The following is a 72,089-nucleotide window of genomic DNA, read 5'->3' as shown; positions in this document are numbered from 1 at the left end:
TTTTATTTATGCAAGTAGAATAATTTTATTCTGAAAATTTTAATTTCCTGTCATGCCTTGTACTTGTTTAATTCCTGCTTAGCATGCGTGTGTTGTATAATAATTAGTTTTAATTATTTGTTTATTTCCGCTGCGCACGTTTCCGAAACGTGTTAACACGCGCATTGCACCAGGACGATCCCAACATATTTTAATTTAGAAATTTATAATTATGTAAATTTCACTAAACCGGTTAGGAAATTTCGTATTAGAGAAATTGTAAGATTGCACGTAAAATAGTTTTGTGTGTCATAGTTAAAATTTTAAATCTAGTTAGAAAAATTTATTATTTAATTCAGAATTTCTAATTATACAAATTTCTTAATTTGTTAGGAAATTTCGTATTAAGAAAAATTATTTCCTAATTAATTAGATTTTTTTAATTAAAATTTTTATTTCCTAAAAGAAAATATTATGATTTAATTTAGAATTTTTAATTATAGAATTTTCTAATTTGTTAGGAAATTTAAATTAAAAAATTTATTTCTTAATTAGGTGGGATGTCATGGTCTAGAGGACTAGGCAGGAAGACTTGGCAGATCAAGTGCACCAGGTGAAAGTCTAGGCAGGTCAAGTGGACCAGGTGTCTAGTAGTAGAAGTCTAGGCAGGTCAGGTAAAACATATGTCTAGCAGTGAAAGTCTAGGCAGGTTAAATGGACCAGATGTCTAGCAGGAAATCATGGGGTCGAGGATCGAGGTTAAGCAGAAGTCCAATATGTCACGCCCCGGGAGACGGCTGCCGAAAATTTCGACAGCATCTCCCCTGTAACGCTGACAATTACCCTGAATACATGTATATACAAAGGCCTACATGGCCCCCAATAAGACCTACACGGTCACAAATCCACACATAACAAACACACCACAAGTTTGAAAACTATATAAATAAGATTCACAACTAGTATTCTATAACATGCATACCAAAAGACTGAAACATATATATATAGAAAATCCATACGACATAAATAAGTCCTGTAAAATCCTGATAACATAACCAAAATAAAACCAAATGTCGAGATCATCTCGACAGGGGACTAGCAGCATGGCTCTCCGGACAGACATCAACCTGAAAAGAGAAATCAACCAACGGGGTGAGTTCAAAGAACTCAGCGGGTATTCAATAGATATGTATAATAAATTATCTACTAGTAAATAATCATGCCTGTATAGAAAGAAATACACACTGGAATTGGGGAAACTGTACATACCAGAATCATAGCATGAACCATGCAAATAGATGCAAGGTCGCCTAACCAAATGCATAAGTCCTCCTGTATGCATGTCAAACATATGCAGCAAACAAATACAGCAAGCAATGCAAACCATGCAGTATGCACATGATGCAATGACATGGTCACCCCTGACGCCAGTCAGCCACCGTCACCACAATGGTGAGGTCGAGTGGGTAGGGTTGTGACAACTGTGCACTCTGCCATCACTGCTCAGTGACCGAGTGGACAGGATGCTGGCGGAGTACACCTATCCTCCTCCCCAAATGATATGGGGGAGCAAAGCTCTCATCTCCTCGTCTCATAATACGAAGGAGGGATCCCTGTAATGCTACCACGCTACGGCACTATGGCACCATATACCTCTGATGCGGCCGAGCGGAGCCTTGACAGAGCAACTGCACACACCCTCCTGATATACCACTAATCCATGAGTGGTTGTGTGTGCAGATCATGAAACTAGCGACGGGCTCAGACTACGACTATCAAGGAGGAGCCGATGATCGCTAGCATGCAATAATGCAAGGATGATGCATGACACTAATGTATGCAATCCTACCAAACTATGTCTCCATATAATATGCACCAGATTGGGCAAGCCAAAATGTCCTGAATATCATAAGTCTAGGTATACATGCAAGGTATAACCAGAACTAAATCAATGCCTAGTAAAGGAAACAAGGTATCCTAATCTAAGAACAAGTATCAGACAAAGGCAAACAGTTTGTATCAGGTAGAAACATGCTACGGCAAATATATACATGCATAAAAATTTACTACTAGATACTAAACCATACATATCATAATTGACATATCAAAAGAGATAAGTCAAGGTACCCGCCTTCCGATTGTAGTCCGTATCAACAAGGAAAATCTCCGTCCAGAAATCCGAGTCAATGTCTTGTAAAACTGCATGCATCAACAATACAGAAAAGCATAGATACTATATTTGATTACCAATGGACAAAGGTACTATAACATGCAGCTAATTAAAACCTTTACAGTTATATATATCTTAGCTTAGTTTTTATTGGTTTAAATATATAGATGTTACTTATATATTCCATATTTTAAATTAAAGGGACAAAAGAAGATGTGATTACAGCCGGGCATGTGAGGGGTAGAAGCTGAGGTCATATCACTTCAACAGCATATATAATGTGATAGTTGGTAGAAGCATATGATGTGGTGTGTTTTGCATGAGAATTTTATTATTATTATTTACATTATTCCCTTATTGAATGTGTCATTTACACCCGTCAAAATTAATTATTTATTTATTACCAAATCTCTTATCATCGTTTTAAGTAGAATAGGGAGGTCTGGGTCGTCTCTCTCTCGGACTCAATGACAGGATATTTATTCTAGACTGTTTTATTGTGTTTTGTTCATCTAACTATCTACAACTTTATTTATTTACAATTTAATCCTACAATTTACAAAAGAATACTAAGTATACATAATACACATTCTTAATCATACAAATAGCATACACAATGAATTTCAATCACACAATATGTACAATTGATTTAATATACAACATACAAGATATTATTCACACAACATGCACAATATCATACAACTATATACATTCTACACTACATACAACATGCAGAATATCATTTACACAATAAATGTAACATACAACATGCTTCCATTGTAAATCTTACAACATAATTCCATACAACATGTATTATACAACACTACAATTATACAACATACAACTTATAACACATATACAACCAAATGAACAACTAAGTTACATTAGCATACAACCAATTCCCCATTTGCAATTCTTAATTCACAAGTTTTATTCATATATATATACACACAACACAATAAACAAGCTACAAAACCGGTTCACTACACAACACATGAAACATATTCACCACATCGTTATCTCAAATGAACACACAACCTAGGTTCCACTTCATACCACATCCAATACAAACTATTTTATTCACAAGCCTGAATTAAACTCACAACACATGAATTCATACAATCTGTTCAACTGATTCACACAATACAAATGGCTAGCCAACATCTTATTCCAACACCTTACAAAGACAACAAATCCAATAGTGTTCACATTTAACCATCTTGCTAACCTAATCGTAAACACTGAACAGCGCATGCCTCAACAACAAACCTCATCAACAACAACTGTAACAAGCAATTGAATCACATATTAACAACACATAGAACAGGATTTTTGATGCTCTGCCGAACAGATGAAACCAAATTAACTTATCAAGCAAAATCAGAGCATGTGGAGTGTAACCACAGAACCGAGCAAAGGGGGGGGTTTGAATGTTTAAAGTTAGCATCTAACAAAGCTAAAGAAAGAAAGCTAAAGTTAGGGTTTGAATCCTTCCCTCAACAGCGCCGGCTCCATTGAAGGGAGGAGAAACAGGGAACGATGGATGAAAGTGGACGGATGGATGGAAGGGGATGGATGGCTCCAATTAACTCCCAAGCGGCAGCATACACCATTCTGAGCAACTTGCACCAACGTGGATGAATAAGCACCACCGGAGATAGACCAACCGCCGACGAGCTCAAATCGGGGAAGACAGCGAACTTCGCCACTGCTCAGCCTTGCAAAACCACAGACAAGTCAGAAAGCCAAACAATGCCTTACCTCGCGTCTTCGGTGAAGGGGATGGTCGAAGCTACAGCCGGCGTCCCAAACCAAGCTTCGGTGGATGCGGATGCTACAGAGATTCCGTGGAGCAAATCGCTCACGCCGAATACTCTTGATGTACTGCAGGCCTTCAACAACTGGAGCAAATCACTCACAGCCGCCAAAGAACCGGAGGGTTGAAGAGAAACCGCGCCTGAGCAAATCGCTCACGGCCGCTCCCCTGCATTGTCGTCGGTGCTCGTGGATCTTCGTGGACACCGGCCACAGCTCAGGGGTTGATCGGAGTGGGAGATGACGAAGGAAGGTGCGCGCGCGATGGCTCGGAATCGCGGCGGCGAAGACGATGAACAGTGTAGAAATCGCGGAAGAGAAGAAATGCGCCGAGCCTCGTTGCGTCGTTGCCCTAATCGGCTTTTAACCTACCTTGGACTGGTTGACCGCACCACACTTAAACTCGGGCTCAACCTTGACTGAGTTGATTTAAGAGCTTGAAGCAATTTGGCTGAGCCAATTAAAAATTGGCTGGATCATTTTGAATTTGGGATGATTGTAATAGAATGGGCCGGGCTGAGTTAATAGAAATAGGCCGGATGAAATTGAATTGGGTTCATTAAGCACCATTTGAGCCCAATTTAGCTTGATTTTCCAATCTAATTGAGTCAATTGAATTCAATTTGGGTCCAACTCGAACCAGAATTGATTTTTCTTATAATTTAGCCCTCCAATTTATCATTATCATCATTCTAATTCCTGCAAACATTAAAGACCACAAAATTAATATCCATAAATTTCCATAATTTAATGCAAATTACAATAAAGACCATAAATTCATCCAAAATAAAGAAATAGTCCAAAATTCCTATTTATGATATGAAATGCGGTCCAATCTAACCCTAATTTACCCAAAGAAAATGCCACTTATCAGCCTATATTTTGTAATTAAGTCTATGTAATGCTTTTGAAATAGACAATGCTTTTGTAATAGACAATGATTTTGTATATAGAAGCCATTTGGTAAATATAATAGACTTTGTTTTTGTACATGGAAAATACGATGGTTTTTATTTATTGATAATAATATTTATATAATAGACAACGCTGTTAAATATAATAGATAACGCATGTTAACTATAATAGACAACGTTGTTAACTATAATAGACAACGCTTTTTAAAGGTTGCAAAAAGTATTGTCGATGTTAACAAAGACAACGCTTTTTCTGCGTTGTCTTTAAGACTCCTCTTTTACAACAAGGGCTTTTACAATGCTTTTTATGCCAAATAGACAACGCATAAAAAGCGTTGTGTATTAGCTTTTTTGTAGTAGTGAATAGAAGGATTCGTGGCCAAAAGGAATGTGGAAGGAGTCCAAGTTATAGAATCTTATATGTCTAATTACTTGATTACACAGTAATGACAGATATTAGAGGAAGGGGTTGCACTGATTTATTACCCCAATATGTTGATTCTAAAATTGGAAAGGAAGTTGTTGAATTAGGAAATGCTGAAAATGGAAGAGTTCACATTCTTACTAATCATCGTTCAGACGTAATTCACCAAGTTCCTACTCATAGTGTAAGACATAATTCACCAAGTATGAATGAGTGTGCCATTGGTAATAAACGTCGACAAGCATTGAGATCAGAAAGCAGGTTCACATTCCAGAACTCTCAGCTAGAGAATCTCCAACTGCCTCAATATGATCGTGTGGAAGTTGTTAATGATGTTTTCGGTGGAACCATGCACTTTGAAAAATGTTTTATTAATGCCAACATATCAAGACAGCTACAACAAGACCACCTGCCAAGGATTTGCAAAATATTACCAAAAATTTCATTCATGTTTATGATACTGAGAGTTAGTAACGAGAAGATCTAAGACACTAACATAAGTTCTGAAATGGCCGTTGAAATTGCTATTTATTGCTATTGAAATTGATATGCCCGCATATAGTATGGTCATTTGATTATCCCATTGTCTCCTGGCATGGTAGTTGAATTTCATCACTTTGTATATGTTTCTACTTTTTCATTTGCTAGCATTGACCTTAACTAGCATGATGTTCCAACCCCGATAATAATTTGTATATCCTGAAAGATGCATATATCTAGGAGCTATATACCAACATTTTTTATTTATTTGCCCTTTGTGATGATTATTTTTTGGCAAAGCTTGTCCTTATACATGCAGTATGGTTAGTTGCTTATCACATTATCTCCCGACATGGCTCTGAATTCACCGACAAGTTGGTAGTAGATGGAGTATTCTTTTCATTGAAAGCTGACCTTACTTACTATTGATATATTAATTGAAAGAGAGCTACAACTAAGAAAGAAGATGGCAAAAGTAAGATATTCAATTATATGCAGTCTCAGAATTTATTGGATCTCTTAGTTTTGTTAAAAGGTCCTTAATATGGGAAAAAGCTCTTGTTATTTGTTTTATTCTTGCTCTTCAATATTTTGGACTTCTAGTGCCTTCAGTTTGTTTCTTTAGACAAGACTAGTTGGGATTTCTATTTATATCTCTCAGATTTCATGGATTTGACTTTTTATATATTTCTATCAAACTCATGATACGAGCATTCGATCTCGACATCTCCAGATAAGCAATGCATTTTATATGAAGGGTAAATTCAAATGTTGCTTTTACAACTTCTAAAGCACAAGCTATGGCTCTTATCTTCTCAAGAAGAATATGAATTTCTTAGATAAAGGAGAAAGGAAATCGTAATTAGTTGTATTTGCTAGAGTAAATGAACAAGGCATAACCTTTTCATGAGATTCTATGATGTTGATTAGTTTGTGCTCTTACAAAACTTATTTTTTGAAGCCTCTATAACGACCCGGCCCCTCGGCCCCTTGGGCGGCCCAACTGGCGGCCCCTTGGCGGTCCCTTGGGTGGCCCAACTGGCGACTCCTTATGTCGTCAACCGACGATCCTCGGCCGTGCCGTTACTCACTAGGTCTTTCCACCCCTGGCCAGTGGATTTTTGCCTTCCCCAGGATTCGAACTCTAGACCTCCAGGTTAAGTACTAGAGTTTATGAATCCTGGTAGCCAAGTGAGCGACCCGGCCCCTCGGCCCCTTGGGCGGCCCAACTGGCGGCCCCTTGGCGGTCCCTTGGGCGGCCCAACTGGCGGCCCAACTAGCGACCCCTTATGTCGTCAACCAACGACCCTTGGCCGTGCCGTTACTCACTAGGTCTTTCCACCCCTGGCCAGTGGATTTTTGCCTTCCCAAGGATTCGAACTCTAGACCTCCAGGTTAAGTACTAGAGTTTATGAATCCTGGTAGCCAAGTGAGAAGCGCTCACTTGGCTACCAGGATTCATAAACTCTACTACTTAACCTGGAGGTCTAGAGTTCGAATCCTGGGGAAGGCAAAAATCCACTGGCCAGGGGTGGAAAGACCTAGTGAGTAACGGCACGGCCAAGGGTCGTCGTTTGACGACATAAGGGGTCGCCAGTTGGGCCGCCAGTTGGATCGCCCAAGGGACCGCCAAGGGGCCGCCAGTTGGGCCGCCAGTTGGGAGGGGCCGGGTCGTTATAATAAAAAAAATTTTTGTAAATACGCCGTAGTTGGAAATCGAACTACGCGGGATCATAACTCAGATGTCGTTACAATAAAAAGACGCCTTTTTATTGTAACGACCCGGCCCCTCGGCCCCTCGGCCCCTTGGGCAGCCCAACTGGCGGTCCCTTGGGTGGCCCAACTGGCGGCCTAACTGGCGACCCCTTATGTCGTCAACCGACGACCCTCGGCCGTGCCGTTACTCACTAGGTCTTTCCACCCCTGGCTAGTGGATTTTTTGCCTTCCCCAGGATTCAAACTCTAGACCTCCAGGTTAAGTACTAGAGTTTATGAATCCTGGTAGCCAAGTGAGCGGCGCTCACTTGGCTACCAGGATTCATAAACTCTAGTACTTAACCTGGAGGTCTAGAGTTTGAATCCTGGGGAAGGCAAAAATCCACTAGCCAGGGGTGGAAAGACCTAGTGAGTAACGGCACGGCCGAGGGTCGTCGGTTGACGACATAAGGGGTCGCCAGTTGGGCCGCCAGTTGGGCCACCCAAGGGACCGCCAAGGGGCCGCCAGTTGGGCCGCCCAAGGGGCCGAGGGGCCGGGTCGTTACAGCCTCTGTTGGTAGTCTCAAATAACTTTTTCTGATGAGATAAGTCTCTTTACTCTTATTGTCGTACTTTTCTTTTATAGTTTTATTCATGTGGTGAAGATTACTTGATGTGAACATATCTTGAATTAAGAGTAGATGCTAAGTCCTCTCATCACAAAGAGAACCTCTACATATTCTTTTTACTAATGTCTTCATCTATTTTTACAAATTTTATTGTTAGAAAATTGCTTCATAATCAGTTCTCAATTGCCAACTTATGCAAATAAAATATATCCAAAACATGTTGAATAACCAACTAACGCTATTGCTATTTCTACTTTTGTTATCAGACTAATTGTTCATGGAATTGTCAATCTAACAAGAATGATCACAACCTTTAGATTAAAAGAGAAATTGTTCTAATTTCAATTCTAATGGATTGTTGCAGAAATGAGCAAGGCTTTTAAGATGTTCTATCCAATAATACTGGTGATTCTGAATTCGTAGCAATGTTCTAGCTCCATAGTCCAAACAAGTATTTGAAGATAATGAAGACTACTATAGCAGTTAACATATTTCTTGAATTATTAGCGATGGTGTCAGCTCAAGACATATGTACTCTTTATTAACAAGGAGTCATTCCTATCATTATTAAAGTAGAGCCTCAATATTGAACATAAGCTTCTCTTCAAATCATCAGGATATTTTCTTTAACACTCTTTATTTTATAATTTATTTATCAGATTACTAATACTTATAGTATTGCTTCATTTAATATTTGTTTACTTGAAATATCTCTAGAAACTCTCAGGTGCTTCCAGAAACTCTCTTGGTCTCTGACCAACGACATCCATCAACAATTACTTTTATCAGGGCTCAATCTCCCTAGACTAGGACATAGTCGCGGACAAGGCGCAAAAATCAATTGATATTACAACTACTATAGTTTGGAGATTACTTAAAATTTTCAATTACTCTTCAGTTGCTATTTTCTCTTGGTGTGAAATTTCTTTCTCTCTAAGATGGTTCAGATAACATTTCTTCAACAACAGAGAGGATTTTTTTCTTTATCAATTGAGATTCAGGCTTCCTTACAGTGTCTTTTTTGGGGACAAAGACCCAGTATCAGAATAGTTATGACTGCACGATGTTGTTTTTCATGACACTATAATACTTTAGCCTCTCTGAATATTGTTGGGATCTTTTAAATCCTAGCAAGACCTCGGTTTCCATATATTTGTTTTCTCCATCAGGCTGATTCATCATTCGCCCCTGTTATTGAGTTGGACACTATTATATTCTCTACGAATTATCAAGATATCTTTATTAACTCTATTTATTTTAATTCATTCATCGGGTCATTAATCTTTACAGTATTAATTCATAAATCTAATATTGAAATGTTTCAAAACTCTCATGCATGGAACACCGAGTCCTGAGCTCACGGCCTTACGACAGGCTTGCTCAAACCTTCTCTCGGCCCTCTCAGTCCCTCGCTGATGGCTCCGCCTTACAACAGGCTCGGATGACTCAGACCTTCTCTCGACCCTCTCAGCCCCTCGCTGATGGCTCCACCTTACGACAAGCTCGGATGACTCAGACCTTCTCTCAGCTCTCTCAGCCCCTCGTTGATGGCTCCACCTTACGATAGGCTCGGATGACTCAGACCTTCTCTTGGCCCTCTCAGCCCCTTGCTGATGGCTCCACCTTACAACAAGCTTGGATGACTCAGACCTTCTCTCGGCCCTCTCAGCCCCTCGTTGATGGCTCCGCCTTACGACAAGCTTGGATGACTCAGACCTTCTCTCGGCCCTCTCAGCCCCTCGCTGATGGCTCCGCCTTACGATAGGTTCGGATGACTCAGACCTTCTCTCGGCCCTCTCAGTGTAGGATCGAGAACACGCTAGAGGGGGGGTGAATAGCATGTTTAACACTTTTCGATTTTTAATAAGATCGGAGTTCGAAGTACGTGCGGAAGCGATTTAGTGAAACACTTGCGAAAGCAGTTGAAATGAAAAGCAAAAATAAAAAGAGTAACTGACGCTTTTATTTACTTGGTTCACAGCCCAAGGCTGCTACTCCAAGGCCCACGGTCCTTAACCGTTTACTGCGGGCAAATCCACTAAAGCACTTGCCCCTTACGGAAGCAAGTGTAAGGAAGTACAAGCGATCACAACTTCAGAAACTTGGTACAATTAAAATGCAAATAAATAAACTTAGTTACCGACTTTTGGATCGCGCTGAAACTCCCCAAAAATTGATCTCGGCGTATCGGCTGATCTCGGGATGATCTGAATCGTGTATGACACCGATATCGAGCAAGTAGCACTTGGGAGTCGTGAGAACGGAGCTTGGAATTGTAAAAACTGGTGTTGTACGGTTGCTGCTCGCGTCCTTCTTTTATAGTTGGCCTGAGTCGACTCAACTATTCATCTGGGTCGACTCCAGTCGACGTGGCAGATAGAATTCTATCGTTCCCGCTCGTTATCCTGCCTGAGTCGACTCCACTGCTGACTGAGTCGACTCCAGTCGCTGTGGCGTCAACTGGATAGTCTTTGACCCTGAGTCGACTCAGAGTCCACCCGAGTCGACTCCAGTCGAAGTGGCGGAAAATCGTCACGCTGACTTCCGGGATTCGGCTGACTCAGCTGGAGTCGACTCCAGTCCCATCTGGGTCGACTCCAGTGACAAAAATCAACTTTTTATCCCAGAGTTTGCTTTCGATCGATTTTTCCATTCCTGCAAAAATGTTAGCAAATAACATGCAAAATAAGATTATTTTTGAGCCAGTTCCTGGAACCAACTCAAGGTCTTAACTTCAGGTTTTCAGTGAAATCTTGGGTTAGATCGACGCCTAATATTCCCCTTGGGAACGCGTCCTCACCCACTCTACTCAAGAGAATTTACCTAATGCCAATCGAGTCCTCCTGACTCGTTGGACTTTTGCTTGGCTCTGTCCTCGGCCCCCAGGATTTGTGTTGCGGCTCGGTCCTTCCCGACCAGCCCAGTCTTCTGCTGCGACTCGATCCTTCCCGATCAGTTCAGTCTTCTGCTGCGGTTTGGTCCTCCTGACTAACCCAGACTTCTGCTGCGGCCTGGTCCTCCTGACCAGCCCAGACTTCACCTGGTGCCCTTGACTCTGCCAAGACTTCATTGCCTAGTTTCCACTAGGACTTAGTCAAACCTGTGCTTCCTGCACACTTAGATTAACATATCAGTCCAACATACACACTTAACTTGAACCTAGTTCCATTATCAAAACTCAGGTTTGATCTGCTGGTGCTCCCTGCACCAACACTCAGCCCCTCGCTGATGGCTCTACCTTACGACAGGCTCGGATGACTCAGACCTTCTCTCGGCCCTCTCATCCCCTCGCTAATGACTCCGCCTTACGACAGACTCAGATGACTCAGACCTTCTCTCGGCCCTCTCAGCCCCTCGCTGATGGCTCCGTCTTACGACAGGCTCGGATAACTCAAACCTTCTCTCGGCCCTCTCAGCCCCTCGCTGATGGCTTCGCCTTACAACAGACTCGGATGAATCAAACCTTCTCTCGGCCCTCTCAGCCCCTCGCTAATGGCTCCGCCTTATGACAGGCTGAAACACCGAGCCCCGAGCTCGAAGTACTTGCCTTACGACAGGCCGGAACACCAGAACTTACCTTACAACAAGCCCGGAGCACCGAGCCCCAAGCTCGATAGCTCCGCCTTACGACAGGCCGAAACACCAAGCCCCAAGCTCAAAGAACTTGTCTTACGACAAGCCGAAACACCAGAACTTGCCTTACGATTAGGCCCGGAACACCGAGTCCCGAGCTCACGACTTTGCCTTATGACAGGTCTGGAACTCTGAGCCCCGAGCTCGATGACTTTGCCTTACGACAGGCCAGAACTCCGAGCCCCGAGCTCGAAGACTTTGCCTTACGACAGGCCAAAACTCTGAGCCCCGAGCTGGATGACTTTGCCTTACGATAGGTCGGAACTCCGAGCCTCGAGCTCAATGACTTTGCCTTATGACAGGCCGGAGTACCAAGCCCCAAAGTCGCGACTTTGCCTTACGACAGACCTAGAGCACCGAGCCCCGAGCTCGCGACTTTGCCTTACGACAAGCTCGGAGCATCGAGTCCCGAGATCGTGACTTTGCCTTATGACACCTCATCAAGCGGGACGATAACACCTCATCAAGGTATCCCGATAACAACTCAGCACAGTCCAGTCAGTCGGACTACACCTCCTTCGACTAGACTAATTGGGGATGCTTATAATACGGCGGGACGATGACACCTCATCAAGGATAAAGTCATAAGACTGGTTCATTTTTAAGATTAAGAAATCCTAAAACCGGTTCACCTAAAGAATAAGGAAAATATCTCGAAATATTTCTTAAACAAATATTTCAGAATCTTCCTAAAAAATTGGAACGGATATCTTAGAATATTTCCTAAACAGATGCTAATATTTCGGAGATCAACTACTATGAAAAGGTAACTCATGCCTATGGGTACAGGTACGCACACATCTACCCTAATTTCCCCAAGTCATTAAACTCCTTTCTCACGTCGAACCCTAATTTGAGCGTCGGAGTGGCTTGCTGGGACTCACCCCGGATGTCATTCTAAACCTCTTTTTTAGTGCTTTTCAGGTCCTCTCATCTCTCTGAGCGATTCTCTTCGAGGAGCGTGCACGTCAGCAGTTCTGAATCGACGTTTGAATCATCCATAGTGTATTGGTCGGAACAGCATTATTGAATATTTAGAGAATTTTAGCAATGAAAATTTATTTTTCATTATTAATCATATCGATCGCTAAATGAGTTTAACAATCGATTAGTAACGAATAATTCCATCGCTAATAAGTTTTTTTTTTTGTAATGATGTAGACTTTAAGTTGGCATAATGAAAAACCATATACTATGATAGAGGCATCATCCGATCAAACAACTATAGATCCAAAATTATTGAAATCAGTAGAATAATTGGTTGGTTGAGTCGCGAACATGATAGAAATAACTTAAAGGTTTGCCGTAGCAATGTTTCAAAGCATGTGAAAATTATCATTCCATATATCGATTAAGGGCAATTGGACCTACTCATGTTATTTCTCTAAATAAAGAAGACAAGTCCCCGGGGCAATGGTGCAACGGTAGGATATTCGGATTGTAATTTAGGGACCCGCGGTTCGATCCCTAGCTACGATGTATTTGCATGAATTTTTTTCCAAATGGGGAATGCAATCAAAGGATGTTGGGCATCTGGATTGGCCGTCGTATGCGCTTCCCGATTTACCATGGTGGTCGGTGGGAAACTTCCGTGGGACCGGACTGACCACCCCAGAGATGTAGCTATGAGACTGATTGGGATTTATTATTTTTTAAATAAAGAAGACAAAGTAAATATTCCATGGTCAATACGACTGTAGCTAATGCGCCCTAGCTAGACACTGATGCCTATTCCAAAGCTTGTTTAGACTACGTACGATCTATGATCTTTCAGTAATTAGTAGCAAATCATCAAATCATAATAGAAATGGATTGTTTTACATGTTTAATTAGGTCAATATATAGGTTTTAATAAAATTAATATGCTATTTAAAGCACTGGCACCCATGCAATGAACACTACTGCCGCCGAAAATTTGACAAAGTTCGTTGCCGCATAATTCTTTCTTTCTAAATTATCTCTGTAATATAAATTATCTGTGTACAGAGCACACACACACCGACACGTTGATCAGCAAACTGCATGGATTAACAGCAGGAATTAACACGTGGACCCTCATTATTATCTGTTATGTATACTTTCCATTATGCGAGTGATAGATATATATATATTGAGCACAGAGGAACAATCAGCACACTGCTCTGCGTCATATCATGTAATTAATTATTCTGCGTACGTAGGTATCGTGAATTAATTAATAATCAAATTTAACGAGGTGGATTCCCATGGTGTCGGTGTTGGGCGGGACGATGAGTTCCACTGGGTACTTGTCGATCTCGTCCGCCCACGGGTTGAGGTTGGGGTCCTCCGCCGCCGGGTCGACGGCCCGGAGCGCCCTCCACACCGCGCTGTTGCACTTGAATCCGCCGCCCAGCGCGATCTGCCACACGCGGTCGCCCTTGCGCACGCGGCCCTTGGCCTCCATGTAGGTCAGCACGTACCAGATCGAGCTGCTCGACGTGTTGCCGAAGCGGAACAGTGTCATACGCGACGGCTCCAGGTGCTGCTCGTTGAGCTGCAGGTGCCGCCCCATCTCGTCGATCACTGCGCGGCCGCCGGTGTGGATGCAGATGTGCTGCACAGCGCGCTTGAAGTCCGGCACGTACGACTTCGCCCCGGACTTGGTAAGCCGCTCCGCCACCCACGAGGCGGCGAAGAGCAGCTTCTCGGAGGCGGGGAGGATGAGGGGGCCGAGGGTGGTGAGGTTCAGGCGGAGGGCGTCGGACGCCACCGCCATGATGTCCTTGGAGAGCTTGATGCCCAGCTTGCCTTCGGCGTCCACCGCCTGGGCCGCCGCATTGAAGCTCCTGTCCTCGGCGCCCGTGTGCGTGCGGACCACGTGCATCAGCTGGTACTTGGACCGTCGTCGCTCGCTGCGCTTGTTGGTCAGCAGCACGGCGGCGCCGCCCACCCGGAACAAGCAGTTGGACACCAGCATCGACCGGTCGTTCCCCTCGTACCTGCAATTCTCAAATTTCAATCAACTCAATCAAATAAAGAACGTTCGTAACATGCGCCATGCACGGGCGTCCCTTTCGTTGGTTAGACGCGCGGCGAAGGCGAGGGCGGAGCCCTCGGCGAAGTGATCACGACGTCGAAAGTTGTACCTGCCGCCCATGGAGGTGTTCTCGATGCTGACTATGATGGCATATGAATTCCGGTTGAGCTGGAGGAGATCCCTGGCGAGGGCCACCCCGATCGGGCTCGCGCTGCACCCCATCCCGCCCAGGCTGAACGTGATCACGTCGTGCCGGAGCTTGAACCTGTTGACCACCATCGCCGACAGAGACGGCGCCGGGTTGTACAGCCCGCAGTTGACGATCAAGATGTCGATGTCCTCCGGCCTCAGCCCCGTCTTCTTCAGCAGCGCCTCGATGGGCTCAAACATGACGGCGCACGCCTCCTTCCGCGCCTCCACCGGGTGGTTGTACGACCGCGAGCGCACCACCTTCTCCGGGAGGTACGTGTCGTGCCCGAGGCCGGCGCGCTCCAGGATCCTGCGCTGGAACTCGATGTTCTCCGGAGGGAAGACGCCGATGAAGTCCGCCACGGACATGAACTCGTGGCTCGTCTTCTTGGGCTTGTAGCAAGCGACCTCCATGAGGTATACCGGCCGCGGCCGCCAAAGCAGGTAGATGACGACGAGGCAGAGCAGGAGGCATCCGCCGAGGACCACGGTGGTCGCGTCCAGCCGACGCCGGAGATCATCCAAGGAGGCTACCGTCGGCATTTGGATGAGGAAGAAAGCGACCAAGAGGGTGACGAGGAAGTAGACGCCATGATCGAAGAGGTAGTCGACGGCGAGCTTCGCGTACCGCTCGCTCTCTTTAACCATGTTGCTTCAGCTAAACTTTAAATCTACACGTACGATCACTATCTATATCGTATATAAGCTATTGATTTGCTTTGTTCATGATTTAGAGCGATAATGCAGAATTTATAGATACGTTTTCGATCAGCAAGAATTCAAGAAGATGAAGAAATTGATCGCTTATCGAATAATTTTCTTCATTTCACACTAAATTAAGAAAATTTTGCTCCTATTAATGAGGATGCATATCTTTCTTCTTCACAGAGAAATGTCGTGATCAAAGAAATAACTTCATGTCCCATCAACACTTTTAAAGCTAAGGTGTAAATTAATTTGAATAAATATTAATTATATTATGATTTCACCAAGTTCTTTAAAAAACCTAGTCATGCAATTAAAAAATATATTTTTCACTTCCACAGTTTCGCAAGTTCTTATCATTGAATCCTCCAATTAGATGTAAATGTTAGGGTTAAACTAAAATTATATATATCCTAATTATATATTTGTTGAGTATAGAAGAGAGACAACTAACTACCAATTCTACACCGTCATACATTCTTCTGTAACTTATCTACCAATTAACACAAACTTAATGTTTTATATTTGACTGATTATCTTTTTCACTTGTGCTCATTTATAATTTCTCTCCCTTAAATATACGATTAGTTGGTTGGTGAGAATATCACATGAGTTTGAGTTTGAATTTCAGTGCATGATACCAAATTTATTCAATTAGTTGACTCATTTATATAAATTCAAACTTTTGCACTACTTTCTACTTGTTTATTTTCCTTCAGTTGATTTTAATGTAATCGAGTTCATAGCAATGTACACACATATATTATACGTTAGATTATATATATTTAACTTAATCATAAAACTAATAAAATATATTAAGCAACATACATATAGCAACCCAATTACCTTCGAAGTGATAATTGATATATTACTGTGTTAAGGATATCTGGGATATGAAACTAAAGAGCACTTAAAAAATGTGGATTCATACTTTTGACATTTGTATGGTGGACCTGTGGCCACGACTTCTTCGTGAAAGATTTTTTGATCATTACTTAGTAGCAGTGATGATCTTTTGCAGTGTGTTTATATATCCTTGTCAATGAAAAGTCTATAGGATATGCGTGAGGATCTCTCTCACTCATAATTAATTTTCTAGTTCTAGGAAGATATAATATATATTATGGCATTGAATTATGTTGGCTGAACGATCAAACTAGATTATAAAAATATATATAATTCATGGTTAGGTTTTTTTTCCCATTTGAACTAATTATAATAATTCTTTTAGTTTCTATCGTATATATAATGATGATGACTTGCCAATAGTACAAATACAGTTAGAATTAAAGTAAAATTATTGACTCTGCGTACGTAGGCTCATAGATTCTCAAATAAGTCAACTTTTCTAACTACTACTACTGAATCAACAATGGGGCCCTTGTGACTACAACATTATCTTAGTAGCAAAGCAAAAGTGTAAGTGTTACGCATAATAATAGAAATCAGCGAAATGGGAAGAACCTAACTGTGAGGGCGAGCAATGTAAGCAATGTAAATGTTGCACCCTAAATGGTGAAAATTCAATAGCCGAAAGCATTACTATCTTACTCTCTAATCCAAGTAGCATGAGGCATGTGGAATCCCATGTGAATAAGCAAAGACCACCTTGTTAAGGAAAACAAAGCTACTCAATCATAATATGGGAGGATGAACAAGGTGTTAGCACTTGTACAAGTTAGGAGGAGGAGGTGAATAGCTTCGATTTTGTTGAGTTGATTGTGCAGCGAAAACTTAAATAAATCGATAATACAACGCAAACAAGATCGATTTTACTTAGTTTATCGCCTCCCAAGGCTACTACATCCAAGGCATAATCCTAATGAATACCACCACTATCATTCTCCTTCTTGGATATCTTCCGGAAGTGGAAGTCTCTTACAATCTGTTTCTTACAAAATAACATAAATACAAAGCAAATATATAAATACAAATGAACATAATAACTTTACACAAATCTTTACTTTAAAAGCTTTTTCGTTATTTTAGATTGTCTCTTGATGGTAGAAAATACAACAGTACTTCGTCTCCAAACCCTCAAGAATTAGCGCCTTCGATTTTCTTCGAAATCCTTTTTTTATAGGGTTGTTGTGGAGCTGATCTCCACCTATTAATCGATTAATCTTACTCATTAATCAATTGCTCTATTATAGATTCAAACATTGCTCTGACCTATCTGTTTAACGATTCCATCCATATCAACATCAGTCGACTGCTTATTACCATCAATCTGTTGGGATTATAATAAAAGTTCTACATTGAAAATACATGGAGAAGATAATGAGTTTATAAGATGGAAATCTCCATTGGTATGACCTTTTGGGTAAAATCATGAGGGCTTATACCTAAAATAAATAATATCATACTATTATGGAGATACACAATCGATTGTTGCTTAATTAGTCGAATTTCACTTGAGATTATGATATGATATTGTCCACTTTGAGTTAAGCTCCTCATGATTTTATTTTTGAACTTTAATTTATCCAAAAGACCTCATACTAATAGAGATATCTTCTATCTTATAAACTCATATTTTTCTCTATGTATTTTCAATGTGGGACTTTGATTGTAATCCCAACACGTTCTAGTCAATGAACTTATTGATCAAATATCAAAACTTAACTCAAGTCAACTTGAATTTGATCAACCTAATCACCTAATCAGTCTTGACTGGTGGTCGATTGCTCAACACAAGGATGAGCCATTTTAATTAGCTTTTATTTCAAATATAACAAATACCATTGTTTTATAAATTAATGTCATTTGATCATGCAAAAGACAATAAAATATAGTTTATTTTGTAACATATTTGAAACAAATCATTTTTGGTTTCTATTTATATTAATAAAAAAATGATAATCCCAGTTAGCCTTATTGACTATCTTTGGGGGTGATCGGTTGGTCCTAAGGAAGTTTTTCCACCGGCCACCAGGGTAAATCGGGAAGCGCACGCAGCGGCCAACCCAGACGCCCAGCATCCTTTGATTACGCTCCCCATTTGAAGGAAAATTCCTGGAACTATAAAGATGAAGACCATGATTCTCTACATTAATAATTAAACAAGATAAGCATAACAACAATCCGTGTCATAGTAGCTGTATAATTGAAAGTATATATTTAATGGTAGCTCACACAATCCTTTTCCAAGTAGTTGCATATGAATGAACCCAATAAATTATGCATTAATGAAGACATATACAATTCAAATTCCACTTCCATATATTTAAAACATACACCACCAAAAATAATTTTAAAATGTTTTGTTTTAACTATTAGAACTGACAACAATGAATAGGAAAAGCTAGAGATGAAGAACACATATGGTAGATTGTTCTCAGTCTTCTTCAATGATTATCAGATTAGTTGAAGAACAATTAATGAAAGTTTTTTTCAGGTAGTTGCAAGAATTTAAGTTTTAGTTGAATTTTTTTTAGAGGTAGCTGGGTAGGTACGAGAAAATAAGTGATCCAACGAATATCTGATCTGATCTCATTAGATATGACAAAAAAACTTGAATTATAAGCAATTCATGTTACAGTGAAGCTACAATAATAATATACAAAAATTATTATCTCCAGCTACGACGTTCTAAACCTCCATGATTATATTTTGTTAAGAGGGGTTAATTTCATGTGCTCGAAACCTCCTCTAAATTAATTTCGTCCAGTCTAGATTTGTTTTTTTTCTTTTCATTATTTTAAGGCTAGATCAAAATCTACCTTTCTTGATATGGAAGAAAATTTTTTTAAAAAAAAATCTCTAATTAACTTTCTTGATATTATCTGTATTACTATTGTTTTAGACTATAATTAAATATAGTTTTTGTAATCTTCTGGTAGCATATTAGGAAAATTCAGGATTAAAAAATTTACAACAAAAATATTTACCATCTTCTCATGTAAATTGGGGCATAATGAACATATTCTATACAAACTTTAATCGTGTAAGTGTTTGTCCAAGTCAATCTAGTGGAGTATCGAATAATCAACTTGAAGTGAGATGGTTAGGTCCGTCAATGACATACGCAAACTATCTAAATTTTATTATAAGAAATTCAATTGTGAGGTTCGAATTTATGGAGATTTCCTCTGACAAATGGATAGATAGCAGACTCGAAAACGTTGGTTGTTACGCTGGGCCACCATCTTCATTTTCGATTTACCCAACAGCCGATGAGAAACTTCCATGAGGTTGGATCGATCACCACTAGGATTAATCAGTTCAAAAGATTGAATAGCTAGTGCTAACTAAAAAAAAGTTTAGAAGAATACAATGACTTAGACATATTAGATGGGTGGAAAAAAGCATGCATCAATGTACCCGATTTTAGCTACTATTGCTTATTGTGATGTACTATCAAAGCAATATCTTAATCGACTTCGATTTCGATGAAGCAGATCTAAGTGATACAATGAGACTAAGATAAGAATAACTTGTTACAAAATAATATGTCAGCCCATCCCATAGCAAGATAAAATCTAATAATCTTTCAATTGAGCTACATGTGATTTTGTATACAACACACAATCATAATCTTAATTAGTTGATCAGCGATGTTAAATTTTATGGGTAAAGAATACATTTGTAAAATAATATAGTCCATTAATTTTATTGGTATAGGATAAAGAATTCATAGTTACTATAACTATAATAAATCCCAAAAAAATAATCACAAAATCAATATTATTAATGATATAAATCAAGATGTGGACGTGTAGTATGAAAATTATATGAAATGTGATTTGTACATATCAATTTCTAATTGATCCTACTCGTGACCCAAAAGGATTCTAATCATATCTGGAAAACTAAACTTCAATAGTAAATCATGATCTATATCTTATGATTTCCATACAAAATTCATATTATATTTATAAATTATAAATATATCATATACTAAATAATAATAGTAAATTAGGATAACTTTATTTAGAGTGTCAAATTAAATATACGCATACATGTATATGAAAACTTAAGTTCATACGATAATAAAAAAATACATGTGTCTATGAACATAGGGGTGAGTATTCGGTTAAAATCGAATCGAACTGAACCAAATAAATCGAAAACTGAATAAATCAATTTTTTTTAACCAACCGAACCGACCGAATTTCTCAATAAAAACCGAACAAACCGAACCGATATTTTATCGGTTAATTCGGTTTTCGACCGAATTAACCAAATTAACCAAATTTTTTTAAATATTATAAAAATTTTACTAATAAATTAGAGATTTATATATTTATTTACTTAAAATTTATAAATTATTTTTTTAATTTAATTAATTCGGTTAATTCGGTTTAATCGAATAAAAAAATTTAAAATCGAAACCGAACCGAATTAACCGAATTAATTGATTTTTTAAAAAAAATAATTGAACTTCCGAAATAACCGAACCGAATTAAAAATTCGATTTGATTTGATCAATTTATTCAGTTTAACCGAATTTTTGCTCACCCCTATATAACATAAAGCATCAAACAAAAAATGCACACTCCCCCTAAATGTAGTATCGGCTTAAGGCATAGCCATTAAGGCTTATGACTAGGATATATTCCAATTTTTTATATTTTAATATTTTTTATATTTAATTTTTTTAAATAACATTCACTTTTAATTTTAGATTAATTTTTAAAAATCAAAATTTAATTTTAGATTATTTTACTTTTATTTATTATTGATTTTTTTATAATTATATATCTTTTTTTTAAAAAACCTAATCAACTCTTTTAAAATACTTCAACAGTTTAAATTAAAATGAATAAAGTTATTTACGTTCAATAATATCTTTAAAAAAATTAAATAATTTAATAATTTTATCCATTGAAAAAAATTATTATCAAATATAAAATATTTAATTAGTAATTTTACATTTCAAAAAGTTAAATATTAAATTTTATATAAAAATATATTTTAAAAAATAATATTAATTTTTTAAAAAAAATATTAATGATTTTTTGGATAGGGCCTCGAAAATGATTGAGACAACATTGATTAAAAGGACACTTCATTCATACAAAGGACCCATACTCATCACAAGTTGATAAAAAACTTTAGGCGAGAAGGCCTTTGTTAGGATCCGTGTGAGCTAGAGGGAAGTGAATAGCTTCGATCGCTTCTTATCTTGATCTTGTGCTCATCGTTTGAATGTGCAATAAAATTCTTGAATAAACTTGAAGCCATATGCACACCTTCGGGATTACTCATAGGCAATTAATACAAGGCTTACTTATAGTGATCTCCCTCCACTATGAACTTCTCCTTTTTCAGGTTTCTTCCGAAGACGGAAAGCCTCTTGCAACAAGTTTTTACAACAAACACAATAAAAAAACAAATATAAGTACAAATACAATCAAAGTAAACTACTTTACATAAATCTTGCTTTTAGCGCTTTCTTATTGCTTGGAATTACCTCTTATTGGTCTGATACTGCACTAGTATTTCATCCTCAAACCTCTAAGAATTGGCCCTGCCTATTTTCCTTAAAACCCTCTTTTAAAGACTGTTCTTTGGGGTGATTTCCACCAATCAATTAATTAACCTTACTCACCAATCGATTATTACATTAGATCTGACTGTTTAAATATGCAGAATGATTATTTTACTTGACCAATCGATTGCACCAATTGATTGGAAGCTCCAATTCGAACTGACCAATCGATTCTGAAGTCTTCTATTCACTGGCCCCAATCGAGCAATCAATTGCACCAATCCAATCGATTGATAGCCAACCCTAAACCCTGAATTCTAGATTTAGGGTTTACCAATCACCCCCGAGGCATAACTGAGTTGGTTACGATGCAGTAGACTTGCAGAAGAGGGCAAGGGTTCGAATCCTGGCGAAGCCAGTCAATACCCTCCTGCGTCGTGACCAACTGCAGTTTCTCGATTTACCTCCTCACAAATAGTCGTGGGGTCGATCGTGTGGGGCCGCTAAGGTGGCGAATTCCACCTTTTGCAGAAGAGGGTTTACCAATCAATTAGTAAACCCAAAATTCTAGGTTTAGGTTTGCCAATTGATTGCTACGTCGCACCAATCGATTGCTAAATCTAATTTTAGCCTTTTTCAAGATTGAAATCGCATTTTGCTTGGTATCCGGTTGACTTCCTCTACCCAACATCTAGTCATTCATGACTTGTTGGAACTTTTCATTTTCCAATATCTGATCATCTTTGACCTATTAGGACTTCTCTTGTTGCTAAGTATCTAGTCAACCGTAACCTAATTAGACTTTTTATCTCATGCCAAGTGTTCGGTCCTCCATGATCCACTTAGACTTCTCCGATCACCAAGTGTCCGATCAACCGTGATCTATTTGGATTTTTCATCTCGTGCCAAGTGTTCGGTCCTTTGTGACCCACTTGGATTTTCTCGATTACTAAGTGTCCGATCAACCATGACTCACTTGGATTTCTCTTGCCACCTCCTTGTTGGACTTTCGATCACCAAGTGTCTGGTCAACCATGCCCCACTTGGACTTTTCTCTTTGTGTCAAGTGTTCGATCCTCCATGATCCACTTGGACTTTTCAACCGTCATGTATTCAGTCAACTTTGACCTACTTGATTCTTCTTCACCGTCAAGTATTTGGTCAAATCTTAACCTACTTGACATCTAACTAATATATTGATCAAACATCAAAATCTAACTCGAGTCAAATCGAGCTTAGTCAACCTAGTCAACCTTGATCTGAGGTCGATTGCACTAATAATCTCCCTCTTTTTGATGTTTGATTGTGATATAAATTAAATCAAAATTTGATACTAATGTATGAAAATTTATTTATTCTTTAACTTACATAGATTTGAAACCACAGTGTAAATTTCGTCTCTAACTTTTCCTCGACTTCACTTTTACTGATTGATGGATTTTGATACTGAAGTTGTTGTTCATAAAGACTGTAATGGATGAAAGGTAAAAGTTAAAACAATTGGGATACCAAACATAATTGTTCCTCTATTTGTTTGTAAATATGTTTGTTTATTTTGAATGATAATGATGTTGGATTGTTAAATGTGGATCAGTATTGTGTTTGATCGATGATGTTATATGTTGGATTGATTGAGAATTGTTTATATATTAGATTGATTAAGTATTATACAAGGAGGGTTGGTTGGTTATTTATGTAAACACAGTTGGAGAATGAAATAAGATGGTTGCTAGAAAAAATTATTGCATTTTGCGATGAATTTTACGACAAATAAGGTTTCATCACAAAGTGTAGGCAGTTACCGTAACTGCCCACCACCACCACGCTTGCCACGGAATGCATGTTGTGCACTCCGTGGAGGATGCGGCCTCTCCCTATTAATAGGGAGAGGAAAGCCTGGATCGTGAGGAAGAGGCAGCGCTGTGGATGCGTCCAAGTCCAGAGGTGCTGCACCAAAGAGAAGAGGAAGAGAAGGAACACCGATCGGAGGATTTGGTTGGTGGAATCTGAGGAGCTTTCCGTCCTACATGATCGTTCCTTCGACGCGAGCAACAGAAACTGAATTTTCTCAAAACAACAGGTAACTTTAAATTGCTTACATTGGTATCAGAGCACTGTTTTAGACTTTTACCTGTTCGTAATCATCGTTCCCGTTTGTTTTTCTTCTCTGTACGTTGGAAAAATCTGCCTGTCTCTATTTTGGCCGGCAACGAACACAGCAGCGAGCACTGGTGTGGCTTCCAATCACGCGTGACACCGCGACGCGGTCGAAGTGTCCGACCATAGTAGTGCCTAGCGAGATGTCCCGTGGTACTAGCGAGGTAGGCTGGAAAGCAGTCGGCGGCTGGTGTCGACGGCAAGCATCACTCACGAAGTGAGCGTTGGCTTCATCTTCGGCAACATGACAGGCGCAGTCCCTAGCGCAGGCGAGGCTGGCACCGTCAAGGCTGGCACAGGCGACAGTGTGCTTAGGACACAAATTTGGGGAAAAGAAAAAGAACGAACAGAGAAGGAGTTCAGTGGCGCGGTAGAAAAAAATCGATAGGAAGCGTGTTTTTAGGGCACTATTTTTTTAATAAAAAAACAAACAAAGAAATCACAATGTGATTTCTGTTAATTGGGCTAGGTTCCATTGAAGCCCAATTAATTAGAATTGGGCAAAGGTTTCAATGAAAGCCAAGTTAATTGGGTTTTTAGGCTGCCAAGTTAATTGGGCTTCTAATTAAAATTTGGGCACAGTAATAAAAAAAACCAAACAAAGGCTAAATGCACAACAATTGGGATTTGAACCCGGGTATGCACAGCCACAATAAATAAAGCTAACCACCAAATCCTAGCCATCACATGTAAATGAATTAGTTTCATTTACATATTGATCAAATTAATTGGAACTATTCATGAATTAATTGAATTTCATTGGAAGATCAATTAATATAATTGGGTCAGATTTCTAATTGGGCTAATTATGGGCTGTTAATTAGAGAGACCTAATTTGATACGATTGGACTTGGTTAGCACAACTCTGATTTGGTTCAACCGGATCATGAATTGCTAGAGTTGACATTGGTCAACCATACTCATAATTGTGAGAAGTTATCTGAATAACTTATACTTGAGAAACAACTCATTAATAGGCTTAGTCAACATGGTTAGAGATGATGAGAAAACTAAATATCATGCATAGTGCTCAGGTGCCTAGGGTGCTTGGAGCTAATAATGTGGTGTTTTAGTTTTCATGGAGCACTGCCATGTTGAGTCTTCAAGGTGTCAATTGACTGGTCAAAAGATTAGTTGACAAAAGTCCCTATGAATCAAGAAGATTTATTTTTCTTGATTTATTGTGTTAGTTCTATGCCTGTATAAATTGAATTAAGCTAGTATATATATATGTGTTGGTTTGTCAGTTTTATACTGACTTCATTAATTTTAATTTTTTCAGATGGCATGGATGATTACCATGACTCATCGCGATGTGATGCGTAATAAGCTGAGGGAAGCTATCCAGTGGATAGAATATGACCCAGCTTATGGAGTTAGTGGACACATGGTAAGATTGGACAGACTATTTTGGTGTCTAGAGATGCAGGATTTTTCGATTCTGGACAACTACAGGATTTGGGCTTTGATTCGTTCATTGTCTAAAAACCTGCGTGATGTAGCACTTCAGATATGGGGGTGCTATGAGGGGTGCATGTCATATATCCAATTGTGCACAGAGTTACTTTACTACGTAGATTATAAAGAGAATCTAGAAGAAGATCCAAAAGAAGACTCTGTAAAGGACGTTTCTGTGGGATGTTTGAGTTCATTACAGGATTCTGTATCCTGACATCATCTAGAAAGCATCCCAGCTGAAGATGTTTCAGTACAGTCTAAAAAGATAGGACATGTTTGGATTATTACTGTGCTAGTGTTTATACTAGTGGGAGTAATAATTGTCTATCTAGTTTATTAGAGTTGTTTTTCTAGTTAGTTATGAGTAAAAATGTTATAGGTAACATTCAAAGTAGAGTTTTTGTTATTTGTTAACAATGTACAACATGTTTACTTTAATGATATGTTCATTTTATGTTATTTGCTCTACATGATACATGATATTTATTTATTGATGTATACTCTTTAATGTTAGTACCGATGAAATCAAAATATCTCCACAATATCATGATATTGTCCACTTTGGGCCTAAGCCCTCGTGACTTTGTTCTTGGGCTCTCCCCAAAAGGCCTCATACCAATGGAGATATCTTACATCCTTTTAAACCCATGATCTTTTCCATATGTTTTAGATGTGGGACTATGTTTGCACCCTTGCAACCCAACAATCCCCCCGTCAAACAAGGAACCACAAACCCCCCTCAAATGGAAAGCCTCATTTTGATGTCCGAATCCTCGACCCACCAGGACTTTCTGCCTCCTCGGTCCATCCGACCTACTAGGACTTCCTGCCTAGCCGCAACTAAGCATTTCTGCCTGGTGTCTATTCCTCTTGATTCAGACACAGGAGCACCCACTTTTTTTGTTTAAGGTTCAACCCACATGGTTAGATCTGGATCATGGCTCTTCAGACGGTTAGTCCGGTGAAGAGCGGCCTTGCTTTGATACCACTTGTTAGTATCGATGGAATCAAAATATCTCCACAATGACATAATATTGTCCACTTTGGGCCTAATCCCTCATGACTTTGTTTTTGGGCTCTCCCCAAAAAATCTTATACCAATGGAGATATCATACATTCTTTTAAACCCATGATCTTTTCCATGTGTTTAGATGTGGAACTATGTTTGCACCCTTGCAATCCAATATTTAAGTGGTTCATTAGGAGTATATTTATTTTTTTAAATGATAAATTCATTTAATGATAAATATCATCAGTAATTAATGATTAAGTTCATTAAGATGAGATGTATGTAATAAAATATATCAATGTAAGTTAGATTAGAACATACAAATGATGAGTAAGAATGTAATTCTCACTTGATTTTATAAATCAAATCAAATTTATATTGAGTCAATTTAAAGATTACATGCATAAAGACAAGACATACACTGAATATCTGAATAATTTATTCATTTATGATAGGTTATAGCAACAAAGAACATCATAGCTGAACTAAATAAGAGTGAAAAACTTAATGGGGACAACTACAAAATCTGACACCTCAGGATACAGTATCTCCTAGAGGAATAAAAAGTTTTGGAAGATGTAAATCAGGCTATGGTTGAACTGTAGATGGTCCTACTGCACAGAACAGACGAGATCTTGATGCCTATAAGACATAGAAGAAAAAGGACTCCACTACTAAGGGCATTTTGATTAGTTCAATGGTGGATGACCTAGCATTTGAATATGAGTCATATTCTTCGACTCATGCAATTTGGATAGCCCTTAGGAATAAGTATAGTGGAGTTAGTCTGAGCAAGCTTCGGTAGCTGACAATCAAGTTTGACAGCTATAAGAAGTGCCCAAATGTATCAATGGTTCAACATCTCAAGAAAATATTGAACATGATTCGAGAGCTTAAAATTGTTGATCATGAGTTGACTGATAAACAACATGTTCAGGCAGTTATTCGATCTCTTCCAAACTCTCTTGGGAAACCATAAAGCAGACTTTAACTCACAATGAGAGTATTAAAACTTTTACTGATGTCTCACGCCATGTGAAATTGGAGGCGGATAGAGTGAAATCCGCAAGGATTTTTGGCCAAGTCTATGTGGCTGTCAGTTTTGCTGGATCATCTAGATCCAAGAAAAGAAAATAGTTTAAGAGTGGAAAGGGGAACAGAAAAGAAGCTGCTACTGTAGGAATGAGATCAGGCCCTATCAAGAAGAAGAGAAAGAAGACTGGGAAGAAACCTAAAAGTAAATTGACTTGCTTTAATTGTGGTAAAAAGGGTCACTTTGCTCGGGAATGTTCTGAGTGGTAAAAGTTGTTTGCTAGTTTGTCTTTTTTTTTCTAAGCATTTAGTTGCTAGTTCTGTGTTGTTGGCTGATTCTTATCCTTTGTGGATTATAGATTCGGAAGCAACCAACCATGTAGCTCAGGAGTGAGTTACATATGTAGAGTATCGCAGGGTACTAGCTGGCAACAAATGGATTTATGTAGGAAATAATGCAAGAGTTGAAGTCAAAGGAATCGGCACTTGCAAACTTAACCTTCGTGATGGAAGTACATTGTTTCTACATGATGTTCTATATATTCCAGAGATTCGAAGGAATCTAATTTCTGTAACTTGTCTTCTTGATTTAGGATATTATATTAACTTTTATAGTCGATGTATGGAACTTAAAATTGACTCAGTGTCAATCGGATATGGTTATTTAACGAATAGTTTTATGGTTCTTGATGTAGAACCAAATATCAGTTGTGAAATTGATGGTTATTTTTCAAACATTGCTCTTACTAATGATGCAGATATAACTGATAAAGTTTGGCATGCTAAATTAGGACATATAGGACAAGAACAGATGAATCGGTTGGCTAAGGAAGGCCTCTTGGGCACTCGAGCTAAGATTAACTTGTCTAGGTAACTTTAAATTGATTACATAAAGTTATTGCAAAGCCACTATGTATCAAAATTTAGGCGACGTAAATAATTTTCATCGTCGATTGGGCGACGCAACAACATTTTCGTCATCGATTTGGCGATAAAACAAATTTTCGTTGCCAAATCGGTGATGAAAAATGATTTTGTCACGGATTTGGTGACGAAATAGATTTTTATCGCCAAATCGGCGACGAAACAAGGTTTTCATCCCTGATTTGGCAACGAAAATAATTTGTTGGCAATTTCCGATCAATACTTTTTCATCCCTAATTGACGATGAAAAAATATTTTCATCGCAAATTTTAGAATGAAAAATATTTTTCGTCACAGATTATCAATTAGTGAATTTTACGACGAAAACTATTTTCGTCGCAACTTTGTAACGAATTTGACGACGAAAACTGAATTCATCATTAAATTGGCGACAAATTTAAATTTTACGACGAGCTATTACCTACAAAACTTTTTTCGTCGTCAATTTCATCACAAAATAATTTAACAATAATTTTTTTAAAATTCATCGCAAATTTCATCGCAAAACACCCTAATTTTTATAGTATAATTTTTTTCTGAAACCATTCGACTAATTTCTTTACCAGTCGACTGATTTGGTCAGCAACAAAATAACGACTTTCGAATCTTTGAAATCATATATGATTTTGTCAATTTTTCATATATACCAATCAAATCAATTTGTCCATCAATTGATTGATATGGTCAATCGAATGACCAATCGAAATGATTATTTTTTATTTACTTCTGAATCAAAATCAATTGACTAATAACCTTAATTAGTCAAATCAATTTTCTTTTGTTCACTTCTAAAACAGAATCAATCAACTGATATCCTTATTAATCGAATCAATTCATTTTGATTCGCTTCTGAAACATAACCAATCGACTGATAACCCTGATCAATGAAATTGATTCGGTTATAAAACTAATATTAAAATCAATCGATTGAAACTCTTGAATAAAAGTTTTGTAGCATATCAAACGCTTGATATTCATTTCCATTCAATTAATACTAGTATTAGTCAAATGGATATCATAATCAATCGATTGATTATAGTTTTTTATCATTCTAATGACTAAATTCGCCTAAGAATTTTCTACCCACGTGTCTCCATTACTTCATGCCAATTGAATCTCTTTTTTTTTTTTGGATTTTTGATACATCATTACCTTTAAGTTTTCATCCACCTAGCATCCGATCTCGTGATAAGAATTTTATCCTCAACCTTGAGGCTTGGACAGCCAATCCTTTGCGGTTTCCTCTCACCAAGCTTCCGGATCGGCAACAAGTGTTTGTATTTTATTTTTCTAGTCTTTACATTTTGTTCGTTATTATATTTATTCTTTACGGACTGTAAGACGAGTTTCTCCGCCTCCGAACGACGTTCGAATCCCTTGCATTTACTTCTAATCCGCTGCTTAGTTTTTGTTAGTAAAACAAACGAATTGAAAAAGCCACACGCGCTATTCACCCCCCCCCTCTAGCGCGTATTTCGATTTTACAGGATACTCTTGATAGAAGTGTCACCTATGTGAGTGTGAAGACAGGCCGCTTCAATGAAAACTCATGAATCCAAGATGGTGTCCATGGCCGAAACGGAATCAACCATGCGAACCTAAAATAGGTGAGATAAGTCTTTGTGTGGGTGTTATTATCTTAGTATACACCAACAGCTGAGCAGTTCAAGACATCACGTTCACTGCGCAACCTAGTATACTCGATAGCATTCCACTACGGAAGGTTCAAAGCCACAAGCTACCTCTCCCGATGCAGTGACTTATCGATTGGACTCTTGTAAAGTGTCAGCATGCATACACGCATTGCATTAATTTCCATTCATGTGGCGGATTGTTGGATATTGGGGTCTTAATGGACCAATACAGTTTTGTGAAAAAATCAGAATGTCATCAATTGATGAAAGTCGTAATTGACTTCAAAATTGAAATCTACGTTTTGCGTAGATAGATTTAGACTATTAATTTGCTCAAAACCGATTAAGGGTGAATGAGAAATTAATTGTTTGAGATTGGCCCGAATAACATTAATTATTAATTAATTTTATATATAAGGAAATGCATGGGGAATAGTCCCACATCAGAAATTTTTGATGTGTTTTCTTTCCTTATTAATGATGCTGTGTTAATAAAGTTAACACAAAAAGACCAGGTGCTCTCTTCTCAAGGGCGAGTAGGTGCTCGCACCTGTGAACCCGCCACGCACGCACGTGTGCAATGGGCGCTTTGTAGGTGCACTTTGCACTTTGCACGTACGCGTCGTCGCGAGGAGCTTAAATTTATGCTCCAGATGATATTGCAGTGCCTACGTGGCACTCGGGTGATGTGTCAGGCTCACATATGACGTGACAGTGCCTATTTGGCATCCACGTGGGCTAAGAAAGATGACTGGACTACTGACTGGGCCAACGGATGGCAACCGTTGATCAAAGAGGTGTGATGGATCGCATGCATTGCAATCTGGAGCGTTGGATCGTGAAGAGTCACGATCTAACCGCTGGGATGAGACCTAATCTGAAGCGTCAGATCGAATGGATCAATAGATCCAGATCCGACGACTGATGACAAGAGGCGAGATCTGAGGGTTACAACTCTTCAGATCTGATGGATGAGATCAAGAGGGTTATATGAAGGGTTACAACCCTTCAGATCGGACGACCCAGATTGATCCTGTCCAAGGGTCACATCCACTCATTCAACCTCTTCACTTAGTATAAAAAAATCCCTCCAGATTGGAAATTTCATCGATCAATTCATCGATTCTTCTCTTCCTTGTGCATTCATCTCATCTAGTGCATTAGGAGTCCAGAAAGCCTACGAGAAGGTTCGCTGGTCTCGGAATTTGGAGTGCTACTATTCTGAGACGTTCGTCGTCGTATATCTTGGGAACGAATTGCTGCTATCCGTTAGCACCGTAGCAGAATAATATCGTTTACGGAGATAGTGTTAAACACTAACCTCGACGATCCATATCGTACTCCAGGAGCTACCGGAGACAACATGTGTTTCAAACATATATCTACATGGTAATAATTAATGTCATCTTAATGTGTGCTATAAACATCATTCTATATGTTTTTCTTATGCATGTGCATTTGACATAAAAGCTTAGAAACTTTCAACATCATTTCTCCTTTTATATATGCACTTGGAGAGGGGTCACTGTTTGAGCTTTTGACTAGCAATTTATGTAAGATGTGATGATCGATATGTTCCATTCAGCCAAAGATGTATAAATGTATGTATAGGAATATATCGATGTATTGGAAAGTTGATGCTAATATATCTTGTTGGAAAGTTGAGCACTAGATGCAAATTCTCTAGGATTAGTTATAACAAACATTGGAATCTATCTATCCATCAACTAAAAGTAGCATTAAAATGTCTAACTACCTTTATGCTAGTTTTATAGTTTTATATATGATCATATGATCGATATGACTTATCCTTACAATACGATCGATAAATATATAGCGCTACAAGAATTGTCACCCCTATGTATATACTCTCAAGACAAATATGCTAATTAAATTGTTGTGTGTCCACACATATATTACTTCTTCGAGAAGTATTCTTGGCTCCAAGTTAGTCCGATCGCAAACAAGGTGATCGACATGAGACCTAGTCGGTCGAGTTAGGCTGAGTTTTGATGCGGATCGAGCCATCAAATTACTATAAAAACAATTCAAACTATGGAGCTGTGGGAATATTCAAAGTCAGTGAAAGAAGGAAAATGGAAGAAGAAACTGATCTGAGGGAAAGGAAAGGCCAATATTTAAGTCATCTATACTAAGTGGGGTGGGTCTGGAAAAGTGAAGGAGCCAACTCCTGTTAAGGGTGGGGAATAAGAGGCGAGTAAAAGCCTCATTAGTGAGTGGAATATTCACATTGTCTGCTGATTTCATGTACATTTGTGTTCCATGTTCCTTCTTATCCAGTCCTAGGTCAAGCTAGCCATGCATATATGTCTCACCCTTATTCCACCTGGCCTCTTCTCCAGCATGCCACGTCAGCATGCACAGATGTACTTAGACTTGATCATCTCTGCACTAAACATGCATGCATGGGCTCATGCATTAATTAGTTGCAGGAAAGTTTGAAGCAATATAATTAAGCAATCAATGAGCACCAAAGTTAGTGATGAATCCATGAGCTAGCTAGCTCTTGAATTATTGGTAAAGGGGCAGGAATAAGAGGGATTGGACTTCTCCCTATGGAGTATTGATTCCTGGTGAGGAGTGGAGTCTGATTATATATATATGTGTACCACAAAGCTAATTAAGCCATTCTGTGGATTAACTAATTGCATATATAATCACAAATTCCAGTAATTAGTGATTGACTTATGCACTTTATGGCCTTCATTAAGAAGTGGTTTACGTTTCCAGATAGGCATTAATTAATTAATGTGAGTAACTGGCACTGTCAGGAACTGGCCCTTAATTGTGTGTATACTGTACTGATTGAAAGTAAATTTTGCTAATTAGTTGCAAATGAATGTTCATTAAGCTTGGCCTAGTTTCCGTAGAGCTGGGCCGGTACTTAAGCCTAATTGAGATTTATCATTTTTTTATTAAGTCTGGGCAAATGGGGAGGAGCACAATTATACTGCACAAGAAACAGATAGCAGTAGTCACCCACATAAAGGAAAGAAAAGGAAGCATCATGCCTCGGAAATAATTGAGATTGCACATCCTTTTACAAAGATTTGCAGCGTGAGAATCATCTAAAGTTGAGAGATGGTCTTGGATGTCTCTCCCTCCAATCACAATATTTTCTTCAAATATCCTTTTATGTGTATGTATAATATATATTTATATTAAAGTTATCGTTGTTTGACTAACTAATTAGTAATTTTGCATGGCTCAATGAGTTCTATATATTCACAACTTTGAAGTAATTAATGTGTGCCTTAAGTCTAGATTATCAATACAAGTCAGTGGCATGGAAGATCAATCCAACACTTAGAGAATGTTTAATTAACTAGCTAGGTTGTTTGACAGTGCAAATAATTAAGCCCCTCGATCGAGTCCAAACTACACTTTAGAATTGCCAATTGTATGTGAGTACTACTGTCCTCTTAATTAATTAATTAATATTCCTTTTTCTTCTTTCTTCATTTCTATGCACACTGAGTACGTGTATGTAAAGAAGGTAAAGGTGAAACAACGACAGCAACAGAACCTGATTATATTCTCAATTATTGAGTCCCATGTAAGTATAAAAGGCCTCCTCCACCCTCCCTCTAACAACACCACACAACCTTCTCTTCTCCACTATCTCTCTAGTTAACTAGTTCCCTTATTTCACCAGGTAATTAATTGTTTGATCGAACGAACTGCCTTTTTGATCTACATTTTTAGCTATCGTCATTTAACTGAACGTTTTAAGCGTTAACTTAATTTGCAGGAAGATATGAGCAGGTGGCCGGGAGACTGGAACTGCAGCACGTGCCAGCACCACAACTTCAGCCGCCGCGACGCGTGTCAGCATTGCGGCTTCCTGAGGTCTGGTGGCGGCGGCGACCTCCTCGCTGGGGACTTCGGTGGAGGCTCCTCCTTCGCCTTCGCCGCCGCTGCCTCCGCCGCGGTCGACGTCCGACCCGGCGACTGGTACTGCTTCTGCGGCGGTCACAACTTCGCCAGCCGCTCGAGCTGCCTCAGGTGCGGCGGCCTCAAGGAGTCCTCCGCCGTCGGGTGCTTCGACGTCGTCGCCGGCGATGACGCGCCGACCGCCCGCGCGCGCGCCGAATGGAAGTCCGGCGATTGGCTGTGTACAAGGTATAATATATATAGACACACACACACAGGTGAACGTATAATAGTAATTAAATTGTTGTTTACCACTTTAACTAAGTATTTAATTAACACACTCTTTTTCGCAGGTCTGGCTGCAATCAGCACAACTTTGCAAGCAGGAAGGAATGTTATCGCTGCAAGGCACCAAGGGGAGGTGGTGAGTAATTAATTAACCATAATCAAGGGGATTAACTGAATATGACTGATCATATATCAGCTCTAACACGATTAAACTGGTCATTCTTCAACAGGGATCGTGCATTAATAACTCAGAGGAGAAGAAGAAGAAGAGAGAGAGATCTCTAGAGAGAGGGAATGAGCAAATGCTACGGCTCAATTAGTAGTTTTCTTAATTACTTTGCTATCTACAAGTTCTAAGTAGTGTATATGCATGCATGCATGCATGGATATATATGTAACGGTGAAGGAGCAAAAGGTGATGGAAGTGGAACTAATGCTCCTTTTTAATGTATTTTAATATGATCGATATATCGGAATGATATATGTTATTATATATGCTATACAGTTTGAGAGAAAATTGTGTGGAACAAATAACGCAAACTGGTCCCGAAGACGCTTTGCATGTACGATGCAATGGAATTGCGTGTCATGCACAAAGGATGGGGCCCGGAACGTTCAATATTTTTAGATAGTTTTTACAGTTCTTCACAATTTCAAATTATAAAATAAAATTAAATATAATTATAATGGCAATTTTTCAAACCACGTACTTGATTTTATATATTATCTAAAATACATGTCTCATATTTAGATTGACCAAATTAAGTATACTTTCTTATTCTCTTTTTCATAATATCCCCTCTTCTTTTATTATTATTCATTTAGGAAAAAATCTAAGTCATTTTATTTTTTATCAAAAAAAAATTTAATCTCCTCGTCTATGTCGACATTTATCGAAAGGGCATAGTATATTTTCATATTCATTAAAAGATGTATTCTTTTAAAATATCTTTTTCATTAAAAAAATAAAAATTAAAAAAATCTTCTCCTGCTAACCCGAGCAGCCACGTACAACCAGGTTGCCCGGCCAAGGTGGCCACTCAACCAAGGCCACCGTGCGGCCAAGTCGCTCTGCCTGACTGTCGAGCGGCTGGTCACACGGGCAAGGCTGCTATCGTGATGGTGCGACGGAAGATTTTTTTTATTTTTTATTTTTTAATTTTTAATTTTTAATTTTTTTAATAAAAAGAATATTTTTAAAAAAAATACGTGCTTGAATAAATACGAAGGTATAATAAACAATGTCGTTGTTCCAAAGTGAATGGAGTTGACTTTGGATGCAAAATGTGAGGGACCAGCACAGTCGCCTCATGTTTGTCGTCAGTGCTGGCCCAATAAATGACGACGGGTATCTCCGAGACCATCTCCGGTCCTGCCGACCAAATTATGGACGATATTTTTTCCGAATTTTATTTTTCATTATTACTGGAATTATTTTTCACCTTTTTCCTTTTCTGCTTTATCAGTTATTATTCAGTTGTTACACTCGGCAACGTATTTTCATAGTTTTTTAAGTTTTATGTTTTTCATTGTCATTTATTTTGGATAAAAATAAAAAATGGACTCTTTTTATTAGAATAATTAAAAGAGCATTTTTTTCATTTATTATTAAAATGATCTCTCATCCTACCTCAATATATTTTTATTTTTAATGTTGTTATAGTTGCTACCTGATCACAACTATTATAATATAGACATTCAATTCTGATTAACATTAATAATATTATATTATAGTAGATATAGTTCATAATTGCTATAATATAGATATTTTATCTCTTATCAACATTGATCAATATTATATAATAGTAATTACGAATCGTAATTGCTACAACATAAATAATTTATTTCTTATCAATATTAATCAATATATTATAGTAACTACAAAAACATAATTATTATATAATTATAATAATCATCTTTAATCAATATTGATCAATATTATATTGTAATAACTATGAATCATAATTAGCACAATATAAATAATTTATTTTAATTAACACTAATTAATATTATATTATACAAGTTACAAAATCATAACTGCTACAACTATGTAATTGTAGTAGTTACAGAATCATAACTATTACAGTTGTATAACAATTATAATTTTATTATTGCTACAACATAGCAAAAAATAAAAATATTTTTGAAAATAAAAATAGATATTTTTTTACTATTCTAAATTTAAAAATGCTCTTTTAATTTTTGCCCATTTATTTTTTATCTTTATGGTTAGGGTTCTTTTCCTTTTGTCAAGTTTTGTTTCATGTCATTCTCATTCATTACTAGTATAGTAGAATAAAGAGTTTGTGGTTAATTGTAAGTACACTAGTTTATTTGTTGTGAGTAGCGTTGGAGTTTCTTGCGATTTCTTATATATTGTACGAGGTTTCAAAAATAATACATTGAAAACTGTATATGTTTTATTTGGAATATAATGCTTGGTTGAGGATCAAATACAAGCAAATATTGTTGTGGATCATCATGGACGCTAACCATGCCTATGGTCGCAATGACAACTTAGGGCACAATAGGTCGGGTGGATCAAAAATACAAAGAGGCCAAGCCATTTGAGCTAGGTGGACTAGTCGAGTCGCGGACCAATCAAACTAAGTCATGTATTTGGTTTGATATTGATCTATGACTTTGAAATGCAATACATGGACTTGTAGAGCAAGTAATTTAGTATCTCGGATTCGTATTTTTACTACATTTATGAATTAGTTGAAACACAAACTAACTCAATCATATATCACATGATGAAAATTATGGAACAGATCGCCTGCGTGAACCTAATTCCTGCACTTCACCATAAATTTATGGATATGTCGACAAAATGATACTGAGTAAGAAAGATTACCACATCCGCAAGTAGGCTTGCTGTTGGCAACTAGCCTTATCAAATTCAGATCAACCGACAATTTCATCAGAGCTGAGTTGTTCTTCACCACGAGAAGTGGCTTAATATATCTTCATTTATTGTGGTTATCAAAACTTGAACTCGATCTCATCGTGTACTCTGCGACGAGTTTCTCAAATAGGGATGACTTGTTTTCCAACAATCTTGCTGGTTTATCATGCTCCACAATGACTCCTAGTCGAAGAGCATGAATTGCATCTGATATGAATAATGAGGTACCTTGAGTCAAGGAACATGAATAGATAACTTACCATTATCTAAAAGTAAAACCATATCACTATCAAGAACAGATGTTATCCTATGCATAATGGTGATCACAGTGGACTCTGAAAATTGCAGCCTCAGGGTTTTTTGAATCACACTGTCTGTAGTAGTATCCACCGAAGCTGTTGCTTCATCAAGAACCAACACCTTACTTTTTTTCAGAATCATCCTACCCAAACAAACAAGCTGGCGTTGACCAACACTCCAATTTTCTCCATTTTCAGTCACTGAGAATAAGATTCAGTGAATAGCAAATATGTAGGCTTAGCTCAATTGTTAAGAACTCTTTAGCCAAAACTATTATATCTATCTAATTGTGAAGATCCTTTACCTTCAGAGTCTAGCTTTAGTTCTTTCTTTCTCACTTCCTCCCCAAGCTGACAGCTATCCAGGGCCTAAAACATTTGCATTTAGGGGTGAGTATTCGGTTAAAATCGAACCGAACCGAATTAATCGAAAACTGAATAAATCAATTTTTTTTGAACCAATCGAACTGACTGAATTTTCTAATAAAAATCGAACAAACTGAATCGATATTTTATCGGTTAATTCGGTTTTCAACCGAATTAACCAAATTTTTTAAAATATTATGAAAATTTTACTAATGAATTAGGGATTTATAAATTTATTTACTTAAAATTTATAAATTATTTTTCTATTTTGATTAATTCGGTTTATTCGGTTTAACCGAATAAGGAATTTTAAAATCGAATCCAAACCGAATTAACCGATTTTTTTTTAAAAAATAACCAAAATTCTGAAATAACCGAACCGAATTTTTAATTCGGTTCGGTTCGATCAGTTTATTCAGTTTAATCAAATTTTTACTCACTCCTATTTGCATTGAATTAGATCAGCCAGGGTGCAAGAGTAAACAAACAACTGAGGGCAAAGACATGAGTAATAACAAGTCACCTTCCATATCTCTTCATCTTTGTACTCTTCCAAGGGGTCTAGGTTGCTATGAACAGTTCCCTCAAACATCGTTGGGTTTTGTGGGATTATGCTTAGTCTTGACCTTAGATCGTGAAGTCCTACTGTGGAAATGTCGATCCCGTCAATAGCTATCCGGCCAACTGCTGGATCAATTATGCGGAAGAGTGCTTGTATTAGGGTAGATTTTCCACTGCCAGTTCTTCCAACAATTCCAGTTTTCATTCCTCCAGGAAAAGTACAAGTCAGGCCTCTCAATACTAAAGGCATGTTTGCTCTGTAGCAAACCTGCATTATCAAATCAGCACTTTCAGAAAAACTAGCTAATGGAATAGGATAGGACCAACAAATACATACAGCTACATCTATTTTCATCGGGAGAGAAAAGAGAAGAAACTGAAGAGTAAAAGATATGAGAACACTAGTCATGATCATTTATCACACAGTAAGAAATAACAAGAAGCCACAAATCCCAATTACTTGAAGAGAACTGGAAAGAACTTGTTTGTTTTACATAGGTTGGGGTTACCTGTAAATTATGAAGTTCAATTTCTCCATTGGATGGCCAACTTGAGTCCAGTTTATTTGATTCTATCAAGAGAGGTGGTTCACTGTCAATGGTGGCATACTGCAGTATTCGCTCAACTGATATCATTGAGTTTTCGAGTTGACAGAGACTCCACATGAACCAGGCTATTAGCATATTAAGATTAAGTCCATATGCCACAGCAAGGCCAGAAATACCTGAAAAGAAGAGGATGTGAATCCAAAATGGTAGAGATTAGTATTAAATGTCCTTGAGTAATATAGAACTGAACTGCTGGGACATTACCAGGATCAATCACCCCTCTTGGCATGGAGATTAGGAAAACTAAAGAAAAGGCAAACATAAGCGACGACAGCATATCCAAACGAAAGCAAAGCCATTCCATTGCTGCAGCAGTGTGGAACTTGAGTTGAGAAAACTGATCTGATAGGTGGAAATTAGTTTTTATAAATATTTGATTCTGATCAAAACTTCTTATTGTTGTTGATCCAGACAATGATTCCGAGAAATGTTGTATGATTGGAGCTTTACACACACCATTCAACCTGGACAGTTCTCGAGCTGTACCTATGTAATAATTCTTCAAGAATAGGACAAATGCATGATCAGCAAGTGAACGTTTAAGGGAAAGGAAATAACACAAGAGTATAATAAAGTTGCCACCATTTTGGAAAAGTAAATCAATATCATATGAACTGTTATTAGACAAATAGAGATTGAAAAAAAAACTTGTTTGAATACAAGAACTAAATGTCAACTAGAAAATGCTAACAAGTAAACCAAATCTGTTTACCGTCCATATCGAAAATTTCGGACACAATAGATTGAAAAAAAAAACTTGTTTGAATACAAGAAACTAAATGTCAACTAGAAAATGCCAAGAAAATCAAATCTAATTAGAGTCCTGGGTAGCAAGTATGACACAATAGATCACAATCCTTTATTGCTCATTTCTTTGGATTTCTTTTTTAACTTCTTGTGCTTTATCTTGCCTCTTACACAATTCTTCTTCTTCTTCTTGGCGATTTTTAAAATTTGATATTCTTTAGCTACTATCTATATGTTTTTGAGCTTGCCAAGCTGTGATTTATTATGAGGGGGGGGGGGGGGGGGGGGGGGGGGGGGGGGGGGGGGGGGGGGGAGCTACTAGGAAGCACAAGTTTCACCATTTCTCCTTTCTGTTAAAGCTATCATTCGTCTATTAGCCTAGAAGTGCCTCGGTATCAAAAGGAGATGAATCAAGTAATCAAGACAATAACATGCATGTCCTAGGGCACACTTTCTGACTAACAGAACTCGTTGAATATTAAGTAGTTTGCTTTTAGAGACTAAGCAAGACAAGCAAAAAGAAAGCCCAAACCTGTGCATAAAAATATGTAGCTCTTCTACCCATGAACCGAAAGGTGATTTACATGGATCGGTATGATCGGTATACCGAACATTTTGAACAAATGCATTTTTTAGGCATAGAATACTAAAACCTCATATACCGAATTTTCGGTATACAAATTCCGGTATGGATTTTAGTAATAACGGTATAGAAGTTTTTTATGCCGAAATTTTCGGTACGGTATACGGTATCGTATGTAAAATTCGGTATACCGTACTATTTAGCCCTAGTTGTGGGATGGCTATATAATCTTGACCATCATTAAGCTCCATACCACAATTATAATCAACAGTGCTAAATTTCTAGGCAAATTTTCACTTTTGTTGTCCTATGTTAGACCAATGTCGACTGTGTTGTCAAATTCCTGAAACATTTGCTTTAACTACAGAAATCAATGGCAAAGTCAAATTGAAGAAAACAAAACCGAATAAATCGATCAAACTGACAATTAAAAAATTTGGAAAAACAAGCAAATTCGGGTTTCGGTTTTATTCCTTATTCGGTTAAACCGAATAAACCGAATTATAATTTATAAATTTTAAGTAAATAAATTTATAAATCAGTAAACTTTTCATAATATTTAAAAAATTCGGTTAATTCAGTTGAAAATCAAATTAACCAATAAAATATTGGTTCGGTTTGTTTGGTTTTTAGGGTTTAAACTAATTCAGTTCGGTTCGATTCGATTCGATTTTAACCGAATACTCAGCCCTAACCTTAATACCTGATACCAAGTGTAGGTTGCAATCACAGGAATAAAGACAATGAATACTTGCCATGCAACTTGCGACATGACTGCAATTATCCCAACAAGTTGAATGAAAGAAAATGCAACTGTGCCAATTTGGTAAGGAATAGTGGTTTTGATCCGTTGATGCCTGCAAAAGAAAAAGTGCAAACAGTAATGAGAGGTAACACATGCAAACAAAATTCTACTTCTAGGGATGATTTACTAAATCACATACTCTATTAAGGATGCGGCCGCTAGGAGTGGAATCGAAGAACGACATAGGAGCACGGAAAATGCAGTTATGCAGCTTGTTAAATAAAAGTGTTGATGTCTTGTATCCAGCTGTTACAAGCAGCATAGCTCTCACAAGTACACAAAAGGAGCTTCCAACAGCCAATGCAACTAGGGGTGGGAAAAAATACTGAATTTTCGGTATACCGCACATACCATACCGATATTTACCGTCCATACCAAAAATTTTGGTATACTGAAAATTTCGATACGGTATAATACCGTACCGAATTTTTCGGTATCGGTATCGGTATGAAATTATTATTTTTCGGTATTTCGGTATATACCGAAATACCTATTATATATCCTCTTATAAATTATTTATTATTTTTAAAATTGATATTGGGTACGGTATTTCGGTATGATCGGTATACCGAACATTTTTATACGATCGGTATGATCAGTATGATCGGTCGGTTGGTCGGTATTTCGGTATGATCGGTATACCGAACATTTTGATCGGTATGCATTTTATACTATACTGAAAATTCGGTATACTGAATTTTCGGTATACCGAAATTTCGGTATAAACGGTATGGTAACGGTATAGGTTTTTTTTATGAAATTTTTGCGGTATACGGTATCGTATGTAAAATTCCATAAATGCAACACAAACACAGATGAGCACTGATCCATTAACAGGAGGTTGCTCATCTTATGAGACGGGAGCTGTCCATGCCATCCAATAATTGCTTCCGATTTGAAGAACTTGAAACAGAACTTGTCCCAACAAAATTAGAGGAACAAGAGCTCCTCCATAGGCCATCGTCACATACTTCCAATAGACCCAAAATCCAACACGGCCTTTCTCCCTCTCCTCTTCTTGAACAAGTTGTCCCTTTTGGCTATATGTTTCGTCTGCCTTACCATTTTGTGCATCACTGTTAACACCTTGGCTGGGAGCTGCTGCACCAATATTTGTGCCATTGTCATCAACTAGTGCATTGTTATTGGGAGCACCAACGCCAAGCTCAATGGAATCAAGTGCTGCCAAAGCATCCTTGTGGGCACCAACCAATTCCCTGAATTCTGTCCCTGAGTTTAGCAGGTCATTATACTTGCCTGCTTGTACGATCCTTCCATCTTTCATGCACTATGAATTAGAAAGCAACATTTTCCTAAGCTACCTAAGAAGCCTATGGAGCAATCACAAGATGGAAAAATCATGTAGGAAAAAGGAAAGCAAAGGGCATAAATCACCAGGACAAGATCAGCTGAAGGTAAGAACTCCACTTGATGAGTGACATATATTATTGTTTTTGAAGCTAGATGACCAAGCAAACACTCCTGCAATTCAGAAGATAATGAGAAACAGAGGAAAGATGAGTTTAAATTGAATGTGCTAGTAATCCCTATGCCAACAAAAGACTGAATTTGCTAAAAACAATACCATAAGAATACTTAGATCACCCAGAAAACAAAAATAAAATAAAGAAAGAGAGATCGAATAATATGCCAGCTTTTAATTTGCCTACATGGCGATTGTTTCATCTTACTTAGCTCAATGTTTACTAGTTTAAACAAAGCAAAACATCATCATTGAAGTTGAAGGGAAGCAATGTACCTTAATCTGCTAATGCTAGATAAAGATCTTTAATAAGATAAAAACATATTAAAATTCTCAACCGCAGGCAAGCAACAACACCTACTGGACTCAGTGTGCAAACTTAAATCATAGATGCAATCGAGCAAAGAGTTATTTTGGTAAAAGAAAAACACTGATATGGTTGACAATTATATGACCATAGATGCATAAATGTTGAGTTTATATTCATTCTTGAAACACCATATCATTAGCATAGGAACAAAGCATTCACCATGTGTATTAGTTCATAGCACCATACAAGATTAGGAAAAAAAAGTGCGTACCTTAAAGAGATGGGTTCCTGTGTGAGCATCTACGGCACTGAAAGGATCATCAAACAAGAAAATATCAGCATCGTGGTACAAAGCCTGAGCAATCTGAATCCTTTGCTTCTGTCCGCCACTCAAGTTGATGCCCCGCTCTCCTATCAATGTCTGATCTCCAAATGCCAGGATCTCCAAGTCTTTCTTCAAACAGCAATCTTCAAGCACCTTCTCATACTTCTCCCGATCCATATCCTTACCAAACAAAATGTTATCTTGAATCTTACCACTTTGTATCCAAGGGGACTGGGGTACATAAGCAGTTGTGCCACAGAGCCTAACACTTCCAGAGACCTTGGGCACCTGGCCTAACAAGCTCGACAACAAGCTCGATTTCCCTGAACCAACAGTGCCACAAACAGCAACCCTCATGCCTCGCAGCACTTTGAAGTTCAAATCCTTCAAGGTCGGAGCATCCGGAGAGTGATCCCACGAGAAGGTTCCATTTACCACTTCTGTTGCGATCTCGGAAAAGCCACTCGGAAGCCTTTCTATGGTATCCGATTGCAGCTCTTCGAGGCATAAGAATGAAGCAATTCGATCAAGAGAAACCTTGGTCTGGATGATCATGGATACCATGTCAGGGAGGTTGTAGATGGGTTCCTGCATTACTCTAAGGTGCGTTTGGTTCAAGTTATGATATATAACCTTAGTTATGTGATTACCAAGTAATCACATAACCAAGGTTATGAGGCATAAAACATAACCTAATATTGTTTGGTTCACTTTATTTATTTGGAGGAAATAAAACATAACCAGTTTTATATTTACTATATTACCCCTCATTCAATTATATTTTAATATAATTCATTAAATTAATAAGTATAATTTGTTAATTTTATTTTAATAAAATAATTCATTAAAAATAATTATTTTAAAAAAATTTATTAAAATAATAAATATAATTTATTAATTTTATTTTTTAAAATTTAAAATAAATATATATATATATATTAATAAAATAATTTATTAAAATAATTATTTTAATAAAATAATTTATTAAATTAATAAATATAATTCCTTAATTTTATATTTTAAATTTAAAATAAATTTATATTTCTTTTAATAAAATAATTTATTAAAATGATTATTTTAATAAAATAATTTATTAAATTAATAAAGATAATATGATAATTTTATTTTAATAAAGTAATTTATTAAAAATAATTATTTTAATAAAATAATTTATTAAATTAATAAATATAATTGGTTAATTTTATTTTTTTATTTAAAAATATATATTTTTTAATAAAATAATTTATTAAAATATTTATTTTAATAAAATAATTCATTAAATTAATAAATATAATTCATTAATTTTATTTTTTAAATTTAAAATAATTTTTTTTAATTTATAAAAATTTAAATTAAAATTTATTGAATTAAATAATTTGATTTTAATTAGATTTCTTAGTACTTTTTAATTGACTTAGTTTTAAAATCGGAGGGTAATTATGGAAAAAATTTTGTTAACCTCAGGAATCCTAGAAAACCTTAGGCTGCCAAGGTAATCACATTACCGGGTTATAATCCATTTGTTGATGTGGCGGTGATGTTATATTACTTGGGAATCGATCATAACCTGAACCAAACAAGGTTATCAACGATAACCTCCGACAGTAACCAAGGTTATCAATGATAACTTCCAACCAAACACCCCCTAAAGGTCGCCAGCGCCGAGAGCGCCGAGAGGACCTTTCCTGACGATAATGGAATCTCTACTAGCATGCAGAATCCAAAAGTGACGACCACCACAAATATGGGCGCCCCCCCCCCCCCCCCCCCCCCCCCCCCCCCCCCCCAGAAGACCAGTTCTCCTCGTTCTTCCTCAGCTTGATTACTTTCGCCAAGAACTTCATCTCCCAGCCTTGCAGCTTGAGAATTCTCATGTTCCTTAAAATCTCCGACGTCGCCTTCATTCTCGTATCCTTGCACTCATCACCTTTCCCTGGTACTTTTCCTGCATCTTCCCGAGAGGCACATTGGCCAGCATCACCAGGACCGTGGCCAGCAGTGCGGCTCCAGCGGCGAGGCCCAAGTTGGTGTACAAGATGAGCAAGGCGAGCGCGACCTGCAAGGGAACCAACCAGAGGCCGTGCACGTACCAGCTGAAGAGCCCGATTCGGTCTGCGTCGACGCTCATCAGATTGATGACCTCGCCACTGGTCTGTCTCTGCTTCGACCGGCTCGACAGGGCGAGGCCTTTTTGGTAGATGATGACGACGAGGGCGGCGCGGATTCTGATCCCGGCTTGCTGCAACTGGAAGAACCAGTGCCGCTGCGACAGGCACTCCAGGAGCTTGCCCACAACGAAGGTCACCACAAGCCAGTAGCCAGAGCCGGCGAACAGAGGCTCGCCGTTGAGGTACCGGACGAGGATGTCGATGAGGTAGGGGCCGACGTAGGTGGCGAAGGTGTACACGATCGCGTAAACGGCCGTGACCGCCACTTGCTGCCACGTGGTGAGGAGCAACGCCTTCGCGAGCTGGAATGTGGTTACGGAAGAAGTGCTGCCGATAACGGAGCAGGCGTCGAGTTTGGTTCTGAATACGGAAAAGATTCCGTCGGTGCATGTAATCTCGCGGCTCCAGATGAGGCACATCGGCGAGGTCGAGGGTTTTCCGGTTGCCGACGGCGAGCAGCGGACCAATCCAGTAGAAGGTGAGCGTGCTGAGGAACCCGGCATTGGCGAACAAGGAGATGTTTCCCGCGCAACTCTCTGCATTCGCAGAGACGCCGTTCAACAGAGGCTCCTCGGTATCAGACACCGCTCTCTCCTCACGGCTGTTCCCAAAGCAGGCAGCAGAACTGACGATAAGAGTTGACAGACCGGAAACGATATCGAACACCCAAGCGGGAATCGACAAAGCAGCTCGTTTTCTCAGGTAGAAGAGATCAACGGCGAGGGAGGAACATGACATAAGGAAGAACAATCCCCACCAGATCCTAAGAAACACCGGGAAGCGATGGGAGCGGAGGCCAACAGCGAGGTAAGCGGCGGTGTTGAGCCAAGTGGCCGCGCGAAGCGCGGCATCGGAGAGGACCACGGCCTGGTCACGCTGCCATCGCCGACCTTCCTGATACCAGACAAAGGTGAGCACGGCAAGACAGAGATAAAACACTCCGACGACGGCGCAGGTGGAGATCAGCAATCTCTGAAACAGAGACGTGCGTCGCTCTGCTCCTTGTTTGGATCTTCCGGCGTGCTCTGATGCCGGTCGGAGCCAGAAGAAGGCGAAGGCGAGGAGGAAGAGGAAATGGAATGCAACGGAGAAGCCATGCAGGACGACGACGGCCGCGTCAGCGGGCACGGCAACGAACGAGAGAATCGACATAGTTAGCTTTTCCGCTGCTACTTCTCCTTCTTGTCCGAGTGCGCGCGCGGTTAATTCAGAGAAGGAAGGCGGCTCCTCGCGGCGCAAGCAAGAAACGGAACGCAGCGCCCGATGGGAATGGTGGCGGTAGAGGAAAGGGACAAAGAAGGGAGAAGGCGATCGGGTGCGTTAGAAGGTACGTGGAAATAGGGAGTGATATGAGAGAAGTTAAATAATTAGGGTAAGCATTTTTAGGGTTAGCTTTTTGGCGGTCAATTAGGGTATTTGAAAGTTAATTAATTAGGGTAAGCATTTTTAGCAATTGTTTGGTTGGAACTGATACTGGAATATTCTCCAACTTTAATTGCCAAACGTTGATACCGTCCGCCGTCCGGCACTCCTCGAGTTGTATTGTTTCGTCTTCATTCCTAATTTGGTAAAACCAGAGTGGATTCCAGTAAGTCTTTTCAAATTTTTATAGTAAATTGAAAGAAAATCAGGGTGTTTTAGCAATCCAAATGTTTCTAATTTTACTATTACAACTCAATCCTTTATTTTCTAAAATTATATTAATTGTTGAGAATTGTTTAATGTAATGTTAATAAACATTTTTTTCAGATAATTTAAAACTATATTTAATAAAATCAATTTATTTTCTCTTAAATAATAATAATTATTATAATAATTAAATAAAGACAAATAAATATAATCAATAGTATTCTGGGGCGAATCCACTTGGGATAAGGTAGCCCCACCTATTTTTTTAAAAAAAAATTGTGAAAACAAACTCTAGTTCCAGTGGATCATACGCAAGTTGTCCTCCTTCAATTTTTGTCATTTCGTTGATGATTCTTCTAGAGTTTAAGACATGAGTTATGTGTATTCAATCCCTAGACAGATTTCTAATCAAATTCGATCGTGACCACTGCCTCCCTTTGAGTTTTCGATAGCAATTTGGGCAAAACCATCACATGGCCAGCTTACTCTGATCCAAATCAATTTTGCTTTATTTTTGAGGAGTTTTGAACTTAATTCTAGATCTAGGTTGTAACTATTTGTAAGAAATTTTAACTCAATTCTAGATTAGGGTACTATTTGTTAGTTTTACGATTTTGATAATTTTAAAGCTCGATTGTAGCTTGTATTGGTCGATTTGTTCACTGTCTTGAGTGAGAATTTTACCCATTTGATTTAGTGTGATTTGAACTCATATATCGCGCTAATATTATTTATTGGTTGGTTTATTGTGGTGGTAAGAGGCAGAACACTTCTCTCAAGCAACAAGGGTTTGAAACCCATACAACGCATGTTATGGCGTTCAAACAACTAGTGAGGCTGGGGAGCCATGTCGCTTCTTGGATTTACCTGGTGTGCGATGTTAGGACCCATGCGAGCTAGAGGGGAGATGAATAGCTCAAATCGCTTCGTCTCAATTTTGTACTTGTCTACACAACATTAATGCACAACGAACAACAAAAGAAAATACAAGCACAAAACAAATCAATTTTATTTGGTTCCTCTCAAGGTAACTATTTCAATGTCTAGTCCTAGCGATATACCACTATTATAACCTTCTGCTTCTCAAATATCTTGTAGAGGCGGAGAAACCTCTTACAACTGGAAAGTGAATACAAGCAATACAAAATATAAATGGAAAGCGAAACACTTTACAATTGAGAAACTTTGTTTTAAATGCTTGCTTGTCACTTTGAATTGTCTTTTGATGGTGGGAAATGCAACAACACTTCCTCTCCAGTCCCTCAAGATCCAGATTGAAAATTTTCTCGAAATGCCTCTTTTAAAACTTTTAATTCGATGTTAATTTTCACCTATCAATTGATTAATCTTACTCATCAGTCAATTGATATGATCTCTAACACTATTATTGCCATGGAATGACTTTTTGAAATTTATCTAATTTTGTTGATCATTTAAAATCAGTCAACTGATTCATCTAACAATCAACGGATAACAATCAGTCGAATCAAATGGTTCAATCGATCAGCTTCTGTTCGATTTTTAAAGCTAGCAGTCAACTGATTGAATACTGTAGCAAGCTACTATTTTTTAGCAATGTAGCAAAAATAATGTAGCAGTACTATAATTCAATTACTGTAGCAGTATTGTAGCAACTCTATTTTGAGGTTTTCTGTTCATTAGTCGATTGGTACACCCTATCAATCGATTAATACTCTTGTTTGAGCCTTATCAAAATTGAATTCTCGCCTTATTCGATATTCAATTGACCTTAATCTCGCAGAACTTTTTTTATCCGACATCCAGTCAATCTTGACATGTCGAGATTTTCTCGTTGCCTAACATCCGATCAACCTTGACCTGTCGGGACTTCCTTGTTGCTAGCATTCGATTAACTTTGACATATCGGGACTTTCTCATTGCCTAGCATCCGATCAACCTAAACCTGTCAAGACTTCATCATTGCCTTACATCCGATCAACTTTGACTTGTCAAGATTTCATGTCTCATGTCAACTCTCTATTGAACTTTCGATTATCAAATGTCTGATCAATCATTACCTACTTGAACTTTTTATCTCATGTCAACTCAATATATTAATTGATTGTCAAGTATCCAGTCAACTTTGATCTACTTGGCATCTCACTCGGCCAACTAACATATTGATTAAACATTGAAACATCAATTCGAGTCAACTCGAGTTTGGTTAACCTTAACTAGGGGTCGATTGCACCAACATGTGAAATGTGGGACCGAACTGTACATCCAAGAATTAGTTGGCCCATAAGATCCAGATACCTTGTATAAAAAATGGTTGATTTATTTTTCTAGATTTTGAAATTGTTGACTTTGAGGTAAAATATATTTGAAAAACTCTAAAATTGTCGAATATTTATTTAGTTGCAATTATTTAAGTAGCCATAATATTAGGTGATGATGTTTATGAATTGTCAATCTTGGATTTTTAGCCTAAAAATTTATTGATGTGAATTTTGCAAAAGCAATCCATTAGTTGTGATATTTGAGAATTATTGATGTTATAATTATTTTTAGGCTCGCATTATGATTTTTCTAGTTAGAAATAATCAAAAATAAATAATTATGGAATTTAAAAAATAATTCTTTGATTAAATTTTTTTGGATTATTAGAATTTTCTAATTAAATAATTTCTTCATTTATTCACTTTAATATAGAAAATTTAGAAAATGAAAAACAAACTATCAACTTATTTTTTTAACCAAAAGAGTAAATATTAACAAATTAAGGAAATTCTCCATCCAATAGATATCTTAAATTTCCGTGATCAAATTGATAGAACTTGTAAATCCTAAATGACATAAGTTCTATAAAATCGAATAAGAATTTTAAATAGGAAATATAATTCCTTGGAAAGGATTTTAGAACATACCTTACAAGGTCGCGGTTTTCGACCTTCTCATCGACGGTGTGCAAACCATTGAGGATCTCCTTGAAACGACCATGTAGTTCGCTTACCGTTTCATTCTCCTTCATTGAGAGATTTTGGAGTTGGTTCAAGAAGAGATCTCTCTTCGCAATCCGGGAGTCTCGGGTCCCCTCGTGAAGCTCGATGAGCTTGTTCCACAAATCCTTCGCGCTTGTGAACGGACCAACCTTGATGAGTTGATCTTTGTTGATACCGCATTGTAGAGTCACCACCGCCTTGGCATCGGCTTGTCCTTTGCGCGTTTGCTCCGCGGACCACCTTGATGAGTCAAGTTCCTTACCTTCTTCGTCCCTCGGTGGAGTGAAGCCTTCCTTGACCGAGAACCACATGGAAATGTCGGTCTTGAGATAATACTCCATGCGGCTTCTCCAATATTGGAAGTCGGCTCCGTCGAAGAATGGTGGTCGATTGGTGCTGAAGCCTTCCTTCATGGCCATCTCTCTTGCTCTTTAGGGTTGGAATCCAAGCAAAGAGCCCAGGCTCTGATACCACTTGTTGAAGATCGGGAGATGGCTAGAGAGGGGGGGAGTGAATAGCCTCTCTTTTGCAAATCGATTTTCTCCTACAAAATCTTAGTACGCAGCGGAAAATAGAAGAAAATAACTAATAAAATAAAGACAATGCAAACACGAGGATATACGAGGTTCGGGGATAACTTGCCCCTACTCCTCGGCGTGTCCGTAAGGTGGACGATCCCTTGATCTTCGGTAGATCACACCCCGGATGAATCCGGCTAGATAATGTCTCCTTCTCGGTGGAGTGACCTCTCCACAGCCAATCTCAAGAATATATGTTAGGCACAGAGATTATAAGAAGAAGATTGAGGCCAATAAAACAGTGAACTTACAGCACAGCCTCAACACAAAAACCTCAAAGCAGAAGCTTCCCGAGAGCAAGAGCACCAGCTCCTTGCACCACCTCAGGCAGAGAGCTTCAAAGAAGAGCAATGAACGCAAGCAGAGAACACAGCACAGCAAGCACACACACAGCCTTGCTTCTTTTCGTTTGTTGTTAGTTCTCTCTACTCCTTCATCTCCTTCTTTTAGTCTCTTCTCTTCTGCTCGTTCAACGGTCGCCTGAGTCCACTGCACACTGAGCCAGTTGCTGAGCCATCTGAGCTCTCCAGCACCACTGAGGTCTCTCCTCCAGTTGCTGGACCACGCTCCTCTCAGCACACTGATCATCCTCCTGTTGCAGCTCAGTCTCCCGCTGTCTTTTACCTGAAAACCAAAGTGCGACAAACTGCACCAACGGAATGCCAAGCCTTGACCCTCCCTAGTCTTCATTTGAATTCAAATCCCATCTGCAAACTCAGCAAGTGATTAGCAAAGCATATATCAGAGTAGAGAATCAGGAATCAGAAATGAGCAGAAGCCTCTGAACACGATCAGAAAAATCTTAATCGATCAGGCCATCGATTAAACGTCGCAATTCGTTTCTCTGTAAACCGTGTAATCGATCAAGCCCAAGCAGTAATCGATTACCACATATCTTAATCGATCCGTTGATCGATTAAGATATGGTAATCGATCAGGTGATCGATTACCGATCGCTAATTCCATTTCTCGTTAAGCGTGTAGTCGATCAACAGATCGATTACCATTGACCATAATCGATTGCCCAATCGATTATGGTGTGTTCTGTGGGTTTTCCAAATTCTTACAGAATGCTCTGTAATCGATCATCAGATCGACTAACCAACTAACCCTTGGTTAATCGATTCACCCATCGATTACACCAAAGTGAATTTGAATCCCATGCAATCTGATCACTTGGTTAACTTGGGTCTCACCCGAGCCAACCACATTGGATCATGTATTCAGAGAACAGGCTCTCAAGCCTCCTCTGATAATGATCCGGTCAGAAGACAGGCTTCCAAGCCTTCTTCGACCAAAGTCCGGTACAGAGAACGAGCTACCGAGCCCTCTCTGACCTAATCTGGAGAACGAGCTACCAAGCCCTCTCCAGACTCCATCCGGTCCAGAGAACGAGCTACCGAGCCCTCTCTGACCTAGTCCGGAGAACGAGCTACCGAGCCCTCTCCTCCATCCGGTCCAGCTAGTCCGGAGAACGAGCTCCCGAGCCCTCTCCGACTTCATCCGGTCCAGAGAACGAGCTACCGAGCCCTCTCTGACCTAGTCCGGAGAACGAGCTACCGAGCCCTCTCCGACTCCATCTGGTCCAGAGAACGAGCTACCGAGCCCTCTCTGACCTAGTCCGGAGAACGAGCTACCGAGCCCTCTCCGACTTCATCTGGTCCATTGGTCAATCTGAATATATTGAACTTAATTCTTGTCCAACTAAAATGAACTTAAATCTGTGTCAACATCAAAACAACAATCGGGACAAACTGCATCAACACTCAGCTGGACAACCCCAGACGTGTAAATGTCTAATACCAGGCTTTCTACCCGTCCACATCTCGAATGGGGTTTTGTTTACTGCCTTACTTGGTACTCTGTTAAGTAGGTAAACTACAGTCATGAGTGTCTCACCCCACAAAGATTCAGGTAAAGAAGTGAAAGCCATCATACTTCTTACCATATCTTTTAGGGTACGATTGCGTCGCTCCGCTACACCATTTTGACTGAGAGTACCAGACATGGTATATTGAGGCACTATCCCACACTTTGCAAGATAATTCGTAAAAGGTCCTGAACATTATTTACCTGATCCATCATATCGATCGTAATATTCACCTCCACGATCGGATCGGACGGCTTTAATTTTCTTACCTAGTTGATTTTCAACTTCGGCTTTGAAAATTTTGAACATGTCTAAAGATTGCGACTTCTCACGAATGAGGTACAGATAGTCGAATCAAGAGTAGTTGTCTATGAAACTAATAAAATATGTGTGTCCATTCCAAGATGCCTTAGGGAATGGTCCACAAATGTCTATATGTATTAACTCCAAAATATCACTACAACGACTCGCCCTCTTATTTTTTTTGTTAGTTGTCTTTCCCTTAACACACTCAATACAGACATCAAAGTCTGTCATGTCAAGAGAATCAAGAATTTTATATGGCATTAACCTTTCTAGGCGTTGTTTGGATATATATCCTAAACGCCTATGCCACAAACTAGATGAATTCTTATTAGTCAATTTACATTTTATATTGATACTATGCATAATTACGTTGTCATCCTCAGGAGTTATGATGTTTAATTTATAAAGCTTATCAACCAGGGAACCATTACCAACCAATGCTGAATTATAGAAAATACTGAAAATTTTATTTTCAAATGAACAAGAATAACCTGATTTGTCCAAACAAGAAATTAAATTCTGTCAAAAAGATGGTACATCAATGTATTTTCTAAATTTAAAAAATATTGGTTCCTAAATAAAGCTTAAAAACATCAATCGACTCGACTTTAGCCTTTCTTCCATTTTCAGTATAGATGTATCTTTCACCATCAAGCGAAAGACGGCTCCTGAGACAACCCTGCATAGTAATAATTATGTGAGTAGTAGCTCCAGTATCTATCCATCAAGTGTCAACGGATACAATAGCCAAATTGACTTCCGAACTAATAAAGTTGAAAAGTTTACTTTTCTTTATACGCCAATTGACATATTTATGACAATCTTTCTTCATATAACCTTTCTTTCTGCAAAAGTAACAAGTGGGTTCCTTATCTTGTTTCTCGTGCTTCTTATGGTCAATATTCATATGATTTGTAGTTTGTTTTCCCTTTCCTTTATTATTGATCCTTTTTTCGTTTCTTGCTCGGACCTCGGGAACCAGATGCTAAGTGAGCACTTTGAGGTGTCTCACGCCTCAGTCTCTCCTCTTCTTGCACGCACTAAGCTATAAGCTCATTTAATGTCCACTTATCCTTTTGAGTATTATATGAAATCTTAAAAGTAGTGAACTGTGCATGCAGAGACATCAAAACGAAATGCACTAACATAGATTCAGACATATCAAGATGAAGTGCTTTCAGACTTGTGGCGGTATTGGACATCTCCATAATGTACTCCCTGATATTTTCTTTGTCGTTATACCACATAGTTACCAACTTCGAAAGAAGTGTGGTAGTCTCGACCTTTTCGTTTGCAATAAATCGGTCCGCTAATTGGCTCAGGAAACGCTTAGCATCCTCTGCTTCAGTAATAGAGCCTTTAATTGGTGTCGGTATGGAAAGCTTCATGATACTTAGACACATGCGATTTGATCGCTCCCACTTGTCAAATTCAGCCCTCTGCTCTATGATGCTAGCACTAGTCAGAGGTGCAGTGCGATCATATTTCAATGATAGTCCAAGTCCATACAACCTAAGACTACGAGAACGTAATCTTTCCATTCAGCAAAATTACAACTAGTTAAAGTGGGGATGTGATTAATAAATTTAATCCATATCTAATAATACCGGAACGGACTAACGGATTTTACATATTTTAATCCACATCCAATAATCCGAAATCTGATAAACTTTAATTAGATCACTTGAATGGGTTCGGTTCGTATCCGCATATATAAATTACAATTAAGCCCACTTTTAAGAAATTAAATCTAACACAAATAACTTAACAAATATCCTAAAATTGATGTTGATGTCAATTCTCTTAAACCTGATCTAGAATTACGTACTCCTATATGAAAATATCCTATTAATCAAAGAGATGAATTAGATGAACTTATTTTAAGATGAGATCATATTAACCTTTTAAGAATGAGTATCCATCAACCAAATTTGAAAGTCAAAAATCAACAATTTCAAAGTCATTGATTTAAGAAATTTACTTAATTAGAATACTCTTCTTTGAAAAATATGTAGCATTTTGCTTTCCATATTTCTTGTTTGAACATAAGCATCCTCGTAATCCTACATTTACAATGAATGTATTCAAATATTAGAAGCAAGTTAATGATGAAAATAGATGCATATTGTTACTTCATCAAGTAACAATGCTACGGAATATCTTGATAATTTGATGAATATACAAATATATATCGTAGTATTGACAAAGTGATTAATGCACAATCTTTAGAAGAAAAGTAGAAGAACAGATTATAGTTTACGACAACTATTCAAAATATTCGATAACTCACTATATTTGCAAGCATGTGCATTTAGAGGGCATGATGAATCTCCATTTTCTAATAATTGTAGAAATTTTATTGAGATGATAAAATTTATGGGGAAATGAATGAGAGTATTGAGGGGATCATTTTAGAGAAAGCCCCAAAAATTATAAAGTATTTTTTATCAGATATTCAGAAAGATGTCTTGAATATTCTTGCCATTTAAGTGAGAACCAAGATTCATAAAGAAATTGAAGATGCAAAATTTTGTATTTTAGTTGATGAAACAAAAAATGCATCTAACAAGAATCAATATGTCTGTTGTATTAAGATTTATGGATATTGATGACTCTTTATGAAAGTTATTCTTTGTGATTGTATATGTGACTGATACAACTGTTACAACACTTAAGAAAGAAATATCTGATGCTCTTGGTCATTATGACATACATATCCACAACATGCATAGATAAGGATATGGTAGTGCTAGCAATATGTGTGGCTCTTGAAATGGATTACATGCTCTTTTCTTGAAAGATTGTTCATGTGCATATTATGTACATTGTTTCGCTCATCGACTTCAACTAATGTTAACTGTAGTTGTTGAAAAAGAAGTATCCATTTGGTTATTCTTTTCAAAATTGAATTTCATTTGTAATCTCATTAACGCATCTCTTAAACGTCATGCTGAGTTACATCTTACTTAAAGAATTGAAGTTGCGCATATAGTAGCTATTGATGAATATGATATTGGTAGATGATGTAATTAAATTGAAAATTTACTACAACCTGGAATGACTTATTGGAGTTCTAATTTTGACTCAATTTGTAGTATAATTGATATGTATAACTTTGTGATTACTGTGTTAAAAAACGTAGTAGATGATGAGTTTTCTAACTCTAGTCGTGGTGAAACTAGTGGTTTGTTGATTGTGATGAATTTTTTTAATTTTATATTCATATTACACTTGATGCAAAAGATAATATAGGAATAATAAATCTGCCTTATCGAGTATTGTAAGAGAAATATCTAGATATTTTAAATGCAATAGATTATGTTTCAACTTCTAAAACTTTAATTACTTTATATTTTGAGAGAAGAAAGGTTTATTCTTCTACTTAATTATATGAAAGAAATTTGTATCAAGTATTACATATTGAAATACTGCACATAGGAGCTTATTATAAATCTGCTACATGCCATTCTTGTCAACAAAAATGACAATCACAGTTGAAGACCACTATCGATTTGATGTATTTACTACTATAATAAATTTTCAAATTGAAAAACTTAATAGTGGATTTAAGGATGAGGCAGTTGAACTTCTTAAGTTTAGTTGAACTTTAGAATCTAAAGAAAACTTAAAGCTTCTTAATGTTAATCATATCCATTGACTTATCAAGAAATTCTATCCTTTTGATTTCGATGCAAAAGATTTGTAAATCACTTGAGAATGTAATTTGATCACTATAAGCTTGATATTATTGGTCATGAAAGATTTTAAAATTTATCAACTATTTTTAAATTATGTCAAAGATTAGTTAAAAATTAAGATAAGATATATATATATATATATAGATCGTGGTCGGGTGATTCATTATTTAGTAAACTATCTTTGAGGTTGATTAGATTTTCTAATGATCCGGCGAAAGAAGAAGTTATCTAAAATCTTTATCGATGAAGAAGACATCGGGCTTATCTGAGAAACTTAATCTAGATGTTAGAATTGAATGGGCACCGAGGCAAGGTTTGATATGACCACTGTTCCGGTTGAGAAGTGTGTCTTGACACGTCACCGGACCTTCCTCGCCGTAGGGGTTGAACAGTAGGAGGAGCTAAGAGCGATGGTAGCTTCTGGGTCGCCTAGCTAGAGCTTCGTCGGAGCTGGTGGGGAGCAGGAAAAACTTCAGGGGCTTAGGGACCTGCGAATACAAAGAACGTCAGTGGGAAGGCCAGGGGGTGCCCTGGCGCGACCACTCCGACGCTCAAGTCAGGGATGATGGGAGGAAGAAGATGAACAGTAAAAGCGTATAAGAAGAGAATAGAAGTTGAGAGAGAGGTCGAGAGAGTTACCTGCTGCAACGAGTGGTCGTTTTAAGGAGGAGATGAGCGTGCATACCTGTCACATCATCATTTAAAGAACGTCACATCATGATTAATGAGGTGGCAGAAACAATCGAATTCCCTGTCCCATCGTCGGTAAGGTGTTATCTTGTCACCATCCGTGTCGGCAACGGAGAGATAGCCTTAATAAATGGGGGCGTGGGCTTGTCAGAAATGATGGGATGTACCAGGGCACTGTAGGGTGGTTCGTTGATTCGGCTTGTTAAAGGAGGCGTGAGGCGAAGGCCTTCAGCGTTAAAATGTTGCGGAAGCTAAGTGAAGAAGAAAGGGGTCATACGATCGATTCGGCCAAAGGGACAGTGAATGGGCGCTTCGGATAGGAGTCAGCCGAATAGGTGATTCGGCTAGAGGACCGCTGAATGGGCGATTCGGGCAAGCGATGGCCGCGTGAAGCGATTCGGCCAGTAAATGGCCGAATGGGCTATTCGGATAGGAGTCAGCCGAATAGGTGATTCGGCTAGGAGAACCGCCGAATGGGCGATTCGGCCAAGCGACGGCCGCGTGGGGGTGATTCGGCCAGTAAATAGCCGAATGGATATATTTCGATCTTAAGTGACTTTGACCAATCAAGTTCACAGATTCGGCTGGCTGGGCCCGTGAGGTGGGACCAGACTTGAACTCGAGTCTGACCAAGAGCCTCTCGGATTATCCCCGTAACAACCACATTGACGCTTCAATTAGCATAAGGATTAGGAGAGATGAAAACAATAGAATAATGGGAAAGAAAAAGATGAATGTGTACATATATAGTTATGTCCTCGCGTATCTTTTCTAAGATTTATATAGTTGCCGGAAGAGTATGCATCTCCACGTCATTACTAGTGAGGAGGTTAGATTCAACAATCATTTTCTGCTTCTCAATTTGTTGAATGTCATGTGTTATGTAGGAGAGTATCTAGGAGATCAAGTCTGACAACTATATAATTGTTCCTATTTATTCATGGTGTCATGCTCAAGAATAATATGGATAATGTGAAGTGGCCTTGAAGGTTATTGAAGTGTTTCGATGGGATTACTAAGACAAATGTGTCTTAATTGAGTTGATGAGAGTAAGTTTCTAGAGTCGGGTGAGTCGAGCTAATGGGGTCGGGTAGCCAGTACTTGAGGGATAAGATGGTGACGAGCTAATATAGTCCAGGAGCATGAGTCACGTAGGGTCAAGCCGAGTTGATGGAGTTGGATAGCCAGTGCTTGAGGGAGAAGATGGTGCCAAACTGATGTAGTCAAAGAGCATGAGTCATTGTAGGTGATATCGAGTGACTTTAAAAATTGAAGTACCTAAATTGAGTTACCGGTGTTGAAGTTGGGTGAACCAATCTAATAAAGTCTTATGACCTGAGCTAAGAAAAGAATTTACAAAGACGTGACGCATAAGTAAAGAGATTTGTTTGTTGATTAGAAAGAAAAAAAAGAGGTACATGTGCAATTTACAAAGAAAATGGCTGAAAGGTGTTGATAGTGTGGTTGACATGTCCAATCTATCTAGTCCGATCAAAGCCTTAATGTGACACAAATTGCGAGTACGTCATTTGGAGTTAGCGCCCTATCTTAGTGCAATAATTTCTTAAGTGATTGGGCTTGATCACGTGCAAAAGGTTTAAATATGTATTTGGCATGCTTAATAAGTTGCCAGCGTGGATGATGGTTGGCATGATCAATTAAGCAACATATCCATCGGCTCGGAGGTCTAATAGAGCTAAGAGAAGATTGTATGAGGCATCTAAGGGATTGCAAGATGAAAAATATTATTTAGGTGGCGTTGCAATAGCTCGTGAAATTTCACTTGACTTGCGTGATCAAGTTGGTTGGTTGGGTGATGTATGCTAATTGGAATTAGACATTTAAAGGGATTATAAAACAAAAAATGCATTGACGATAGCTTTAAAAAAGTACGTAGGTCAAACATGTAAGATGATATATGTAGCAAACTAAGGATTTAGTGCACTTGAGGGATAAGTAACTTAATGAGAGATGACCTTAATGGTGAAGCCAAGTTGCAAAAAGATAATCTTAACAGTGTGTTGAGTGTCGAGAGACTTGTAACTCAAGAGATCATGATACTTCTCAACTTAGACGACATTGGAATAATCCTAGTTGATATTTCAATAATTATGATGGATCCAATTAATTGAATCAGTGTATATATTCTCTCTTGAGCTTTTTTGTATCTTAATTATCTAAACATTCACTTATAAAATTTATTATTATAGAAGATTTCTTAATTTTTAGAAGATATCTAAGATGGAAAAGATAGTAATTTTCAAGAGTAACTTATTAAAAAGTCATAAGCCGTGGAACAAGAACAAAAGTTTCTAATGTATAAGCATTGCTATGTTTGCGTAGTAATAGCCTTACTAAGCCATTAATAAGAATATAAATTAACTTCGTAGGCTAAATACTATTCACCCTTCCTCCTTTAGTAATCAACCATCAGTTGACTAACCCTAACACCCTAAGTTATGCATGGTCCATGGATGTTCTTGGAGAAAAGGGCTTTAGCTTACTCATGTCAAAGTGTTGGTCAGTTAGTGCCTTTTACAAGGAGATTAGAGTGTTCAACTCTTTAGAGTAAACATTATGGTTTTTTTATTAATTTTTCTATAATATATATTATTGAATATTTCTGAATGATACTAGGATATGAAAAAGAATAAAATCAAATCAAAGAAAAAAAACTAAATGAAATTTACCAAAGTTATTGAGTTTTAACTGAATTATTTGATAATATATATATATATTCCCATTCCACACCTCATGTGACCAGAAAGCTTTCTTTTATCTTTCTTGTCAGGGTGGCAGACACGTCACGTGCCTTCTCATCCCTCCATTAATCACCATTTCTTTTACCTATTTATTTTATTTTATTACATATTACTTTTTTGCACAGCTTAAAAAAATGAATAAATAATCTAAAAATAAATAAAAACAGAGAGATTAATTAACAAGATCTTGACCAACTGATTTCCTGCGAATCTTCATCACGGAGACTCCGATCCAATAAGAATTAATTGGCGGGGCACAATTAATTAAGAAACAAGATAGGATTTCTTTTTTAGTTTGATTAATTAATTAATGCAGAGGAGAGGTGGAATTCGCTACCGACGACCGCCGCAGGTGAGAGGAGACGGCGCTCAGCTGATGGCATAGTCGCCATGGATGAACTCCGAGATGGCGGAGGAGGCGTCGCCTTCCTGCTGGGTGCGGCGGCCTACGAGGAGCATCTCCTTCTGGCGGCGGAGCTCCATGACCTTGCGGTGGGAGTTGGAGTGCTGGGAGAGCACGAAGGTAGGGCTCGCCGCTGGTCGGTACTCCTGCACCAGCCGCCCGGACTTGTACCGCACTCCGCAGGCGTTGCACAGCGTCTTGGGTCCAAGCGGCCCCGTCCGCCACTGTGGCGTCTTCTCCGACGCGCAGTGCGAGCAGCGCCGTACGCCCCCTGCGCTTCCTTCACCGCCGCCCCTTCTTCCCCTTCCATCCTCCCTTCCTGGCGTTCTCAGCGCTTCTGGCCTTTTGCGGGAACTCAGACGACGACGAGGACGACGGGGACGACGGCGACGCGTTCTGCGCTGTCCCGACCACCAACGACGACCACGCGGCCGAAACAGAGGACGACTGCTCCGCCCTACTCTGCGGCGGCGGCTCCCGCTTAACGGCGGCCGCAGCCGCAGTTACTCCCCCCAGGCCGGAAGTATAGCAAGGCACGTCGGAGAAGGAGTCGTCCACGAACCTCGACAGCCATTCCAGCTCCGCCGCGTCCTCGCATTGCTGCATAATTAGCACCAAATCTCTTCAGCACTATGCCTAAATTGCACCCGAAGTTGCACTGGTTTACGACGATCACTCACCGGAATGTAAAGATCGAAGGAGGAGTTGGGAGCCTGAAGAGGTTTGAACTCAGAGAACGACGCCGGCCCTCCTGGCGCAGCCCCCTCCGCAGACGGAAAGCAGTCGTCATGATGCGACGACGACAAGTCGAGGAGCTCGTCTACGATGGGAGGAATTGTGCCGTAGAGGCACGTCGTCACCGGCGAAGCAGCAGCAGCAGCAGCAAATGGTGCAGCAGCTGGACTGGATGTCATTCCCATCCCCACTGTCAAATTCATCATCTCCCATTCCTTAGCCATGAGGAGGAAAATGAAGAGGGAGAGAGAGAGAGGAGAGCGACGGTACTCACTGAGCACAGCAACTCTGCTACAAATAATGAAGAGGGAGACACGATGTGAGCAGCCACAACTATAATAATATAAATAATAGTGGCATGCAAGAAGCCGATAAAGTAGCTGCTAGAAATGGCTAATGAGAGGCCATTGCACTCGATCCATCCATCTTCTTCCGCTCGTCAAAGTACTCTATCTCATGTGCTAACTGAGGGGGAGTACGTACGTATATGAATATCTCCTCTCGCCACCCGGCGTACGCTGCATGCATGCAGTAAAAATCGTTTATTTACCGTTACGTGATTTCGGGGCAGTTACCGCCGCCGCAGATAGGATTTGCTGTTCTTGTCCGAAGCAGCGCGGCTGTGTGAGGCCGTCGTATGTCAGATGATGAGAAGCATGGTGTCGTAGTGGGCAAAGGCCAGTAGCCAGTGAGACACGCATGTGTGGTGTCGGACGACGTAGGGACCACCGCTGCACCTTCATCTTTTGCCTTTAGAGCATAGGGTTAACTGTAAAAAAAAAAAGAGAAAAAGGTTGGTGGTTCGCCGGTTCGACCGGATGAAGGACATCGACCGGACACGGAGTCGCACTGCCCGCCGGCTCGGCGTCCGGCCCCCAGTACGGTCCCGGATCATCTGCTCCTCGTTTTGTAATCCTGCATCGTCGAGAGGGCTCGTCAGCCGTCGGATGAGGCGGGGAAGATGACAAAAAAAAAGGTGAAAAAGAAAAAGTCGAAGGGAGCATCGAATCACGTGAAGCGGATGGGGATCCCGAGGTGGGGGAGGGGGAATCCATTCATCCCACCCACTCCGCCTCACGTGCCGGCTCGTGCGCCACTCCTCTATAATCGCCTGCACGTGATGCCCTTTCGCTAACTGTCGTCGTCGCGAACTGATCAGTGAATAAAATTGGGAAGCAGTAAGTCCTTAATCGGGAGGTGGGGTGACCACCGCAGTTACCTGTCACCGGAGTCGGTGTCGGCGGTAGCGAATTGGTGAACAGTGTGACGCGGGCTCGGTTCGAAGCGGAGCACGTGGCAGTTGCTTTCGCCACGTGTCGATGGCCTCGCCGACAGGTGCAGGGAAAGTGCGCGTTCGCTGGGCGCCGGGTCCACTGGCACGTGGTCACCGTCAGATGGCCTGCCTTTTAACGAAACGAGTTCATTTATGTTAACAAGGTGGCTAATTAATCAAAGGAATCTACTTGAATTCAGTGAAGAAGAATTAAAAAGTCTGTCACTGAGTTAAAAAGTCTAACAATTGACTGGCCATGAGCTGGTTTCATGAACAAATTACGATGCATGGGACGTCGACATTCACCTAAGCGTTGACCGTCATCGTACGCCACGCACATCAGCAGCTTTGGTTTCCTGAGTTTCATGAAGTCAAACGAATCTAACAGTTCAAGAAGTAACGTAAAGAGAGGGCTTGATACAATATCTCTAATGTACCTTATCGTGCGCACAACAATCGACCAATGCTTGTGATGGCACATCAAGTTTTGCACCAAATATTTTAGAAGCTCAGGGATATTTCGACGATTAGAAGCATACTGGAGAACAAGTAGCATAACGGATGCACACGAGAAGCCGACGGAGGAAAGAACAACGCTTCTTCGGCAACAAGTGAACCGATATGGAGAAGTATATCCGAACTGCATAATTGAACAAAGGATCAATATTAGTGAGGTTTCTCAAAAGCTTGCGCGAATGGCAATGAAGTTCATCGAAGGTTAAGAGACCTTGAAATTGTTGACGATATCCTTATTTCACCCATCTCTGGTTGTATCACGTAAATAGTCAAACAATCCAAAAAATAACTTTTGGAGTAAAAAGGTGAAAATTAAATGATAGTGTATCATCATAAATCATGTTTATCTAACTAGGATACATAAACTTTTCATTCTATTGGGGGTGAGTGTTCATTCATCCCAATTTTGAAGAAAAAGAATGGCAAGCCATTTTTGGACTTTTTTCCCAAACCCCTAAACAACTAACAAATGGATGAAGCACATTATATCAAGTACAGTCTATCTGATCTCAAAAATGACAGTTTGGCTTAAATCTAAGCTATACTATCTTATACAACATATATAATAAATTTCCGATAAACCAACCATAAGCTCTTAGCATTATAAAATGCCCAAAGTATTCTAATACTGGTTTGGTGTTTGGTGGATATATACTTGAGGTATTCTACTTAAAAGTCTTGAGAGTTCAAGGTATAGGGTCAGTCAATTAGTATTGGAAAAAGATACGGGTGTTTTTATTTAATATCTAGTTCGTGCAAAATGAGTTAGTTTCAAGGAACTTTTCATTGGCAGCCAGAGACTATCCTAGATATCCTATACCTAAGATTTATTCTTTCAAAAACATGATAGGTATGATTATCACCCCAAATTCATAGGCAAGACTACCGAGAAATGACCAAGAACGATAATGAACAAGAAAGATGTTATGTTTCGATAATCAGAAATCATCCTCGATCTAAACAGAATAGTAAGTTAAAAAGCTATCACCATCAATAACAAGATTCAACATTCACATACTAATTTCTACAGCAAACTGTTTGCAGGCAAAACCAAGAAGCCTAACATAAAGCACAAAAGACCACCTTCAACAACAAGATATCCAATTTGCTGATCAGAATAAACTACATGGAGGATAACTTTCAGTTTCATTTACTTCATAGTTCCTTTGTATATGATAAGGGTGAAAACTCAGACAAGAATGTCTACAAGGTCAAAACTATTCTAGTACCTTTTTATATATTTTTTTTCTGAAAACGAATCTTGTTGTTTTTTTAGATCAGATTAGTTTCACACATACAAGCAACATTACAATAGAACTTCTGCCAACCAGTAGTTCAGTAATGCTTCATACCTAATTCGGCACATATTTAAGTGAAGCTTTAGCATGATAAATAACGTAAGTCAATTTAGATATCAAAATCAAAAGACAAAGCAATTTACAAAATAAACATGGCATACAACTATAAACTGACATTAGAGATGAAATTGGATTTCATTTAAGATGATAACAATGACCAAGCATATAAGCATTTTGTATCAAATGCTCAGAATGCATATACAAAATGCAGATCATTTCTATAAATATATATAGGGTTGCCCTTGGAAATCCTTCTCTTCCTATTTTTCTTTCAACCATCCTAGATGTAATTTCATCACAGAAGTTAGTCTTAATTTCACATGGAAATGAATTCTAAGTAATAGTTGTTAATGGCCTAACTTAACATTTGATGTGAGTCTTCCAACCTCATCGTTAGAGCAGGCTTATTGTAGGGTCGAACTGGAGGAATATCGATGAAAAGATGGCCAAGGTAGAGATGGTTGATTGGCAAGCGAAGCCAGGCTAAAATGAAAACCAGATAAGTTAGTCAGTCACAGTGGGTTGCCATGGTGAACTCCGAAGTGGGTTTTTGAGGTAAACCCCTGGGTGGGTGCAAAGGTGAATTCCAAGGTGGGTTGCAAAGGTGAACTCCAAAGTCAGCTGTTGAGGTGAACCCCAAGGTCAGCTGTCGAGGTGAACACCAAGGTGAGTTGTTGACTTAAACTCCAATGTAGGTTGCCAAGATGAACTCCAATGTGAGTTGCCAAGATGAATCCCAAGCAAGGTGAACTCCATGGCAAGTTGTCAAGGCGAGCTCCAAGGTGGGTCACAAAGGTGAATTCCAAGGTGGGTCATTGAGGTGAATTCCAAGGTAGGTTGCCGAGTGAACTGCAGAGTGGGTTGTCGAGGTGAATGTTGTGAAGAAGATGGAGCTTCTCTCTTCATGTTAAACTTTCACTCTGTATTATCACTATTCACAAAAGAAAAAAAAAAGGTCTCATCCCATGTCTCTCAGAGTCGTATTTATACGTCTTAGGATCTGCATTCACATTTGTTCCGGCCAAAAATCGACGACAGTCCACCCACTAGTCAAGGAAATGCCACCTCAACCTTGGTGAACCCCGGTGAGACGAGGGCCTGCAAGATCATAAGGAAACAAACGGATTACTGGGTGCCGGGAAGTCCCGACAAGCCCCTCCGACGCTCAAGTCAGTATTCCGTGAAAGGAAAAATGAAAATGTAGAAGAAGAAGAAGAGTTTAGAAAATCAAACCAGCTCTCCAAGAGGGAGAAGAAGAAAAGTCTCCTCTCAGAAGAAGAGGTCCGAACCTGAAATGCATAGCCTGTCCAGAAGAAGAAGTGCCCTCCCTTGGAAGAAGAGGAAGAACACCCAAAAAAGTAGCAGCCCTCCTCCCGAAAGAAGAGAGCCGAAGCTGAGGAAGAAGGAAAAGATCCCCCTCTTGGGAGAAGAGCCCGTTACCCCTTTCCAAGAAGAAGAAGAAATCCCCCCCTCTTTCCTAGAGCTCTCCATTATGTAGACGTATGAGGAGACCAGATCTGACATCTGTCCTTTCCTTCTGCTTCCTTTTAGCATTATGTGCAGGAAAAAGAAGTCCAAGGACCTTCCCTATGACAACTTCATAAATGCTCTTTATGGGCCTTGGGAACAAGAGCCCCTTGATCATGAATCCACAAGAGACAAAATATGGGCATTGACCCACTTGACCAACACTGTCAAATCAGCCATATGCTTGACTCCCCTTTGACTCCTGGCTCTTACCTTAGAGAAAGAGTCACGTCATCTATGCACCGGCATCAACATTATCAGAGGCGCTTGATCGGAGCTCACAGCAGGCATACTGGACCACAATCACAAACTCAATGGTTTGTTGGCACTGGGGTTTAGTACCCCAAGCCAATTGTATATAGAAGATTAACACAAAGTGTAGGGGAAGATGCAATATGTGAGATGAAGTGATCACTTATTTTCAGCATTTAAGAAAACAAAGAGCAACGATCACAAGGGTTCTGATCAAACAGGGATAAGTATTGATTATCCAAATACATAAATTGTTATCCACACTAAAAATCTCAAAGAGGCTATTCTAAGATATCTTACGGAAGGAAAAAATGAAGAATTTTTACACAGACAACATTACAACTTGATGAACCTAATTTTTATTGTATGATTGCTGAAACACACAGTCCATAATTATAACTGTGAAATGCTAAAGGCAATTCCAAGTCGAGCTGCCACATAATCTATTCACTCGAAACGTTGAAAAGAAAGGAAAAGAGGATACAAAAGTTTCACGTCGAAACATAGCCAACCCAAAAGTTTCAACTAAACGAGCATAAATCGAAAGGATGCAGAGTAAGTAGACAAACTAAGCAGAGCTACTCACAGGCAAAAAGTTAGAGCACAACACTAGGGTCCAGGTGAGGTGCGGCAGAGGATTCCCTGTGCGAGCGACCGGTCGCTGCAGTACGTCGTCCTCACACGCGACGTCAGCCTCTCTACCGCCACCTCGCTGTGTAACGGGAACAGAGACCCGCCGCAGCTCCTCAATTCCACAGGAAGCCTTCATCATATCACCCGACAGAAATGGCAATGATGCAGCAACCGGAGAGAACTGAACAGAAAGCAATGAAACACGGGGGATCGGCCAGGCCGCCACCGGCGAAGCAAGCAGATGATGCAACGGGTCTGGATCTGATAGCGAGTGAACGAAGGGAAGAAGAGACAGGAATGCGGCAGCGCAAGGATCTGAAACAGTTCGTGGAAGCCATTCGAAGAGGAAACGCCCGCGTGCCAGAGAGAGGAGTTGGTTAGGTTTATGGCAGGAGAGAGGGGGGTTCGTGGGCTGTGCCAGATCATTCTTCATGGCCCGATCCATATCAAGGCCTGGCCCAACGAATGAAGCAGTTCTAGGTTGGTACATTACGTTTTTTATACATGATATATAATTATTTTTTAAAAAAATCATAATACTATCCAATTACTGAGATTAATAAAATCAATGTAAATTAAATCATTTAGTAAATAGACTAATTTTGTAAAAAATAAAAAAAGACCGATTTCTACTTAAAACAAGACGAAGCCAACTCTTGCTCCAAAATAGCTAGCAAAATAATAATTTTTAACCGTGAAGAAGTCTGAAATAAGTGTTAGAATGCGAAGCTATCAGCTATTCACTGGAAATCCGCATTATATTTCAGTTAATATAAAAAGGTGCTTCAAAATGAACGGCATCATCATCATCATCATCGTTACAAAAAAGAGATAAATCACGATACCGAACAAATAGTATCAACACCATCGCTGCCATTGCCATTGCAAATGGTTATTGTCTCAGTTTTCTCTCCACCTGTGACCGCAATTCGCGTTGCAGCAGACGAAGAACAAAGTCATACCTTCCTCTCCCCTGGCAGCAGCCTGCACATGAACCCTTAAACTGAGGCCCAATACCGAATTATTAACTGACCAAACTGATTTAAAAAATGGAATCTAGATCATAAAGATTTGAAGATGAGCTAACTTTAGCATATCTGATAATCCAATTTAGACCCTAATTGTTTGGCTAACTGATAAATGAGCAGGTTCAAGGGGGATTCGAATCTGTACAATGAGCATTGTCGATAAAGATTTGACATTGTAGGGACCCATCGTTCGCAAGACCAAAAAATTATTCAAATGGTAAGAACCTTTTTACTATCAAATGTGAATGGGAAAGCCGTTAACTTGTATAAAATGAAGGAGAAAAGGAAATGGTGCAAACATAAGACAAAAGAATAGCTCAATAGAAGCAATAACTAGTGGTGTGGGAACATACACAGTTGTGTCAGGATGGTAGGGACACGATCATTCATTCCCACAACACATCAGCATCCATTCTAACAACATAACTCTATCCTTTCTAAGTTCAGCATAAGAGTAGACTTTTTATAGTTTGATTGGTACGCATGTTTTCTCAACTATCCATTTAGAATCAAATAGAAAACAAAAAAAATATATGAAAAAGGAATTAATGTTTTGCCAATTTATGCGTATGGACCTTGATGTTTCGCTCCATTTGAAGACACAAATGCACCAAGATATCCAATATTATGGCAAACAAAATCTAAGAACAGCAAAATTGTGCATTCTCTAGGGATGTGAAATTTATGACCTGGAAGAATACAACTTCAGGATGATTGCACTGGGTGCATCTCATTGTCTTTGTGCGAGGAAGAGTTGGATCAGATGCTACATCATGTAAGATTTGAGTGCGTTCACCTGCAGAATGATGTACCACGTTTCTATAGACACAGTTACGCTCAGCTACCTCCTGCATTTGGAAGAACAAATAAAAGCTAAACATATTGAAGATTTTGCATAAAGCTAATTAAAATTGGTTGGAGTACAATACATGCTGCTGAAGAAATGGTATTAATCAATAAGAAACATACTTTCTCCGGTTTTGAAGAACTTGGACTGCAAATCTTACAACTATAAGTAAATTTAACATGTGTAATAAGTGTTATCATATAGTTTTAAGATTCAAACAATATAAGCATAAGCAATTGCATAAAATAGACAACTTAACTCTAGCACATACAAATAACTAGCAACACATAGACAAGTCCATTTGAGTATAAAATCCATGTACCTAACCTCGAATAGTTAGAATCTACACAGATTGAGGAAATTGCAATACCTTAAAATATCTAAATTAGAAGGCTATATAATTCCTTCATTAAAAAGAAAAGATTGTGGGAATCTTCAAATATCCATGTATTTTTTGGGGAAAACATCATATTCAAAAGAGCATTAGAAGGTTTGTTAGTGCCTTTAATCGAAGAAGTTATAGAAACAATTGGTCTTTGATGATAAAAATTGCTGTCGTTCGTTGATGTCCCATTGGCTTCTAAGCATCTACCCAATCCAAGCAAAAAATTGCATCGACTCTGTATAGCCAAATTGGTCCCAAATTACAACAAATCCTTAGCTTCGCAACTGGTAATATGACGATTTAATCCTACTCCACGTAGTCCAAGGTCCGACCTCTCTATGCCCTATCGTCCGTCAATGCTCATGGAATCACGGACACAAAACGCTAAAGTTCCGAACTTGACATACATCCGGAGAATAAAGAGCGAAACTGGCCAGGATGCCAAGAGACGACCAGAAAACTTAAAAGTAAGATGCCGTTACAGCCCCGAAAGCAAAACCCTAGTGTGCAAGAAGGGCAAAGGACGCCAAAGGGAACGATCAATCAAAGAGCGCGAAAAAGGATGAACAGACGCATAGAGGCACACTTGGTAGTCGCAGTTCCGGCAGGCAAAGAGGAGGATCTTCCGCTCCCTGTCTTCCCTCGGGTAAAGGATGTTGTTGCTGCGAGCGCAGAAGGCGCCGAAGGAAGAAGAGTGAAAACGTATCAGCGTTAAGCGAAAGAGTAGAGGAAGAACAGCAGGAGAGCGCGCGTACCACTCGCGGCAAAACTTCATGGCACTCATCGTCGTTGACGCCGGGAGGAGAGGAAGGCGGCAGGCCTCGCGATCGGCACCAAAACCTTCGCCTCTCGAGATCAGTTTTCATTCAGGACTCGAACTCAGAGGTCGGCGGGTCTTATATAGGCAGAGCGGGGGCACGCGTCGTTGGCGTGATTTCGAGAACGCCGAAGAGCAAGGAAAATCTTAGTGGGCCCCTCGTCTGCATTTTGGGCCGATTACGTGGATCATCTCACGTGCCAAATGCGTGACATTCTAATCGTATAACTATACCCATTGGATTCTCCGAATATCCCATTTTTGCCATCCTTAAAGCTACCGCTCACCGGGCGGGTGACTCGACAACACACGTGGTGCGTGGGTCCGCGTCGGCAAAAGTGGTTCCCACGCACATTCTTGTTCACTGAAAAGACGAATATGCCCCTGCGTCTTCCGGGCTCGCATAATCCACAGTTGAAGTCTATAAAATAATTTTATTTTTAAATATTCGTGTTTTTTTTTTCTGTCTCCCCTTCGCTGTTCCCGTGCGCCGCTCCCCCCCTTTCTTCTTCTCTCCTTCCCAAACAATCCGCCGATCGCTGCTCCTCCCCCGCCTCGATCCGACAGCCGCCCGCGCCGCAGCCAAAGATCACGTCTTGCTTCCGAAGATCCCCACCTCCGGCTTTTCGTCTGTCGCTAGCGTGTTGCGCTGCCGGTTTCCCCCCTTTTGTTTGATATTTATGCGATCCGTCAGTTCGGATTCGATTGCTTAGTCTTGATCGAGGAACGCCCTCTTCTACCTTGATTTCTCTGGAAATTGAGATAGGGAGCGGTGTATGTGTGTGAGGGTGGAGCTACTGTCTAGGGTTTCCTGTTGCTAGGTGTTCGGGTCATGGGAAGCACCGGGGAGCCAGAGAGGAAGCGACGGCATTTCGGGCCCATATCTCCCACTAGCGCCGGTGCCACCAAGAAGCAGCCTTTTTCACCTCGCTCTGATGACAAGAAGGTGCGATCACTGCGCTACATAAGTTTGTTCCCCATTTTTTACTTATTTTTTTTTCAAATAAGTATTATCTCTGAGTCAATATCTATTGTTGTTTTTATTTCAAACTGAGATTAGGCCATTATATTGAATATGTTGCCGGAATTAATGGGAAAGAATGGATTAATCCATATTGTTATTTCGCTTGTTTTTTTTCAACACATTGTGGGTTGTAGTAATCCAATTATGTTGACTTTTTTGTTGTTAGTTCAGGTTCTGTGCCGTATTTGACAGCTAATTCAATCTACTTGGAAGGATCACTTACAACTATAAGGAAGAGGGATCGAATATATGTGGATACAAAAGACTAGGATTTGAAGTCATTCAACCTTCTTATTTCTCAAGTGAAATGATTCTTTTCTCGAGCAGCTGTGGATCTTTGCTATAATCATTGATTCAGTGGAAATCCATAGGTTCGAGATGAGAATTTTTTAGAGGAGAAAGAGGGTCGTATGAATTCCTAATCATTTTTCCATGGTCGTCAATAAATCTACTGCAGTATCAATTACAACTAAAGGAAGAGGGATCAAATATGTGTGAGGTTGATAGACTAGGAAGTTGTAGACATTTGTCACCTTTTCATTTCTCAGTGAAATGACTCTTCTCAAGTTGTGCATCTTTGCTATTTATTATTGATTCAGTAGAAATCCATAGGTTCAAGTTGAGAATTTTTGAAAAGAGAATGAGGGTTCTGTGAGTTCCTATTCATTTCCATGCTTGCCATCATGACAATGGGAAAAATTTTACGCTTCATCGTAGAATAGCACATGATATTAATGATCAAATACATGACTATCTTATTGTTTATTTTCTGAGATAAACTTAAAATAAAATCTTTAAATATTTTCCTTTTTTTTTTTGAAATGGACTTGAAAAGGTTGTGGGTGATACAACATCTCATTCATTCTTATATTTTTGAACATTTTTTGATATCTCATATGTTAAAAATATTATTTTATTTTATTCTCTTTTTCTTGCATATTTTCTTATTGATTTCAATTCTACCAATTTTATTGATCTAATACCCGCCTTAAAATTTTATGCTTCACCACCAAATACAACTGTGATATTGATGATCATATGTGTAACTGTTATTATTAATTTTCTGAGGTAAGCTCAAAATAAAAATCACTAAATATTTTCCTTCTATGTTCCAAATGAAATTGAAATGTGGTGGGTGATATAACTTATTGTACATACATACATTCTTAGGG

At 39.0% G+C, this 72,089-nt stretch overlaps 5 protein-coding genes and 2 pseudogenes across 5 annotated transcripts in view; 2 read left to right on the top strand and 5 right to left on the bottom strand.

Annotated features, from left to right (window-relative positions):
• Positions 1-13,902: 13,902 nt before the first annotated feature.
• On the bottom strand, positions 13,903-15,667 carry LOC141835057 (3-ketoacyl-CoA synthase 11-like). Its single transcript, XM_074722486.1, has 2 exons — positions 14,847-15,667; positions 13,903-14,699 (listed from the first exon to the last, which is right to left on the bottom strand). The coding sequence occupies exons 1-2, from the start codon at positions 15,572-15,574 to the stop codon at positions 13,934-13,936; spliced, it is 1,494 nt and encodes a 497-aa protein (XP_074578587.1). The 5' UTR covers positions 15,575-15,667; the 3' UTR covers positions 13,903-13,933.
• An 18,221-nt stretch (positions 15,668-33,888) lies between these two features.
• LOC141835177 (RNA-binding protein involved in heterochromatin assembly dri1-like) lies at positions 33,889-34,960 on the top strand. Its single transcript, XM_074722608.1, has 4 exons — positions 33,889-33,954; positions 34,051-34,421; positions 34,526-34,596; positions 34,691-34,960. The coding sequence occupies exons 2-4, from the start codon at positions 34,057-34,059 to the stop codon at positions 34,702-34,704; spliced, it is 450 nt and encodes a 149-aa protein (XP_074578709.1). The 5' UTR covers positions 33,889-33,954; positions 34,051-34,056; the 3' UTR covers positions 34,705-34,960.
• A 2,469-nt stretch (positions 34,961-37,429) lies between these two features.
• Positions 37,430-46,775, bottom strand: LOC141834439 (ABC transporter C family member 3-like; annotated as a pseudogene).
• A 1,526-nt stretch (positions 46,776-48,301) lies between these two features.
• LOC141834438 (uncharacterized) lies at positions 48,302-50,634 on the bottom strand. The gene is made up of 2 exons (XM_074721778.1): positions 50,141-50,634; positions 48,302-48,371 (listed from the first exon to the last, which is right to left on the bottom strand). The coding sequence occupies exons 1-2, from the start codon at positions 50,632-50,634 to the stop codon at positions 48,302-48,304; spliced, it is 564 nt and encodes a 187-aa protein (XP_074577879.1).
• Positions 50,635-60,452: 9,818 nt separating this feature from the next.
• Positions 60,453-61,481, bottom strand: LOC141834339 (GATA transcription factor 4-like; annotated as a pseudogene).
• A 6,235-nt stretch (positions 61,482-67,716) lies between these two features.
• Positions 67,717-69,860, bottom strand: LOC141834437 (DNA-directed RNA polymerases II, IV and V subunit 9A-like). Its single transcript, XM_074721777.1, has 4 exons — positions 69,832-69,860; positions 69,663-69,738; positions 68,534-68,692; positions 67,717-67,800 (listed from the first exon to the last, which is right to left on the bottom strand). Exons 1-4 carry the CDS (start codon positions 69,858-69,860, stop codon positions 67,717-67,719), a joined length of 348 nt encoding a protein of 115 aa, XP_074577878.1.
• A 514-nt stretch (positions 69,861-70,374) lies between these two features.
• The window catches only part of LOC141835153 (E3 ubiquitin-protein ligase BRE1-like 1), a 12,636-nt gene continuing 10,921 nt past the window's right edge, over positions 70,375-72,089 (top strand). The window contains exon 1 of the mRNA XM_074722584.1: positions 70,375-70,839. Coding sequence (XP_074578685.1) covers positions 70,726-70,839 — 114 coding nt within the window. The 5' untranslated portion in view covers positions 70,375-70,725. The remainder of the gene's footprint in view (positions 70,840-72,089) is intronic.

Source organism: Curcuma longa, chromosome 9 (genome assembly GCF_044706935.1).
Source record: "Curcuma longa cultivar G26 ecotype Majalengka, Jawa Barat chromosome 9, ITB_CL_G26_1.1, whole genome shotgun sequence".
Taxonomy (NCBI): domain Eukaryota; kingdom Viridiplantae; phylum Streptophyta; class Magnoliopsida; order Zingiberales; family Zingiberaceae; genus Curcuma; species Curcuma longa.
The sequence above is the reverse complement of the archived record's forward strand: the minus strand, read 5'-3'. Positions and strand labels throughout refer to the sequence as shown.

Excerpts from the sequence above, each read along its gene's own strand:
- LOC141835057 (XM_074722486.1), bottom strand. The coding sequence starts at position 15,574 with ATGGTTAAAGAGAGCGAGCGGTACGCGAAGCTCGCCGTCGACTACCTC. Across the intron at positions 14,700-14,846 it reads AACACCTCCATGGGCGGCAG|GTACGAGGGGAACGACCGGT; the intron begins GTACAACTTTCG and ends TGAGAATTGCAG.
- LOC141835177 (XM_074722608.1), top strand. The coding sequence starts at position 34,057 with ATGAGCAGGTGGCCGGGAGACTGGAACTGCAGCACGTGCCAGCACCAC. Across the intron at positions 34,422-34,525 it reads GGCGATTGGCTGTGTACAAG|GTCTGGCTGCAATCAGCACA; the intron begins GTATAATATATA and ends TCTTTTTCGCAG.
- LOC141834438 (XM_074721778.1), bottom strand. The coding sequence starts at position 50,634 with ATGGCCATGAAGGAAGGCTTCAGCACCAATCGACCACCATTCTTCGAC. Across the intron at positions 48,372-50,140 it reads GAAAACCGCGACCTTGTAAG|TTGTAAGAGGTTTCTCCGCC; the intron begins GTATGTTCTAAA and ends TTCACTTTCCAG.
- LOC141834437 (XM_074721777.1), bottom strand. The coding sequence starts at position 69,860 with ATGAGTGCCATGAAGTTTTGCCGCGAGTG. Across the intron at positions 68,693-69,662 it reads GCCGGAACTGCGACTACCAA|GAGGTAGCTGAGCGTAACTG; the intron begins GTGTGCCTCTAT and ends TTCCAAATGCAG. Across the intron at positions 67,801-68,533 it reads CTGAAGTTGTATTCTTCCAG|GCTGCTGCCAGGGGAGAGGA; the intron begins GTCATAAATTTC and ends GTTCATGTGCAG.